A 72089-nucleotide genomic window follows, 5' to 3' on the forward strand; every position below is an offset into this window, starting at 1 on the left:
TACTCCAATCCTCCTGAAAATATAGTGAATACCCTATATAACCAATAGTTCCTAAGGTCATCACATATGTATGTGGTCGAAATTGCCATAAATTAGGACCCACTAAACAGACCTATGGCAAGCACTGCTATGAAGATTGCAAAGACACACCTTAAGGTAAACCCCATGTGTCAGAAAAAGTAGCCAATAGGTTTGTACAAAATATTATTATTTTATCACTTTGTGTACAAAAAAATAATATTAAGATTTTTTTTATAGTAGTCCACAAGCTTCTGGGTTATCGACAAGCTTTTCTATAAAAAAAATACATTTGCTTGTGGATAACCGTGTGGACAACATAGTGGATGCCTTAAGGAGAAGAAGCATACTAGTTACGCCACAAAACAAGAGCACATTCCTAATTTTTTTAATAAAACATTCAGAGTTTATAAAACAAAACAAAAGGTTGCACCTAAAGTGGTGTGTAGAAGTGTTAGGCTGAGCAACAAAAGGTGATTTATTTGAAAAATGAAAGGTAGATTCTGGAATAGTGATGGCTTTAAGGATCCAGCAAAACACATCTTTGTTCGTGACACTCTAAAGGAACACAAGCTTGACTTTTTTGCTATCCTAGAGACAGGGAGAGATAATTTTTTGGTTCCTTTTTAAATAACATTTTTGTTGGACAAGATATTCAATGGTATTGTGTTCCTCCTATTGGGCATTCTGGGGGCCGGTATTCCAGTGGGTATTAATGCGGCATCGCTGACCATTCAACGGGTGGTCACAGGAAGTAGATGTGTAAAGTTTTTTGTAACGTCCAAAATGGATAATTTCAAATGGGTGCTAGTCGCAGTCTATGGCGCTGCTCAAGATGAGCAAAAGCCAGAGTTCCTTGTTGAACTAGTAAGAATCTGTGAGAATGAGACGCTTCCCCCGTTAGTTGGTGGGGATTTCAAAATTATAAGGCATAAAGAAGAAAAGAATACTGACAATTTTAATGCCAGATGGCCTTTTGTTTTCAATGCTATTAGTGAGAGTTTGAATTTGAGAGAACTTGATCTCTGTGGAAGGCAATATACTTGGGAAAATAGAAGACAAAATCTGACCTACGAGAAACTAGATAGGATTTTGGCTAGTATTGAGTGGGTGCAAAAATTTCCGCTAGTGTCGGTCAGGGCTCTCACAAGATCGGGATCTGATCATACTCCACTTCTAATTGATTTGGGAGAACGTGTGTTTTTGGGAAACAAATTTCATTTCTATTTTGAGCTAGCATGGCTAAGACATGATGGTTTTTTTTTGAAATGGTTTCTAGGGAGTGGAATAAGACAACTTTGGGTAATAGTCCAATCGAAATATGGAAAAATAAATTATACATTTGCGCCAATAGCTACGGGGCTGGGCCAAGAATTTGAGCGGTATTTACAAAATTGAGAAGGAACATCTACTTACTCTTATAGACAATCTTGATCTCAAGGCAGACATCGCCCCCCTTGATGATGTTGAAAGAAAGCTTATGCGTGATGCTCAAGATGGGCTAGTGATGTCTACGGGAGCTTCTATTCTTGTAGACAGTGTTGGGCCTCCAAGTGCAGAGGTTTGTAGAACAGCAGCAAGTTTCCATTAAGTGGATACCCAAGGTTTATCGAACTCAGGGAGGAAGAGGTCAAAGATATCCCTCTCATGCAACCCTGCAACCACAAAGCAAGAAGTCTCTTGTGTCCCCAACACACCAAATAGGTGCACTAGTTCGGCGAAGAGATAGTGAAATACAGGTGGTATAAATAAGTATGAGCAGTAGCAACGGTGCCAGAAAAGTGCTTGGCGCGTAGTTGATGGTGGTGGTATTGCAGCAGTAGTAACGCAAGTAAAACAAGAAACAAGCAGTAGTAACTCAGCAGTAGTAACGCAAGTAGTAGTAAACAAGCAAGTAGTAACTCAGCAGTATTTAGGAACAAGGCCTAGGGATTACACTTTCACTAGTGGACACTCTCAACATTGATCACATAACAGAATAGATAAATGCATACTCTACACTTTTGTTGGATGATGAACACATTGCGTAGGATTACACGAACCCTCAATGCCGGAGTTAACAAGCTCCACAATAATGCTCATATTTTAGTAACCTTTAGTGTAAGATAGATCAACACGACTAAACCAAGTACTAGCATAGCATGCACACCGTAACCTTCATGCATATGTAGGAGGAATAGATCACATCAATACCATCATAATGATAATTAACTCCACAATCTACAAGAGATCATGATCATAGCCTACGACAAGAACCACACGGTGCACACACTAGTCACCTTTACACACGTGCGGGAGGAATAGAACTACTTTAATAACATCACTAGAGTAGCACATAGATAAATTGTGATACAAACTCATATGAATCTCAATGAGATCATTGTATTGAAGTACATGGAAGAGAGATGAACCACATAGCTACCGGTACAGCCCCGAGCCTCGATGGAGAACTACTCCCTCCTCATGGGAGCAGCAGCGGTGATGAAGATGGCGGTGGAGATGGCAGCGGTGTCGATGGAGATGGCAGCGGTGTCGATGGAGATGGCAGCGGTGTCGATGGAGAAGCCTTCCGGGGGCACTTCCCCGTCCCGGCAGGGTGCCGGAACAGAGTTCTGTCCCCCGAATTGGAGTTTCGCGACGGTGGCGGCGCCCCTGGAGTCTTTCTGGAGTTTCGTCAATTGGTGTCGAGGTTTTAGGTCACGACGACTTAAATAGGCGAAGAGTCGGAGTCGGAGGGGGCCTGGGCTGCCCAGACCCTAGGGGGCGCCCCCCGGCCGCGCCGGGGTGTGGTCCGGTGGCCCTCTCCCCTTCTCTCGGCCCTTCTCGTGTGTTCCGGATGGTTCCGGGAAAAATAGGAACCCGGGCGTTGATTTCGTCCGATTCCGAGAATATTTCGTTACTAGGATTTCTGAAACCAAAAACAGCAGAAAACAAGCAACCGGCCTCTCGGCATCTCGTCAATAGGTTAGTTCCAGAAAATGCACGAATATGATATAAAGTGTGAACAAAACATGTTGGTATTGTCATAAAACAAGCATGGAACATCGGAAATTATAGATACGTTGGAGACGTATCAGCATCCCCAAGCTTAGTTCCTACTCGTCCTCGAGTAGGTAAACGATAAAAGATAATTTCTGAGGTGACATGCTACCAACATAATCTTAATCATACCATTGTAAAGCATATGAGATGAATGCAGCGATTCGAAACAATGTAAATGCAATGAGTAAACAATTGAATCATATAGCAAAGACTTTTCATGAATAGTACTTTCGAGACAAGCATCAACAAGTCTTGCATAAGTGTTACTCATAAAGCAATAAATTCTTAGTAAAGGTATTGAAGCAACACAGAAGAAGATTAAGTTTCAGCGGTTGCTTTCAACTTGTAACATGTATATCTCATAGATAGTTGTCAATGCAGAGCAATATAACAAATGCAATAAGCAAGTATGTAAGAATCAATGCACAGTTCACACAAATGTTTGCTTCTTGAGGTGGAGAGAAATAGGTGAACTGACTCAACAATAAAGGTAAAAGAATGGTCCTTCAAAGAGGAAAGCATCGATTGCTATATTTGTGCTAGAGCTTTGGTTTTGAAAACATATAGAGAGCATAAAAAGTAAAGTTTTGAGAGGTGTTTGTTGTTGTCAACGAATGGTAATGGGTACACTAACTACCTCGCCAACCGGACTTCCAAGAGCGGCTCCCATGAATTATTTTATTTTTGGGTGGCACTCCTTCCAACCTTTCTTTCACAAACCATGGCTAACCGAATCCTCGGGTGCCTGCCAACAATCTCATACCATGAAGGAGTGCCTTTTTATTTTAGTTTTATTATGATGACACTCCTCCCAACCTTTGCTTACACAAGCCATGGCTAACCGAATCCTTCGGGTGCCGTCCAACAATCACATACCATGGAGGAGTGTCTATTTTTGTTAATTAATTTGGGACTCGGGAATCCCATTGCCAGCTCTTTTTGCAAAATTATTGGATAAGCGGATGTGCCACTAGTCCATATGAGAGTCCGTCAAAAGTAAATGACAAGGTTGAAAGCTAAACACCACATACTTCCTCATGAGCTATAAAACATTGACACAAATCAGAGGTGATAAATTTTGAATTGTTTAAAGGTAGCACTCAAGCAATTTACTTTGGAATAGCAGGAAATACCACATAGTAGGTAGGTATGGTGGACACAAATGGCATAGTGGTTGGCTCAAGGATTTTGGATGCATGAGAAGTATTCCCTCTCGATACAAGGCTTAGGCTAGCAAGGTTGTTTGAAGCAAACATAAGCACGAACTAGTACAGCAAAACTCACATAAAAGACATATTACAAGCATTATAAAACTATACATCGTCTTCCTTGTTGTTCAAACATCTTACTAGAAAATATCTAGACTCTAGAGAAACTACTCATGCAAACCAAATTTTAACAAGCTCTATGTATTTCTTCACTAATAAGTGTAAGGTATATGATGCAAGAGCTTAAACATGAGCACAACAATTGCCAAGTATCACATTACCCAAGACATTATAGCAATTACTACATGTAGCATTTTCCAATTCCAACCATATAACAATTTAACGAAGAGGAAACTTCGCCATGAATATTATGAGCTAAGAACACATGTGTTCATATGAACCAGCGGAGCGTGTCTCTCTCCCACACAAGCATGATGTAATTCAATTTATTCAAACAAAAACAAAAACAAAAACAAACCGACGCTCCAAGAAAAAGCACATAAGATGTGATGGAATAAAAATGTAGTTTCAGGGGAGGAACCTGATAATGTTGTCGATGAAGAAGGGGATGCCTTGGGCATCCCCAAGCTTAGACGCTTGAGTCTTCTTGATATATGCAGGGGTGAACCACCGGGTGCATCCCCAAGCTTAGAGTTTTCACTCTTCTTGATCATAGTATATCATCCTCCTCTCTTGACCCTTGAAAACTTCCTCCACACCAAACTCGAAACAACTCATTAGAGGGTTAGTGGACAATAAAAATTAACATGTTCAGAGGTGACACAATCATTCTTAACACTTCTGGACATTGCATAATGCTACTGGACATTAGTGGATCAAAGAAATTCATCCACCATAGCGAAAGAGGCAATGCGAAATAAAAGGCAGAATCTGTCAAAACAGAACAGTCCGTAAAGATGGATTTTATTAGGCCACCAGACTTGCTCAAACGAAAATGCTCAAATTGAATGAAAGTTGCGTACATATCTGAGGATCACTCACGTAAATTGGCATAATTTTCTGAGTTACCTACAGAGAATTAGACCCAGATTCGTGACAGCAAAGAAATCTGTTTCTGCGCAGTAATCCAAATCTAGTACTTACTTTACTATCAAAGACTTTACTTGGCACAACAAAATACAAAACTAAGATAAGGAGAGGTTGCTACAGTAGTAAACAACTTCCAAGACACAAATATAAAACAAAGTACTGTAGTAAAATAACACATGGGTTATCTCCCAAGAAGTTCTTTTCTTTATAGCCATTAAGATGGGCTCAGCAGTTTTAATGATGCACTCGCAAGAGATAGTATGTGAAGCAAAAGAGAGCATCAAGAGGCAAATTAAAAACACATTTAAGCCTAACATGCTTCCTATGAAGAGGAATCTTGTACACAAATGAATTCATGAAGAACAAAGTGACAAGCATAAGAGGATAAAACACGAGTAACTTCAAGATTCTCAACATAAAGAGGGGAAACTTAATATTATTAAGATGCATATAACCATATTTCCCTCTCTCATAATAACTTTCAGTAGCATCATTAATGAAATCCACAATATACCCATCACTTAAAACATTCTTATCATGGTTCATATGCATAGAAGTATCATTAATTTTGGCATAAGGAGAGTTCTTTTCATTAATAGTAATTGGAGCAGGATTATTATCAAGAATTTGAACATGGTAGACAAGTTGCATATTAAGGGAATTGTTTTTGGTAACCCAATCATGACTATGACAAGTTTCATAAGGATAGTTAGAACCTATATCATAGCATTCTTTGTAATAAACATCAGAGATCGGAGGCACATTGTCATCATTTTCAGAATTAATTTCCCAGAGATTTGCAATATCAAGAGTAGTGTGCTCATTCAAATCATGATTGCTAATGTATGTAAAGGGCATAGGAAGATCATCATATTCAGATTCATTATCACAATAATCATTTGGAGCAACATACTTACGGTTACCTATTGTTATCTCATATACGCGGGGATATGATGTTACCTCTTTCTTTTTATTCTCCTTCTTCTTATTCTTCTTCTTCTTCTTCGTTCCCTTCTTCTTCTTCTTCTTCTCTTCCTTCTCCTCGTTCCCTTCTTCAGGAGGGAGAGGCTTGAAGGGTGGCTTGTCCGCATAACCTGATTTACTTTCAGAAACAATAGAAGAAACTTGGGAGGATCCCTCCTTTTCATTAATTAGTTGAAAACACACAGCGGTCCTATCATATTTTGGCAAGGTGTCATCTTCTAAAATATTTTGTATGTAAGTATTTGTATAGCTATTATCAATGCAATAAGAAAAACACCCATGCAGGACATCATCAATATCAAGATCACTCATATGTAACAAAGAGATTTTTCTCGACAGTTCTTCACACCCCAAAAATAAAGTAAGTTCATCATGCTGATTAGGAGTAATTTCATCATCACAATACAAATTTGCAGCACTCATTGGGTTCAAAATATCACTGGAGGAACATTGAAAATTAAAATGACCCACTTCATGGCAAACTTCACAAATAAAAGGATAGAGGGCACAAACTTTTTTACCAAGATCATCTAGAGCCCTAAACCACTTTCTAGTTTTTTCATTAGCATGATGGATGCAATATTCATCTTTGATTTGATTAATTCCACAAGGTCTATGTATTCCACAAAAATTAACATGCTTATAGGAAATAGCATTCTTAGGAGTTTGAGCATGCTTATTGCAATAATTAACAACAATTTCATTCTTCATGCAAGCCTCTTTAAAAGGTTCATGATACTTATCAAAATTATTTTTAGGCAATTCGAAATGAGAAGCAAAGGCTTTATAAAGATTTGCAGCAACTTGAGAGTCAAGACCATAAGTAGCACTCATATTTCGAAATTCATCGGTATCCATAAAAGCTTCAATGCATTCATAATCATAATTTATACCCGACTCTTTACCTTTGTCGTTCTCCCATCCTTCAGCGTTGTCCTCAATCCGATCAAGAAGATCCCACCTAGCTTCAACCTCCTTGCTTGTGAAAGATCCCTCCGAACACGCGTCCGGATAGTCCTTGTGTTGTCCCGAAAGCCTCGCATAAAAATTGTTAACAATAATATTACTGGGGAGCTCATGAATGGGACATTTGAGCATTAGTGATTTCAATCTCCCCACGCTTGAGAAATATTCTCTCCATCACGAGGATAAAAGTTATAAATATAATTCCTATCAATATGCACTTCATGCGGAGGATAAAATTTAGAATAAAAGAGAGATGCAATTTCCTCCCAGCCAAGAGAATGCCTATTCTCCAACAATTTATACCAATGCGCTGCTTTACCGGACAATGAAACAGAGAATAGCTTCTTCCTCACTTCATCCATAGAGATACCTGCACACTTGAATAACCCACATAATTCGTGCAAAAACAAGTAAATGATCTCTAGGATGGACAGTTCCATCCCCTTTATAGTGGTTGTCCATAACACGTTCAATAATTTTCATGGGTATTTTATACGGAATACTTTCAGCGAGGTGGATTTAAAATATCGAAGCATTATTAGAGTTATCGCATATGGGAGATAAAGCATTATCGGAACAAATTTTCTCCCCTAAAGATGGGAAGCTAAAAAGACCACAAAAACTAGCTTCCCCAAGCTTAGACTTCTCCATAGCATTAGCGAGTAATTGCATTCATACTAATAACATCGCTACTAACATGCAAATAAGGTTCCATAGGTTTTTTAATTTTCGCATCAAACAATTCTAAATCAGGAAAAAGATTAAAAAGCTCACCAATTTTTTTGTTGTTTTCCATTATGCCTAACTAGTGTAAACAAGAAACAAAAAGTTGCAATTGCAGGATCTAAAGGAAATAGCTTCGAGTACTTACAATGACGGAAAATAGCTTGGTAGCCGAGGTCCGGAGTGTGAGTACCTTTTACCTTTCCTCCCCGGCAACGGCGCCAGAAAAGTGCTTGATGTCTACGGGAGCTTCTATTCTTGTAGACAGTGTTGGGCCTCCAAGTGCAGAGGTTTGTAGAACAGCAGCAAGTTTCCCTTAAGTGGATACCCAAGGTTTATCGAACTCAGGGAGGAAGAGGTCAAAGATATCCCTCTCATGCAACCCCGCAACCACAAAGCAAGAAGTCTCTTGTGTCCCCAACACACCAAATAGGTGCACTAGTTCGGCGAAGAGATAGTGAAATACAGGTGGTATAAATAAGTATGAGCAGTAGCAACGGTGCCAGAAAAGTGCTTGGCGCGTAGTTGATGGTGGTGGTATTGCAGCAGTAGTAACGCAGTAGTAGTAAACAAGCAGTAGTAACTCAGCAGTATTAACGCAGTAGTAGTAAACAAGCAGTAGTAACTCAGCAGTATTTAGGAACAAGGCCTAGGGATTACACTTTCACTAGTGGACACTCTCAACATTGATCACATAACAGAATAGATAAATGCATACTCTACACTTTTGTTGGATGATGAACACATTGCGTAGGATTACACGAACCCTCAATGCCGGAGTTAACAAGCTCCACAATAATGCTCATATTTTAGTAACCTTTAGTGTAAGATAGATCAACACGACTAAACCAAGTACTAGCATAGCATGCACACCGTAACCTTCATGCATATGTAGGAGGAATAGATCACATCAATACCATCATAATGATAATTAACTCCACAATCTACAAGAGATCATGATCATAGCCTACGACAAGAACCACACGGTGCACACACTAGTCACCTTTACACACGTGCAGGAGGAATAGAACTACTTTAATAACATCACTAGAGTAGCACATAGATAAATTGTGATACAAACTCATATGAATCTCAATGAGATCATTGTATTGAAGTACATGGAAGAGAGATGAACCACATAGCTACCGGTACAGCCCCGAGCCTCGATGGAGAACTACTCCCTCCTCATGGGAGCAGCAGCGGTGATGAAGATGGCGGTGGAGATGGCAGCGGTGTCGATGGAGATGGCAGCGGTGTCGATGGAGATGGCAGCGGTGTCGATGGAGATGGCAGCGGTGTCGATGGAGAAGCCTTCCGGGGGCACTTCCCCGTCCCGGCAGGGTGCCGGAACAGAGTTCTGTCCCCCGAATTGGAGTTTCGCGACGGTGGCGGCGCCCCTGGAGTCTTTCTGGAGTTTCGTCAATTGGTGTCGAGGTTTTAGGTCACGACGACTTAAATAGGCGAAGAGTCGGAGTCGGAGGGGGCATGGGCTGCCCAGACCCTAGGGGGGCGCGCCCCCCCCCTGGCCGCGCCGGGGTGTGGTCTGGTGGCCCTCTCCCCCTTCTCTGGCCCTTCTCGTGTGTTCTGGATGGTTCCGGGAAAAATAGGAACCTGGGCGTTGATTTCGTCCGATTCCGAGAATATTTCGTTACTAGGATTTCTGAAACCAAAAACAGCAGAAAACAGCAACTGGCCTCTCGGCATCTCGTCAATAGGTTAGTTCCAGAAAATGCACGAATATGATATAAAGTGTGAACAAAACATGTTGGTATTGTCATAAAACAAGCATGGAACATCGGAAATTATAGATACGTTGGAGACGTATCAGCTAGCTAATTTAAGGTGACAAGAAGAGTCTAAATGGGCACAAAGGGAAAAGGTCAAATTTATTCAACATGGGGTGTCATAACACTAAGTTTTTTCACCTCATTGCTAATGGAAAACATAGAAGGAAAAAATATTTCAACTTGAACAAGAAGAAGGAACAATCATTGGTCAAGAGAACCTTAAAAGTTATATTTCAGAATACTATAAAGAACTTTTTGGGCCGGTAGTTACAAATTCTTGTGTGATGGAAGATTCCATCATACATGATATTAGACAGATTTCTGCGGAAGAAAATGATGTTCTTATTGCAGATTTCACTGAACAAGAAATTTTCGATGCCATCTCACAAATGAAAAAAAAACAAAGCTCCAGACCCCGATGGTTTTCTAGCGGAATTTTTCAGAAGTTTTGGGGAGTTATAAAAGGAGACCTAATAGAAATGTTTAAGGCTTTCCAATCCGGTGATTTGCCTTAAATTTTACCTGAATTTCGGGACAATAATTCTTCTCCCAAAAAAAGAGGATGCGGTTCAGATCCAACAATATCGTCCAATATGTTTCCTGAATGTTAGTTTCAAACTGTTCACAAAGGTTGGGACAAATAGAGTCACTGATATCGCTGAGAAGGTGATTGAGCCGGCTCAGTCGGCTTTCATGCCAGGAAGACATATTCTTGAGGGAGTAGTGATCCTCCGTGAGACTATCCATGAACTTCATAGGAAGAAAATGGATGGATTTCTTTTTAAAATAGATATTAAAAAAATCTATGATAAAGTTAACTTGTTCTTCCTACAACAAGCCATGCGTATGAAAGGTTTTTATCCTAAATGGTGTGACTGGTTCAGAAATATAATGAAAAAGGTAGTGTAGGAATTCGGGTAAATGACGACGTAGGATACTATTTTCAGACAAAAAAGGTTTACGCCAGGGCGATCCTTTATCTTCCATACTTTTTAATATTGTTGCGGATATGCTGGCCATACTCACTGCTAGAGCCAAAGAGGATAGACAGGTTGGTGGTTTGATTCCGCACTTGGTTGATGGGGGGGGGGTTCTATATTGCAGTACGCCGATGACACCATCCTATTCATGGAACATGATCTTACAAAAGCCCTTAATATGAAGATGGTCCTCACAATTTTTGAGCAACTCTCGGGTATTAAATTAATTTTCAAGGTTTTTTTGTTTTGGAAAGGCAAAAGAGGTCGAGGAATATTATAAAATTCTCTTTAGGTGTGACAGAGGCTCCCTCCCATTCAGATATCTAGGAATACCAATTCATTTTCGTAAGCGTAAAAATGACGAATGGAAACCGGTAGAAGACCGTTTAAAAAGAACTTTGTTGCTGGGCGGGCAAAATGTTATCCTATGGTGATTGCCTTATACTCATAAATTCAGTACTCACAAGTATTCCAATGTTTATACTTTCTTTCTTGGAAATACATGTGGGGGTGAGGAAAAGGCTAGACTACTTTAGATCGCGTTTTTTCTAGCAAAGTGATGGACATAAAAAAGAAGTATGGGTTAACCCAATGGAAAGTCATTTGTAGACCTAAGGAATCAGGGAGGTATCGGGGTGGAAGTGTTTGAGCTAAAGAATAAGAGCCTACTTAGTAAATGGTTATATAAGCTTTTGAATGAAGCTGGTATGTGGCAAGAGCTCCTACGTAATAAATACCTGAGAACCAAAACTTTGTCACAAGTTTCAGCCAACCCTACAGACTCACCTTTTTGGAAAGGCTTAATGCGTGTCAAAGATGATTTCTTTACGTGAGGTTCCTCGGTAGTTGGGGATGGGCAAAATACTAGATTTTGGGAAGATACGTGGCTTGGCAATAAGCCCTTAAAGGATCAATATCCTACTCTATATAATATTGTTAATCATCCAAATGTGATAGTGGCGCATGTTATGGGGTCGACTCCTCTAAACATAGAGTCTTATCAACGAATAAATGGGAAAGATGGGTACACCTAGTTTTACGCTCTATGAGAGTTCAATTGTCGAACCAGCCAGATGTTTTTAAGTGATCTCTTACTACCTCCGGGGTCTTTACTGTAAAGTCTATGTACTTAGATTTCTTTGATGATCACACTCCATATCTTAAAAAGTACATCTAGAAAATCAAGTTACCACTTAAAATCAGAATTTTTATGTGGTTGACAATCTCCTTAAGCACAATTGGCATGGCTGTGACAAATGTTGTTTTTGTGATCAAAAGGATACCATACAACATCTTTTTATTCTCTTGCCCGTTTGCTAAAATTTTATGGAGGATCATCTATATGATTTTTAATATCCCTCCACCCGCTAGTGTTACAAATTTATTTGTCAATTGGCTAAATGGTGTTGATACGTCCAAAACGTATCTACTTTCCCGAACACTTTTGCTATTGTTTTGCCTCTAAATCTTGTATTTTGGATACAACTAACACAGACTAACGCTGTTTTCAGCAGAATTGCTCTGGTGTCTCATTTTTTTTGCAGAAATTCAACTTTCAGGAAAATCCCCGGAATTTATGCCGAAGGGCTTATTTTTTTAGAAGATTCACGGAGCCAGAAGGGCAGGCCAGGGGGAGGCCGAGGGCCCCCACACACTAGGCCGGCGCGGCCTGGAGGGGGGGCGCGCCGCCCTACTGTGTGGCCCCCTCGGCCAGCCTCTGACGCCCCCCTCTGGACTACTTAAGGGTTTCAATCTAAAAACGCGAGACGAGAAGTCGAAGTCGCCAGAAACCATCCAGTACGCCGCCACCATCGCCAAACTCCGTCTCGGGACAAGAAACTCCGTTCTGGCACTCCGCCGGGACGGGGAATTGAATTGGAGGAGATCATCGCCATCATCACCACCGACGCCTCTCCATCGACCAGCCATGTTTCCCACATCCATGTGTGAGTAATTCCCCCGCTGTAGGCTGAAGGGGATGGTAGGGATTGGATGAGATTGGTCATGTAATAGCATAAGATTGTTAGGGCATAGTGCCTAGTGTTCGTGATTGGTACTTTTATGATATTGTTGCAACTTGTTATGCTTAATGCTTGTCACTAGGGCCCGAGTGCCATGATTTCAGATCTGAACATGTTATTGTTTTATGATGATATTCATTGTTTTATGATATTACCTGCAAGTTGTATACACATATTGCTGTCCGAAACCCGAGGCCCCAAAGTGACAAGAATTGGGACAACCGGAGGGGAAGGCGATGATATGAGGATCACATGTGTTCACGGAGTGTTAATGCTTTGCTCCGGTGCTCTATTAAAAGGAGTACCTTAATTTCCAGTAGATTCCCTAGAGGCCCGGCTGCCACCGGCTGGTAGGACAAAAGATGTTGTGCAAGTTTCTCATTGCGAGCACGTACGACTAAATATGGAACACATGCCTATTGATTGATTAGTACTTGGACACCGTTTTATTATTATCTACAAATGCCCTGCTTTGATTGTTACATGAGTTTCTCTCATCCATGCAACGCCCGTCATCCATCCCTGTGCCTACAGTATTTTAATCCTGATATTTACTACAATCACTACTGCTGTCTTTGTTACACTGCTGCTGTTATTTCACTACTGCTACTGCTATAAACTATTACTACTGATGAACTCTTGCGAGCAAGTCTGTTTCCAGGTGCAGCTGAATTGACAACTCCACTGTTAAGGCTTTCAAGTATTCCTTGTCTCCCCTTGTGTCGAATCAATAAATTGGGTTTTACTTCCCGCGAAGTCTGTTGCAATCCCCTATACTTGTGGGTCATCAAGACTATTTTCTGGCGCCGTTGCCGGGGAGCATAGCTTTATTTGCAAGTTCACTTGGATTGATATTGTTCGCTGCAAATTCTCCATCATGGGTAAATCTCGCAATCCTAAAGTCGTCATATTACCATCCACTACAAGAAAAGGTACAACTTTGAGTACCTCTGCTGCTCTTGATTCACCATCTGTGATAGATAAACTTGTTTCACCACCACAAGCTTCACATGCTGGTACTTCTGCTAGATCTGAAAATTCCTCTTATAATTTTGATGATGCTTCTGCTGTGCTTGATGATAGTGGTTCATTGGGATCTTTTCTAGATGCTACAATTGCTAGGTCTAGACAAATTGAAAATACTGAAACTCCTAATGAAAATGTTGCTACACCTGTTAATTCACCTGAGTCTGTTGAATACTCTAGTGATGATCTTGATGAAGATTATGTAGAACTTGATGATGATTTCATTGATAAATGCAATGCTACTACTGATGCAAGTAATATTAAAAAGCTTCTTGCACAACGTGCTGTTAGATATAAACTGTCTCCTGATCCTAAATTTGCCACATCTCCTATAAACATTAAGGATAAGGACTATGATTTTTCTCTTGATTTATCTCATATATCTATTGTTGAAAAAACACCTTTTTTGTGGTACTGAAAAAGAAAGTGCTGTAGAACACATGATTGAGCTATCTACTCTGAGTAGCTTGTTTTCTGATGATGTTAAGAAGCGTACTTATTTCGTTGCTAAAAAAATTCCATTCTCATTAAAGGATGATGCTAAAACTTGGTATAATAGTTTGCCACCTGATTCTATTGATAGTCCAAGTGAATTGCTTGATGTTTTCTTTCGGAAATACTTTCCTGCTAGTGCTCAACATATTGCTTTGCAGAGAATTTATAATTTTGATCAGGAAGATGGAGAGAAATTGCCTGAGGCTTGGGCGAGATTTTGCTCTCTTATTAGAGCTCGGCCTGGACATGATTTGGAAAAGCATGATTTACTTGATATATTTTATAGTGGACTAACCATTGAGTCTAGGGCATACCTAGATAGTTGTGCTGGTTGTGTTTTCAGGAAAAGAACTCCAGACGACGCTGAAGAATTATTGGCTAGAATAGGCCGGAATCATGATGATTGGGCTACACCTGAACCAACCCCAACACCAATATTGAAGAAGAGGGGCATGATTAAATTAAATGATGAAGATATGAGGGAAGCCAAGAAATCTCTTAAAGAGAAGGGTATTAAATCCGAAGACGTGAAGAATTTACCTCCCATAGAAGATCTATGCAAGATAACTCCCCCTTCATCCATGATTGAGGTACACTCTCTTGAACGCTTTACTAGAGAAGATATTCCGTATTCAAAACCTCCTGCTCATTGCTTAGATGAGTTTGATAATTATATTGTTAAGCAAAATAATTTTAATATGAGAGTAGAGAATCATTTAATGGAAAATTCTCGAGCTATTGGTGAATTGCATGGTATTGTGGAGAGAACCTCCAATGATGTTAAGATGCTTGTTAAACACTTTCATATGGTTCAAACTCAAATTGATCAACTCACTAAAGTGCAAAATGACTTGTTAAAAAATAATTCTAAAGAAAAACATGCTTATGAAGTAACAACTAGAGGTGGTACTTCTACTCAGGATCCTCTATATCCTGAAGGGCATCCCAAAAGAGTTGAACAAGATTCTCAACGAACTGAAACTAGTGCTCCATCTAAGAAAAAGAAACATAAATCTGTTGTAGAATCCTCTGAGCCTGTTAATGATCCCAATAGTATTTCTATTTCTGATGCTGAAACTGAAAGTGGTAATGAACATGATAAAGATAATGATAAGAATGATGCTTTTGATAAAGAGGTTGAAGAAGAACCTGAAAAGCATGCTAAAAATAAAAAGTATACCAAAGAAGATTTTATTGCTAAGAAACATGGTAATGAAAGGGAACCTTGGGTTCAAAAGCAAATGCCTTTTCCTGCTAAGAAACTAAAATCAAAGGAAGAAGAACACTATAATAAATTTTGTGATTGGATGAAACCTTTATTTCTGCAAATCCCTTTGACTGATGCTATTAAATTGCCTCCTTATTCAAAGTATATGAAAGATATTGTCACTAACAAAAGGAAAATTCCTAATGAGGAGATTTCCACTATGCTTGCTAATTACTCTTTTAATGGCAAAGTTCCAAAGAAGCTTGGCTACCCAGGTATACCGACTATTCCTTGTTCCATCAAGAATAATTATTTTAGAACTGCTCTATGTGATTTGGGAGTAGGTGTTAGTGTTATGCCTTTTTCTCTTTATAAGAGACTTTATTTAGATAAGTTGATACCAACTGATATATCTTTGCAAATGGCCGATAAATCTACTGCTATTCCTGTTGGTATATGTGAGGATGTTCCTGTTCAAGTTACTAATAATTGATAAATATTAACTGATTTTGTTGTGTTGGAAATGCCTGAAGATGATAATATGTCTATTATTCTTGGGAGACCTTTTCTTAACACCGCAGGGGATGTTATTGATTGCAATAAAGGAAAAGTCACTTTCAATGTCGATGACAAGGAGCATACCGTTTATTTTCCCAAGAGGATTGATAAAGTATGTGGAGTTAATACTATTTCTAATTTGAGATCTATCAAAGTGGGAGATATTGATTGTCCAATATATGAGCCTAAAGAAGAATATCAAACTCTTGTGATTGGATCCATATCAATACAATACAAGGTAACAGATTGATTTGAGGTTTAATTCTTCTTATACTATGTAAAATTTATTTGGTGGCAAGACTTGATCAACCTTGTTAACAAATTCATTTTATATCTATAGAGGAACTAAACAACATTTCTTTCTTCCTCCACTTGTTTTACTTGTTGTAGCACTTTTGTTTTGCAAAGTTCTTTAGTTAATTAGAGATTTCAAAATTCTTTTTCTGCCCAGTAATAATAATTTTGACACCCAGAAATGTGCATTTTCAAAGTTTTCAAAACTTCACAAAATTATACCGTTGGTCTTATTTTTCGAAGAGGCACCTGGGAGCACCTGGGGATGACCAGTGGGGCACCCCAAGGTGGCACCCCACCAGCCAGCGCGGCCAGCAAGGGGGGCACGCCACCCTGTTGTGTGGGGCCCTCCTTGCCCCCACCACTTCATCTCTTTCTCCCATCTCACTCTCTCTCCCGAAAAAACTCGCACCAGCTTTCTCCCACTCGCGTTTCTGCTCAAGAGCTCAAGATTTCTCGATCTCTTTGCTCAGCCCAGATTTCTGTCTGAAATTTGGCACATTTGCTCTCCGAAAAGGAAGATGGATAACTATAACTTTGGAGAAGTGTTTGAAAGAGAGACGACAAGCACGGGGAGGCCCTCAAGGTCATCCACTCAGATTAGACGGTCCTATAATGAGGATTTCATCGCACCGAGCTTCGAAGCCGAAGAAGACAATGGAGTCCCTAACGCTTCATCTTTTCCATGTTATAAATTTTTGAGTAATGCAGGGTTGCTGGATGATTTCTTGGTCCTCGTCGGTAATGTGGGCTTAACCACTTACATGGAGGACGAGAGGGATCAATACTACATGCTTACTAAAATCTTTGTTGAGAGTTTTCAGTTCAACAACAAGCACTATCAACCATCAGTTGCATTCAGGATCTATGGTAATCCTATCACTATGAAGTTGAAGGATTTTTGTACTACATTGGATATTGCCCCTGTAGGTACAACAAAGAAGATCGAGAGCAATCCCAAGCTTTGCTGGAGCTCTATCGAGGAGTCACCAATGATGATTGTCGCACCATTCAGCGCGGCAAGATAAGAAACATTCAACTCCCTGCCATTAAATATTTCGCTTATTATCTTGCTACTAGCATTCTTGGTAGGAGAACACTAGCAATATTTCTAGTTATCATCTTGCTTTCTTAGTTGTTGCACTTACTGGAGAGACACCTTATCATCTTGGTGCTCTTGTTGCTTGTCGTCTGTCTAACAAGGGGCCTATTTATGGAGGAATTGTTGCCTCACGCATGCTAGCATATCTAGATCTTCCTCTTGACCCTACTGATGTGAAATTAACTCCTATAAGGCTTGATATTGCTGCTATGAAGAGTCATCAATTTGTTACAACCGACTCTAGTTTAGATAATATTGTCTATAGAATGTTGTTTGCTGACGGGGAAGAGAGGGAAATCCCTTTGCCGCAGCCAGATTTGTTCAGTATTCACAGAAAACCATGGTCGCGCTCTAAGGAGGAGGTGGATGAGCAGCTGAAGATACATGGGTTCCACCAGCAGCATGACTCTGAGGACGCCGAGCCCTCCCACGACTACACCATCACTTATCCTGGTGCTTCTTCCAGCACATACCCAGAACAGGATCCATCTTCGTCGTACTACGAAGGTGCTACTTCATGGGCACCATGGGATTGATCTCCACTTAGGCCAAAAGCCTAAGCTTGGGGGGAGGTATACCGGCATCACTCATTCTTTGCATATTATGGTTGCTGGATACTTGTACATACTTGTTTAGCTTCTTAAAGTGGTTTTCTAATAAGAGGGAGATGATATTTGGAGAAGTGTTGCCTGAAAACAAATTCTGGACTGATACCAAACAAATTCTCAAAAACAGGCAGAACGTTATTTTGCGAAGCCAATTTTTGTGCATGTTCCCCAGGTTGTTATCTAATTTTCATTAGTTGAACACTTTTCGATCTGGGCAGCAGAAGAATTTCTTAAAAATCGATTATTGTACTGCTGTCAAGTTTGACGAATTCTTGCTGTTTTGTGTTTATGTGACTCTTCTAGTTTTCATTTTCTTGTTTTTGCTTTGTTTCTTTCCTAAAACACAAAAAGAACAAAAATATTTCTGTTGTTTCTCTTTACCATTTGTTTATTTTTGTTTCTTGCTTTTATTTTGCTTTGTTTGCTATCGTTGGTTTGCTATAAGAAAATCCAAAAAGATTTTGCTTTGTTTGCTTGTTTCCTTTTGTTCTCGTTTCCAATTCAAAAACACCAAAAATATTTGCTGTTCTTTTTTGGTTTTGTAAAGTTCATTTTGGAGTTCAATGGTCTTCGGTGGCTGGAGCGTGGATTTCATTTCATATTATTCAAGCTACACAAGTGAAAGGCAATAATGACGATCTACGACAATCCGACTATGGTGAGAGGCTGGTATGAACTCTATTTGTTTTCATTTTTGTACATATACTCATCCATGTGAGCATGCTTAGTTGGTTCATGTGAGGTATATGTCATTTAAGAGAGTCTAGTAGTTCATGATCTCTCATGATTAGCTCCAATTTATTAATACGAGTAGCATGTCATAAATATTTGCTTGCATTGCTTTATTCATAGATAGATATGACATTGTGGTATCCTCCTCTGAATAATTCACTTGAATCAACTTGGCACATGCTCATGCATGCATATGACTGAACAAATGTCAATTAAGCCTCGATGATTTACTTTACCTCAGAGTTCTTGTATCACTTTTATGCCTCAGTTAATTTATTTTGTCGCAAGCATGATTATGACAGTTACTCCTATCTTGATTATCGCTTCCCAGTCTATTGCTAGCCTTCACTTGTACTAAGCGGGAACGCTGCTCGTGCTTCCAAACTCCAGAAAACCAAGTTATTCCAGAGTGTCCACCATAAATACCTATGCATGGCATTTCAAACCATTCCAATAAAATTCTCATGTGCTACCTTTAAAATTTCAAAATACTTCTAATTGTGTCGATGTTTTATAGCTCATGAGGAAGTATGTGGTGTTTATCTTTCAATCTTATCATTTACTCTTGACAGACTTTCATAATGGACTAGTGGCACATCCTCTTATCCAATAATTTTGCAAAAAGAGCTGTCAACGGGGTTCCCAGCCCCAATTAATCAAACTTCATTAATAATTCTCTTAATTAGTAAGCAACTTAATTTTGCAAATAGACACTCCTCCATGGTATGAGATTGTTGGAAGGCACCCGAGGATTCGGTCAGCCATGGCTTGTGTAAGCAAAGGTTGGGGGGGGGGTGTCATCCATAATAAAACTAAAGTACGTGTGTAAACAAAAGAGAAGAGGGATGATTTTCCTTGATGGTAGAGATAACGTCCTTCATGGGAGCCGCTCTTGAAAGTCTGGTTCATGAGGTAGTTAGAGTACCCACTATCATTCGTTGACAACAACAAACACCTCTCAAAATAATTTTACTCCTTTTTAAAAAATGAAAAGCTCTAGCACATGTTAATCCCTGCTTCCCTCTGCGAAGGGTCAATCTTTTACTTTTACATTGAGTCTCTATTCTTTCTTTGAGCACCTTCTTGAGAGCAGAACTGTCATTCTTAGTATAATATGCTTGTCCCAAAATATGATTAGCTGTGGTATAACTTTGATGCTTTTATCTTTGATAATCTCTACTTACAGTCTTCCCATAAACTTCAAAGGTGCCCGAGCATTTATGTTTTGCTGTACAAATACGGGCAAGCGAGATACCACTTTATCATATCCTTTTATGAACATTGCAATCTTGCTGATAGACATGATTCATGATGCTTATTGTTAATTTGTTGGTGCCTTTTCCATGATTGACATAGCTATTAGATGATTTTATTTGCATGTATCTTATTATGAATTGCTTAAATACTTGCCATATCATGAGAATATTTACATCATATGAACAAATGTGTTCGTGAAAGTTCTTTTATCGCACTCAGTTGTTAATCGAATTGCTTGAGGACAAGCAATAAGCCAAGCTTGGGGGAGTTGATACGTCCAAAACGTATCTACTTTCCCGAACACTTTTGCTATTGTTTTGCCTCTAATTTGTGTATTTTGGATACAACTAACACGGACTAACGCTGTTTTCAGCAGAATTGCTCTGGTGTCTCGTTTTTGTGCAGAAATTCAACTTTCAGGAAAATCCCCGGAATTTATGTCGAAGGGCTTATTTTTCCAGAAGATTCACGGAGCCAGAAGGGCCCCCACACACTAGGCCGGCGCGGCCTGGAGGGGGGGCGCGCCGCCCTACTGTGTGGCCCCCTCGGCCAGCCTCTGACGCCCTCCTCTGGACTACTTAAGGGTTTCGATCTAAAAATGCGAGACGAGAAGTCGAAGTCGCCAGAAACCATCCAGTACGCCGCCACCGTCGCGAAACTCCGTCTCGGGACCAGAAACTCCGTTCTGGCACTCCGCCGGGACGGGGAATTGGAGGATGTCATCGCCATCATCACCACCGACGCCTCTCCATCGACCAGCCATGTTTCCCCCATCCATGTGTGAGTAATTCCTCCGTTGTAGGCTGAAGGGGATGGTAGGGATTGGATGAGATTGGTCATGTAATAGCATAAGATTGTTAGGGCATAGTGCCTAGTGTTCGTGATTGGTACTTTTATGATATTGTTGCAACTTGTTATGCTTAATGCTTGTCACTAGGGCCCGAGTGCCATGATCTCAGATCTGAACATGTTATTGTTTTATGATGATATTCATTGTTTTATGATCTTACCTGCAAGTTGTATCCGGAACCCGAGGCCCCAAAGTGACAGGAATTGGGACAACCGGAGGGGAAGGCGGTGATATGAGGATCACATGTGTTCACGGAGTGTTAATGCTTTGCTCCGGTGCTCTATTAATAGGAGTACCTTAATTTCCAGTAGATTCCCTAGAGGCCCGGCTGCCACCGGCTGGTAGGACAAAAGATGTTGTGCAAGTTTCTCATTGCGAGCACGTACGACTAAATATGGAACACATGCCTATTGATTGATTAGTACTTGGACACCGTTTTATTATTATCTGCAAATGCCCTGCTTTGATTGTTACATGAGTTTCTCTCATCCATGCAACGCCCGTCATCCATCCCTGTGCCTACAGTATTTTAATCCTGCTGTTTACTACAAATACTACTGCTGTCTTTGTTACACTGCTGCTGTTATTTCACTACTGCTACTGCTATAAACTGTTACTACTGATAAACTCTTGCGAGCAAGTCTGTTTCCAGGTGCAGCTGAATTGACAACTCCGCTGTTAAGGCTTTCAAGTATTCTTTGTCTCCCCTTGTGTCGAATCAATAAATTGGGTTTTACTTCACGCGAAGACTGTTGCGATCCCTATACTTGTGGATCATCAGGTGTCAGCAAAAAAGACAAAGGTCTTGTTCAGAGTTGGTGTATGTGCTCTTCTGTGGGCTATATGGATTGTGCATAATGATTTTATTTTTAACAAAAAGAGTTACCTATCCTTTCTGCAGGTTATCCCTTTGGTTACCTACTGGATCCATATGTGGTTCTATCTTCAGCCAGCGGGGGAGCGTCAGGACATGGATACTGGGTGCAACCGTTTGAGGACGATCGCACGGGATTTCTACGGCCGGTGCGGTTGGCGGTCCGATTGGTGTATCACTTCATGATGTCTGGACTACACTCAGTAGTTTTGTTGAGATGGCTGATTCATGTTGAAACATTGTGTGATCGGTGAATTGTAATAATTAGAATAATGTAATAATGTTTTTTTGAATAATGTAATAATGTTGTACTACTTTTTTAGCAATAAAAATCCGTATGCATCGGTTGATGCAGAGACTGGGATGACCTATTTGGGAAAAAAAAAGTAGATTCATACAAGAACTTTGAGAGAGGACCCCTGACTTGGAGAAGAGAGAAATATAATCCAAAAGAACTTAACGTTTACAGTGACTGTCAGACGATATTTCCTTCGAGATGCTGTATGCCTGCATGTTTGGGTTGATCCGTTCCATCGTCTCTACTCTCTACTCGTGTTCAGTCATACTTTCTCGATACCCATCATCGCACCAGAGCACTCATGCGTTTGCGACACCATAGCAGGTTAAGACTGCAAAAGCTACTAACACGCAGCGCAAACGCCAGTTGACCATGCCTTAACCTCCATATAGCCATGCCGTGAGTATGAAAAGCAGGAGAAAACAAGCAAGGTCAATGCCTTCAAATCTGGATGGTTTTGTTCCGATCCCAAACCGGAGTGGATCCAACGAACTCGATTCTCCAGCCGCAGACAGACCGGCTTAATTACAGCATAAACTATCCACATAAGCTGCGACTAAACAGCGGCATCTCAGTGAGCCAGTGCAATGCCAAAAGCAAGAGGCTGCACTCAGAACCTACCAGAACCGGCTGACGAAACGCTACCAAATCTCCTTTTGGCTTCAGGACATTATGACATTACACTAAACTAGAGATAAAACAAAGCCAACCTCCCTCGGCGCCAGAGAAAACCGCAGCAAGGTCGAACACATCGTTGTCAAGCAAGACAAAAAGGAGAAGATAGATAGACCAGCTCTGAAACTCCTAGTTCCTGCTACTCCGCGGAAACGGACAGCGTTAGTTAAGAGCAGGACGCAGCTAACGCGAAGCCACCTGCCTTCCCCCTAGCTGCAGAAAACGCCGCGCGCTAAGAGCTTACAGATCGCATTGCGGAAAGCGTCGTCGTTTCTTCTTTAATAACGAGTTAGTTAGAATCACTTGCAGGAAGATATCTAGGCTAGCTTGCATCATGCGTCGGAAAGCCTTGCTGCTGCGACTTGCGAGCACCCTATAACCCTGAGCTAGTTAATAAGTTGATATATCCTGGTCGACTGGAACAATCCAAACCGGTCGTCTTCTTCTCTTCTGTCATCATTCGTCTTCGGCGATTCTATAAGTCAGTTTAGGGCTCACTTTAGATTATCCGCTGTGTCGCGATAGGTTTTGATCATAAGCTAACTCTGACGGTGCAACTGTACCCATCTCGATGCCCTCGAATTGACAGTGATGATCGTGATAGATTAAGAAAGAGCCGGTCATTTCTGACTCTGGTTCCGCTGAGCTAACCATTCGGCTCGCTCTGCACAGATGTTAGTGAGTATAATTTCCTAGCTAGACGAAGCTGATTCTGACTGCATTTTGTCAACGTAAAGATAGGTCCAACAGGCGTATATCAACTAACGCTTTGCTTGTCCATTCAGATGACATACTTATTCCCGAAGGCGCTCCTGTCGCATTTGGCGCAGGTGGCTCTGCCCCAGGAATGGACAAAGATCATAGTACAAATTAAGTGTCTGACTTGCGTTATTCACCTTCTTTAAGAAACCATTGATTCGTTCCTAGGGATGTGCTTCAGAATGAGGTGTTTGACAACAAGTGTCTAGACCTGCCATCTCACTTTTAAAACATGAAATTAATTCGTGGAACGGATGTAACATCTGTTACTCCGTCAAATTATTATATTTTGGCAGAGAGGAGTAATATTACTTCGTAGTTCGTACTACCTTCGTTCCTATGAATAAGATCTTTTAAAAAAGTTAAAATATGTAATGTTTGATCATTTTTTAGAAAAAAAAACATTAAAGTGTACAATACAAAATCAATACTATTAAGTACATCATGAAATATATTTCCATGTAATGTCTATATAATTTAGTAATTGTTGGTACTTTTTTACAAAGATCGGTTAAACTTTACATAGCTTGCCTTAAAAAAACATTATTCATTGGAACGGAGATAGTATTGTTTTAGAACAGGTGTAACAGTGCTTCACATTCTGATCTGGACATCACCTTTTATTAGTTCTTTCTTTTTTGAGAACTTTTTTTCCTTGGCTTCACTGAACATTATTTTCTTAGATGATTCTGAGCATCACTTCAGTGTTCAGAGCCATTAGCCATATGATCTTGGGCCAAGAAAGGATCGGATAATTCCGAGCTGGGTTATGTCGACTACTCGACTTGGGCACGTCTACACGGTTGCTTCTGTCCTGGGAAACTTGGGCTTGGATCTGGGCGCATATAGGTGACTAAGTATAGGCCTAGGAATTCTCAAAAAAAAGTGTAGGCCTAGGCTGGGAAATAGAAGAATATGCATGGATGCGTGCGTTAAAGCTAGCTCACCTGAAGGGGTCGTAAGGTGGCCCGGGCTCAATAAGGTACGTGGCTCTTATTACTCCCTCCGTTTCTTAATATAAGGTGTATAGTTTTTTTAAAAAAAAACTCTAAAATATAAGATGCATTGCGTAGAACCACTCATTTAGATATTTTTTACGAATTCGATTGCATTTTCTTAGTTCATGCAAACTCCTCTATTTTGTCAAAGCAATAATTCAGGTGTAATCTTGCCCAAAACTCGTGTAACTTTTCCTTAATGTGCGTTTCTTAATTTCCGTGCCAAAAGCTATACACCCTATATCTAGGAACGGAGGGAGTATTTGTTTTCCTTTTTTCGTTTATTTTTTGGTTTCCTGTTTGGTTTTCTAATTTTTCTTACATATTTTATACTTTCTCATTATATTCTTATTTTAAATTTTATTTTACTTTCTATTTCTTGTTTTTTTCTTCTTTAAGCATTCATCTTGTGGAAAAAAGTTAAAGGTTGTCTAAAAAATGTCCAGGGTCCAAAATAATGTGCAGATTGTTCGAAAAAATGTTCACTATGTTTGAACAAATGTTCAAAAATTATATTCGCATATTCAAAAAAGTTTGTTGGTTTCAGAAAATGTTTAGAGGTTCGTGAATATATATGTTCACAAGGTTAATTTCAAAAAAAAGTGGCAAATGTTCAAAATCTGCATTCACATATTAAAAAAAAGGTTGCTAGTCTTAAAAAAATATTTGGAGGTTCGAGAAAATGTTCACGAGGTTAATGTTTTCAAAAAAAAAGTATGTTCAAAGGGTCTGCAAAATGTTCACGGGTCAACATGCGTGAAATATTTCATTTTAAAACAAATAATTACCATATTAAACTAAACTACAAAATAAATGGAACTTTATTACAAATTTAGTGTTTATTGAAATTTTAAAATAAAACATTACCACCTCCATTTCAAAACTTAAGGCTTATGCACTACTAGCAAAATTCCTAGCGATAAGATCACTACCAGTGGTGGCCACTGCACCACTAAGGCTGTTACTAGTGGCGCAACAAGACACATATGTGCCACTGCTACTTTCTGTTGGGTCCATCCCCTCTCTAGGGTTACCAGTGGCACGCTACTGCATGGTGTGCCACTGCTATGTGAGTTAGCACTGGAGCACAAAGCAGTGGTGCGTGTTTGTGACGGTAAAGCACACGTCTGTTGGAACCCCAAGAGGAAGGTATGATGAGTACAGCAGCGAGTTTTCCCCCAGTAAGAGACCAAGGTTATCGAACCAGTAGGAGATGAAGATCACGTGAAGGTTGTTGGTGAAGGAGTGTAGTGAGGCGCAACACCAGGGATTCCGGTGCCAACGTGGAACCTGCACAACACAATCAAAATACTTTGCCCCAACTTAACAGTGAGGTTGTCAATCTCACCGGCTTGCTGAAAACAAAGGATTAAACATATGGTGTGGAAAATTATGTTTGCTTGCAGAAAACAAAAGAGAACAATGATTGCGGTAGGTTGTATTTAAGATGTAAAAGAATGGACCGGGGTTCACAGTTCACTAGTGGTGTCTCTCCAATAAGATAAATAACATGTTGGGTAAACAAATTACAGTTGGGCAATTGACAAATAGAGAGGGCATAACAATGCACATACATATCATGATGACTACTATGAGATTTACTTAGGGCATTACGACAAAGAACATAGAGCGCCATCCAGCATGCATCTATGCCTAAAAAGTCCACCTTCGGGTTAGCATCCGCACCCCTTCCAGTATTAAGTTGCAAACAACAGAAAATTGCATTAAGTACTGTGCGTAATGTAAACAATACAAATATCCTTAGACAAAGCATTGATGTTTTATCCCTAGTGGCAACAACACATCCACAACCTTAGAACTTTCTGTCACTGTCCCAGATTCAATGGAGGCATGAACACACTATCTAGCATAAATACCCCCTCTTGGAGTTAAAAGTATCAACTTGGCCAGAGCTTCTACTAGAAACGGAGAGCATGCAAGATCATAAATAACATATATGATAGATCAATAATCAACTTGACATAGTATTCCATATTCATCGGATCCCAACACACACAACATGTAGCATTACAAATAGATGATCTTGATCATGATAGGCAGCTCACAAGATCTAAACATGATGGCACAATAGGAGAAGACAACCATCTAGCTACTGCTATGGACCCATAGTCCAAGGATGAACTACTCACGCATCAGTCCGAAGGCGGGCATGGTGATGTAGAGCCCTCGGGTGATGATTCCCCTCTCTGGCAGGGTGCCGGAGGAGATCTTCAAAACCCCCTGAGATGGGGTTGACGGCCGCGGCGTCTCTGGAACTTTTCTCGTATTTTGGCTCTCGATACTAGGGTTTTCGGAGACGAAGGAATAAATAGGCGAAGGGGCAGCGTCGGGGGAGCCAGGGGCTCCCTCCCCACATGTCGGCGCGGGGGGCCCCACTGCCATGGCGCCCTATGGTGTGGGCCCCACTGTCGTGCCGCCCTATGGTGTGGGCCCCCTGCTGACCTTCCTCGACTCTTCTTCGGTCTTCTGGAACACTCCGTGGAAAATAGGGCCATGGGCTTTTGTTTCATCCAATTCCGAGAATATTTGTAAACTAACTTTTCTGAAATCAAAAACAGCGAGAAAACGAGAACCGACACTGTGGCATCTTGTTAATAGGTTAGTCCCGGAAAATGCATAAAAACATTATAAAGTGTGAATAAAACATGTAGGTATTGTCATAAAACTAGCATGGAACATAAGAAATTATAGATACGTTGGAGACGTATCAAGCATCCCCAAGCTTAGTTCCTAGTCGCCCTCGAGTAGGTAAACGATAAAAAGAATAATTTCTGAAGTGACATCCTACCAACATAATCTTGATCAATACTATTGTAAAGCATATGAGATGAATGAAGTGACTCAAAGCAATGGTCTATAGTTTGCTAACAAAAAGATAATGACTAAACAAGCTGAATCATATAGCAAAAACTTTTCATGAATAGTACTTTCAAGACAAGCATCAAAAAGTCTTGCATAAGAGTTAACTCATAAAGCAATAGATTCTTAATAAAAGGTTTTGAAGCAACACAAAGGAAGATTTAAGTTTTAGCAATTGCTTTCAACTTTCAACATGTATATCGCATGGATAATTGTCAACACAAAGTAATATGATGAGTGCAATAAGCAAGCATGTAAGAATCAATGCACACAGTTGACACAAGTGTTTGCTTCTAAGATAGAAAGAAGTAGGTAAACTGACTCAACATAAAGTAAAAGAAAGGCCCTTCGCAGAGGGAAGCAGGGATTAAATCATGTGCTAGAGCTTTTCAAGTGTTGAAATCATATAGAGAGCATAAAAATAAAGTTTTGAGAGGTGTTTGTTGTTGTCAACGAATGGTAGTGGGCACTCTAACCCCCTTGTCAAACAGACTTTCAAAGAGCGGCTCCCATGAAGGACGTTATCTCTACCAGCAAGGTAGATCATCCCTCTTCTCTTTTGTTTACACATGTATTTTAGTTTTATTTATAGATGACACTCCTCCCAACCTTTTGCTTTCACAAGCCATGGCTAACCGAATCCTCGGGTGCCTTCAAACATTTCACATACCATGGAGGAGTGTCTATTGCAAAATTAAGTTGCTTACTGATAAATCAGGGCAAAACATGTGAAGAGAATTATTAATAAAAGTTAATTAATTGGGGCTGCACACCCCATTGCCAGCTCTTTTTGCAAAATTATTGGATAAGCGGATGTATATGCCACTAGTCCATTGGTGAAAGTCTTCCCAACAAGATTGAAAGATAAAAACACCACATACTTTCTCATGAGCTATAAAACATTGACACAAATAAGGAGTAATAAAGTTTTGAATTGTTTAAAGGTAGCACATGAAGTATTTACTTGGAATGGCAGAAAAATACTACATAGTAGGTAGTTATGGTGCACACAAATGGCATAGGTTTTGGCTCAAGGTTTTGGATGCACGAGAAGCATTCCCTCTCAGTACAAGGCTTTGGATAGAAAGGTTGTTTGAAGCAAACACAAGTATAAACCGGTACAACAAAACTTACATAAGAACATATTGCAAGCATTATAAGACTCTACACTGTCTTCCTTGTTGCTCAAACACTTTTACCAGAAAAATATCTAGACCTTAGAGAGACCAATCATGCAAACCAAATTTCAACAAGCTCTACGGTAGTTCTCCACTAATAGGTTTAAACTACATGATGCAAGAGCTTAAACATGATCTACTTGAAAGCTCAAAACAATTGCCAAGTATCAAATTATTCAAGACAATATACCAACTACCACATGAAGCATTTTCTGTTTCCAACCAAATAGCAATAAATGCAGCGGCTTTCAGCTTTTGCCATGAACATTAAAAGTAAAACGAAGAACACCAGTGTTCAAATGAAAAAGCGGAGCGTGTCTCTCTCCCACACAAGCATGTTAGGATCCGATTATTCAGAGAATGAAAATAACAAAACGAAAATAAAAGCACACAGACGCTCCAAATAAAGCACATAAGATGTGACGGAATTAAAATATAGTTTCAGTAGAGGTGACCTGATAAGTTGTTGATGAAGAAGGGGATGCCTTGGGCATCCCCAAGCTTAGACGCTTGAGTCTTCTCGAAATATGCAGGGATGAACCACGGGGGCATCCCCAAGCTTAATTAGTCTTTTCACTCTTCTTGATCATATTATATCATCCTCCTCTCTTGATCCTTGTAAACTTCCTTCACACCAAACTCAAAGCAATCTCATTAGAGGGTTAGTGCATAATCAAAAATTCACATGTTCAGCAAGGACACAATCATTCCCAACACTTCTGGACATTACCCAAGGTTACTGAAATTTAATGGAGCAAAGAAACCCACTCAAACACCGTAAAAGAGGCAATGCGAAATAAAAGGCAGAATCTGTCAAAACAGAACAGTCCGTAAAGACGAATTTTTTCGAGGCACTTAACATGCTCAGATGGAAAAGCTCCAGTTGAATGAAAGTTGCGTACATATCTGAGGATTACTCATGAATTTTTCAAGATTTTTAGATTTTTCTACAGAGAGAAAAACTCAAAACCGTGACAGCTAAAAAATCTGTTTCTGCGCAGAAATCCAAATCTAGTATCAACTTTCTATCAAAGACTTTACTTGGCACAACAATGCAACAAAACAAAAATACAAAGGTATTGCTACAGTAGTAACAAGCACCTTGACTCAAATATAAAACAAAAATCGCAGAAGTAAAATAATGGGTTGTCTCCCATAAGCGCTTTTCTTTAACGCCTTTCAGCTAGGCGCAGAAAGTGAAAATCAAGTAACATCAAGAGAAGAAGCATCAACATCATAATTTTCCTTAAAAACACAACTTGTCGCAAAAGGTATCTTAGATGCTCCATTATCTAAATTTCCCATAGTGGTACTAAGGGTTTTATCAATTTTAAACTCTGTTGCCTACCAAAACCCACCGGCGAGCAGCGATGGACAACACGAAGAGCCGGGAGGCTCTCAGGACTGTTGGTGGATCCTGGTCCCTCGGGCAACGGCCCGCAATGCTCCGGCACACGTCCCGGCTGATGCAAGGGCGTGCCACCTGACCTATACCTGGTCAGGAAGGTGATGGATTGCTTCGATTAGTTTCCTGCATGGAAAACACGTAAACATTAAATACGAGCCCCGATCGGCTCATAGGTTGCCCTGTGGATCGGCTCAAAGAGCCGATTGCCCCATGGTTCACGTTGGATTTACAATGACATGGGGATCCTGCTTTATCAATATCAAGTTAAACCAATCTACGATAGTCTAGGGTTTTCACCGCATAACCGGAACATCCTACGCGTAGTTGAGCCTAGCAGATACGTAAGATGATGGAAAACCAGTCCTAAAGAGGCCTAAAAACCAACACGAGGTCGATCCCCGGAACAATCCCTCTAGGACTTAGTAAGCCATACCTTACGCACTACCGGATCATTCAACCCGTTTGCAAGGCCTAACCATGCGGATATCAAACTAATCCTTGAAGTACAAGGAACAACTATAACGGATCAGATCTACTAAATAAAGAACAAGCAAGATGGTGCCCTTACACCTAGGATAGGTGTAAGGGCAGCTAGACATTGAGGGGTAGCATAGCTAAACAAGCATGTCATGAAAGTATCGACGTCAGCTCCAAAACATCCACGATAAGGGTGTTGCTCGCCATCAAAAAGGCTTCAGCACGAGCAACACCAACAACGAATAAACTGATACTGCCTAGATCGCAAGATGCGATCTAGGCAGCATGTTGCTTACCGGGAGAAACCCTCGAAACAAGGGGTGGCGATGCGCCTAGATTGGTTTGTTGTGAACGTGATCGTCCCCTTTTCTCAATAACCCTAGGTACATATTTATAGTCCGTGGACTTTCTATCTTAGGAATAAACCTAGATGTGTATGACTAAACTTTATCTCTTAATTCTAAATCTACCATAATATACAGATACACGGGCAATCTAGCCCAAATTCTCGCACAAGGCCGATTCAGAGACACTTCATATGCATGTCCTCTAAGCCCTTCTTCGATCACAGCCCATCTCCGGACTTGGTTAAAATCTGGTGATAACACATGCCCCCCTGGTTTTGGTAATGATAATTTCAAAACCACTCTGTTTTTCTTCGTAGGGTCACGTCGTGGCAGAGCAGAACCGTCACAGTATCCTTTCATCATGATGCCTTGCCTTCTAAACTTCTCTGCATGATTTGACAGTTTTGGCACCATGTCCTCGGAAACCGCCGCAGCATTAAATCTCCACTATATCCCCTTTTATTTAACCGCGTCGAGCAACTCGCTTCTTCATCCCCCTGCTCAGTACTAGCCATCGGAAAGCCCTCCTCTGCACCATGGACTCCTCCTCCTCCTCTGCTTCATCGACTCTCTCCTTCCAGTCCTCTTCCTGGAGCGAGCCCATGCTGGAGTACAACCAGATGGAGGCGTACAATAGGCGCGCTCCAGAGCATTGGGACGAGAGGGACTGGGACTTCGACTTCGTGCCAGATGACCCACCCCTGACCGTCGTCGGGTCAGATGATGATTTGCCCCTGACCGACGGGGAGGACGACCTCCGGTTCCTCGTCGACGGGGAACTGGAGGCGGAGAGTGAAGACGACCTCTTCTCCTGGGGTGACTTCACTTCCTCCGACGAAGAGGAGGAATAGGAGGACGACACCTCCTCCGACGAGTACCCGCCGGCAAAGTGCTTCCGCGCCGGGTCGGATGACGACGAGGACGAGGACGAGGAAGAAGCCCCTGCCGAGGGCTACGGCAGCAGCGACGAGGAGCTCGCCAGCAGCAGCGCCGACGGCGGCTACGACGGTGACGACGAGGGCAGCGACGGCCCTTAGATTAGGGACTACTAGCATAGGACTAGTAGTAGCAATCTGCTCTTCTTTTGTTCTTCCTTTCCTGAGCAATCGGCTCTTCTCTGTAAAAAATCCCCTTTTAATCAATGATGGCGTGTATTTCACACGTTCGTTGGGCAACCCCAAGAGGAAGGTATGATGCGCACAGCAGCAAGTTTTCCCTCAGAAAGAAACCAAGGTTTATCGAACCAGGAGGAGCCAAGAAGCACGTTGAAGGTTGATGGCGGCGGGATGTAGTGCGGCGCAACACCGGAGATTCCGGCGCCAACGTGGAACCTGCACAACACAACCAAAGTACTTTGCCCCAACGAAACGAGTGAGGTTGTCAATCTCACCGGCTTGCTGTAACAAAGGATTAACCGTATTGTGTGGAAGATGATTGTTTGCAGAGTAAACGATAAAACAAGTATTGCGGCAGATTTGTATTTCGAGTATTAAAGAATGGACCGGGGTCCACGGTTCACTAGAGGTGTCTCTCCCATAAGATAAAAGCATGTTGGGTGAACAAATTATAGTCGGGCAATTGACAAATAGAGAGGGCATAACAATGCACATACATGACATGATAAGTATAGTGAGATTTAATTGGGCATTACGACAAAGTACATAGACCGCCATCCAAGCTGCATCTATGCCTAAAAAGTCCACCTTCGAGGTTATCATCCGAACCCCCTCCGGTATTAAGTTGCTAACAACGAGACAATTGCATTAAGTATGGTGCGTAATGTAATCAACAACTACATCCTCGGACATAGCGCCAATGTTTTATCCCTAGTGGCAACAGCACAACACAACCTTAGAACTCTCGTCACTCGTCCCGGTGTCAATGCGGGCATGAACCCACTATCGAGCATAAATACTCCCTCTTGGAGTTAAAAGTAAAAACTTGGCCAGAGCCTCTACTAGTAACGGAGAGCATGCAAGATCATAAACAACACATATGTAATAACTTGATAATTAACATGACATGGTATTCTCTATCCATCGGATCCCGACAAACACAACATATATAATTACAGATAGATGATCTTGATCATGTTAGGCAGCTCACAAGATCCAACAATGAAGCACAATGAGGAGAAGACAACCATCTAGCTACTGCTATGGACCCATAGTCCAGGAGTGAACTACTCACTCATCACTCCGGAGGCGACCATGGCGGTGTAGAGTCCTCCGGGAGATGAATCCCCTCTCCGGCAGGGTGCCGGAGGAGATCTCCAGAATCCCCCGAGATGGGATCGGCGGCGGCGGCGTCTCTGGAAGGTTTTCCGTATCGTGGTTTTTCTTCTCAGGGGTTTCGCGACGGAGGCTTTAAGTAGGCGGAAGGGCAGAGTCGGGGGCCAGACGAGGGGGCCACACCATAGGGCGGCGCGGGCCCCCCCTGGGCCGTGCCGCCTTGTGGTGTCGCCACCTCGTGGCCCCACTTCGTATGTTCTTCGGTCTTCTGGAAGCTCCGTGGAAAAATAGGCCACTGGGTCTTTGTTTCGTCCAATTCCGAGAATATTTCGTTACTAGGATTTACGAAACCAAAAACAACGAGAAAACAGGAGCTGGCACTTCGGCATCTTGTTAATAGGTTAGTTCCGAGAAAATGCACGAATATGACATAAAGTGTGCATAAAACATGTAGGTATCATCAATAATATGGCATAGAACATAAGAAATTATCGATACGTCGGAGACGTATCAAGCATCCCCAAGCTTAGTTACTGCTCGTCCCGAGCAGGTAAAACGATAACAAAGATAATTTCGAAGTGATATGCCATCATAACCTTGATCATACTATTTGTAAACATATGTAGTGAATGCAGCGATCAAAACAATGGTAATGACATGAGTAAACAAGTGAATCATATAGCAAAGACTTTTCATGAATAGTACTTCAAGACAAGTATTAATAAGTCTTGCATAAGAGTTAACTCATAAAGCAATAAATCAAAGTAAAGGTATTGAAGCAACACAAAGGAAGATTAAGTTTCAGCGGTTGCTTTCAACTTGTAACATGTATATCTCATGGATAATAGTCAACATAGAGTAATATAACAAGTACAATATGCAAGTATGTAGGAATCAATGCACAGTTCACACAAGTGTTTGCTTCTTGAGGTGGAGAGAGATAGGTGAACTGACTCAACATAAAAGTAAAAAGAATGGTCCTTCAAAGAGGAAAGCATCGATTGCTATATTTGTGCTAGAGCTTTTATTTTGAAAACATGAAACAATTTTGTCAACTCGTAGTAATAAAGCATATGAGTTATGTACATTATATCTTACAAGTTGCAAGCCTCATGCATAGTATACTAATAGTGCCCGCACCTTGTCCTAATTAACTTGGACTACCGGATCTTTGCAATGCACATGTTTTGACCAAGTGTCACAATGGGGTACCTCCATGCCGCCTGTACAAAGGTCTAAGGAGAAAGCTCGCATTTTGGATTTCTCGCTTTTGATTATTCTCAACTTAGACATCCATACCGGGACAACATGGACAACAGATAATGGACTCCTCTTTAATGCATAAGCATGTGGCAACAATTATTATTCTCATATGAGATTGAGGATATATGTCCAAACTGAAACTTCCACCATGAATCATGGCTTTAGTTAGCGGCCCAAAGTTCTTCTCTAACAACATGCATGCTCCAACCATAAAGGTGGTAGATCTCTCTTACTTCGGACAAGACGGACATGCATAGCAACTCACATGATATCCAACAAAGAATAGTTGATGGCGTCCCCGAAACATGGTTATCGCACAACAAGCAACTTAATAAGAGATAAAGTGCATAAGTACATATTCAATACCACAATAGTTTTTTAAGCTATTTGTCCCATGAGCTATATATTGCAAAGGTGAATGATGGAATTTTAAAGGTAGCACTCAAGCAATTTACTTTGGAATGGCGGATAAATACCATGTAGTAGGTAGGTATGGTGGACACAAATGGCATAGTGGTTGGCTCAAGTATTTTGGATGCATGAGAAGTATTCCCTCTCGATACAAGGTTTAGGCTAGCAAGGTTATTTGAAACAAACACAAGGATGAACGGTACAGCAAAACTCACATAAAAGACATATGGTAAACATTATAAGACTCCATACCGTCTTCCTTGTTGTTCAAAACTCAATACTAGATATTATCTAGACTCTAGAGAAACCAAATATGCAAACCAAATTAGCAAGCTCTAAGTGTTTCTTCATTAATGGGTGCAAAGCATATGATGCAAGAGCTTAAACATGAGCACAACAATTTCCAAGTATCACATTATCCAAGACATTATAGCATTTTACTACATGTATCATTTTCCAATTCCAACCATATAACAATTTAACGAAGAAGAAACTTCGCCATGAATACTATGAGTAGAGCCTAAGGACATATTTGTCCATATTCTACAACGGAGCGTGTCTCTCTCTCCCATAAAGTGAATGCAAGGATTCATTTTATTCAAACAAAACAAAAACAAAAACAAACTGACGCTTCAAGCAAAGTACATAAGATGTGACGGAATAAAAATATAGTTTCAGGGGAGGAACCTGATAATGTTGTCGATGAAGAAGGGGATGCCTTGGGCATCCCCAAGCTTAGACGCTTGAGTCTTCTTAGAATATGCAGGGGTGAACCACCGGGGCATCCCCAAGCTTAGAGCTTTCACTCTCCTTGATCATATTGCATCATACTCCTCTCTTGATCCTTGAAAACTTCCTCCACACCAAACTCGAAACAACTCATTAGAGGGTTAGTGCATAATAAAAATTCACATGTTCAGAGGTGACACAATCATTCTTAACACTTCTGGACATTGCATAAAGCTACTAGACATTAATGGATCAAAGAAATTCATCCAACATAGCAAAAGAGGCAATGCGAAATAAAAGACAGAATCTGTCAAAACAGAACAGTCCGTAAAGATTGATTTTATTAGGCCACCAGACTTGCTCAAACGAAAATGCTCAAATTGAATGAAAGTTGCGTACATATCTGAGGATCATGCTCGTAAATTGGCTTAATTTTCTGAGCTACCTACAGGGAGATAGACCCAGATTCGTGACAGCAAAGAAATGCTGGAACTGCGCAGTAATCCAAATCTAGTACTTACTTTACTATCAAAGACTTTACTTGGCACAACAAAACATAAAACTAAGATAAGAAGAGGTTGCTACAGTAGTAAACAACTTCCAAGACTCAAATATAAAACAAAAATACTGTAGTAAAAACATGGGTTGTCTCCCATAAGCGCTTTTCTTTAACGCCTTTCAGCTAGGCGCAGAAAGTGTAACTCAAGTAACATCGAGAGATGGAGCATTGATATCATAAGCTCCCCCATTTGTAGTGATACTAGGGGCTTTGTCAATTTTAGTCCTATAATAATATTTCTTTGGTTTAGGCACTTTAGAGGCATACATAAACTTTTGCTCCTTTCCCACATAAGCTTTCTCTCTAAACTGTAAAGATGAAAAGGTTGAACCCAAAGTTCTCATAGCTTTTTCAAGTTCGCCAATCCTATTAATTTGATTATCATGGTCAACACAAGTTCCTAGGACACTAATTCTTTCATCAACTCCTCCTAAGGATTTATCAAGTTTATCAGTTTTAACAAGTAACATCTCCAACTTAGTTTCAACACTAAAAATTTTCTCTATGGTTTCCAATTTTTTCATAACATCCTCAAGGGAGGTTTCAATTTTAATTTCATTAACAGGTGGTGTTCCAAATAAACTCTCAATAATGCAACTAGCCTCTAAAGCGGGAGCACCTAGGAAGTTACCCCCTGCGAGACAATCAAGAACATATCTATTCCAGCTAGAGATACCAACATAAAAATTCCTGAGTAGGATAGTAGTGGAGTGTTTCTTAGTGCACCTATTATGGGCATCACTAATTCTATACCAAGCATCTTTTAAACATTCTCCTCCTTGTTGCTTAAATGAACGAACTTCAACTTCAGGATTACTCATTTTAGCAGTAGTAAATAAAACAAACTAGATAAAGTAAATGCAAGTAAACTAATTTTTTTTTGTGTTTTTGATATAGCAAACAAGATAGTAAATAAAGTAAAACTAGCAACTAATTTTTTTGTGTTTTGATATAATGCAGCAAACAAAGTAGTAAATAAAATAAAGCAAGACAAAAACAAAGTAAAGAGATTGAGAAGTGGAGACTCCCGTTGCAGCGTGTCTTGATCTCCCGGCAACGAGCGCCGAGAAAAAGAGCTTGATGGCGTGTATTTCACACGTTCGTTGGGCAACCCCAAGAGGAAGGTATGATGCGCACAGCGAGCAAGTTTTCCCTCGAGAAAGAAACCAAGGTTTATCGAACCAGGAGGAGCTAAGAAGCACGTTGAAGGTTGATGGCGGCGGGATGTAGTGCGGCGCAACACCAGAGATTCCGGCGCCATCGTGGAACCTGCACAACACAACCAAAGTACTTTGCCCCAACGAAACAGTGAGGTTGTCAATCTCACCGGCTTGCTGTAACAAAGGATTAACCGTATTGTGTGGAAGATGATTGTTTGCGAGTAAACGGTAAAACAAGTATTGCGGCAGATTTGTATTTCAGTATTAAAGAATGGACCGGGGTCCACAGTTCACTAGAGGTGTCTCTCCCATAAGATAAAAGCATGTTGGGTGAACAAATTACAGTCGGGCAATTGACAAATAGAGAGGGCATAACAATGCACATACATGACATGATAAGTATAGTGAGATTTAATTGGGCATTACGACAAAGTACATAGACCGCCATCCAAGCTGCATCTATGCCTAAAAAGTCCACCTTCGGGTTATCATCCGAACCCCTCCAGTATTAAGTTGCTAACAACGAGACAATTGCATTAAGTATGGTGTGTAATGTAATCAACAACTACATCCTCGGACATAGCGCCAATGTTTTATCCCTAGTGGCAACGAGCACAACGAGAACCTTAGAACTTTCCATCACTTGTCCCAGGTGTCAATGCAGGCATGATCCCACTATCGAGCATAAATACTCCCTCTTGGAGTTAAAAGTAAAAACTTGGCCAGAGCCTCTACTAGTAACGGAGAGCATGCAAGATCATAAACAACACATATGTAATAACTTGATAATTAACATGACATGGTATTCTCTATCCATTGGATCCCGACAAACACAACATATAGAATTACAGATAGATGATCTTGATCATGTTAGGCAGCTCACAAGATCCAACAATGAAGCACAATGAGGAGAAGACAACCATCTAGCTACTGCTATGGACCCATAGTCCAGGGGTGAACTACTCACTCATCACTCCGGAGGCGACCATGGCGGTGTAGAGTCCTCCGGGAGATGAATCCCCTCTCCGGCAGGGTGCCGGAGGAGATCTCCAGAATCCCCCGAGATGGGATCGGCGGCGGCGGCGTCTCTGGAAGGTTTTCCGTATCGTGGTTTTTCTTCTCAGGGGTTTCGCGACGGAGACTTTAAGTAGGCGGAAGGGCAGAGTCGGGGGCCAGACGAGGGGGCCACACCATAGGGCGGCGCGGGCCCCCCCTGGGCCGCGCCGCCTTGTGGTGTCGCCACCTTGTGGCCCCACTTCGTATGTTCTTCGGTCTTCTGGAAGCTCCGTGGAAAAATAGGCCCCTGGGTCTTTGTTTCGTCCAATTCCGAGAATATTTCGTTACTAGGATTTACGAAACCAAAAACAGCAGAAAACGAGAAGCGGCACTTCGGCATCTTGTTAATAGGTTAGTTCCAGAAAATGCACGAATATGACATAAAGTGTGCATAAAACATGTAGGTATCATCAATAATATGGCATAGAACATAAGAAATTATCGATACGTCGGAGACGTATCAATCAATGAAGAAGGATTCCATGCTTGATTATTCCGATTATCAAAATAAATCAATGCTCAAAGAGCCGATGGCAACGCATCGGTCTTTACTAAAAACGCCAGCAAGGCCAGCCCCAAAATTCAAACAGTGACCTGATGCTTGCTTGTGATAGTTGTTCCTCTATAGTCGATGGCTACGCATCGGCTTTTTAAGTTCTAAAGTCGATGTCAGTGCATTGGCTGTGCTTTGCATATTAAAAAAAATTTACTGGCCGGTTTCATGCATCGGCCCCCATATTTCACTGTCCATCATCCCACATACTCGGGAAATATTTCTTGAGATGCTGACCATTGACAGCCACTGGGAACTTCGCACCACTCAGCTCCTCGAGCATGTACGCATTGCCCTTTAAAACTTGGTCGACCCTGTACGGCCCATGCCAATTTGGAGAACATTTACCATACACCTTGTCCTTAGTCCCCAATGGCAATACAGCTTCCCATACTAGATCACCAACGTGGAACTCCTTTGGCTTCACCTTCTTATTATATGCACGAGCTACCTTAGCTTTGTTCTCCTTAATTTTCTCAAGCGACCAAAGTCTAAGTTCCGTCAGATCCTCGATGCTATCACTCATCAGGGCTGCATATTCTTCAGTCGTTAAGTCATTCTGAAACGTAACACATCTCGACCCAGCCGTGATCTCCCAGGGCAACACGGCTTCTTGTCCATAGACCAGATGGTATGGCGAGGTTTTTATCGCTCCATGACATGACATGCGATAAGCCCACAAAGCCTCTGACAAAACCTCGTGCCAACATCTAGGGTGCTCGTCGACTTTCCTCTTAATCAGCTTGATAAGGCTCTGGTTGGACGCTTCAGCTTGCCCATTTGCTTGAGCATAGTATGGGGACGATCGGATCACCTTAATTCCCATGTCCTCGCAGAACTCTCTAAACTCGCGAGAAACGAAAACCGAACCTCCATCGGTCGTGATAGTCTGGGGAATCCCGAATCTGTGAATGACATGTTCTTTCACAAAATCGATAACATCGGCCGATGTTACTGACTTCATAGGGACGGCCTCCACCCATTTAGTAAAATAATCTGTGATGGCCAAAATCCGTAGATGGCCTTTGCTCGATGGAGGATTGATTTTGCCAATCATATCCATACCCCAACCTCGGAATGGCCAAGGCTTGATGATGGGGTTCATTGCTGATGCAGGTGCCATCTGAATCTTCCCAAACTTCCGACATGCTTGACACCCTTTATAGTAATTAAAACATTCCTCCAGCATGGTGGGCCAATAAAACCCCGATCGCCTGATCAACCATTTCATCTTATGAGCCGACTGATGAGTTCCACAGGCGCCTTCGTGTACCTCGTGTAAGAGCCGATTTGACTCGGCTGTTCCCAGACATCTGAGAAGTAACCCTTCCAAAGTCTTGTAGAACATGTCATCTCCAATAAGGACATATTTCATGGCCTTGTACCTTATCCGTTTAGGTGCCCCCGAGCCGAATCTTTCAAGTAATTGAAGATATCGGCTCTCCAATCATCCGGTTCCATGAAGCGTACACTGGACATCGGCTCCATCTACTATGTCCTTGTAGCCTCGACGCCATCTGTGCGAGATCGTTCGCCTCGATATTCTGCGACCTCGGGACCCAGTTGAAGTTTATGTACCTAAATTGTGCCATCAGCTCACGGCATTGCATCCATAATGGGAAGAGTGACTCACTCTCACATTTATATTCGTCCGTGAGCTGGGAAATCACCAACTTTGAGTCCCCAAAAAGTTCCACTGCTTCTGCCCCGGCTTCAATAAGCAACTCCATCCCCTTACGTATTGCTTCATACTCGGCGACATTGTTGGTGCAAGGGGTTGATAGCCTGATGGAGAAGGAGTAGGTTGCCCCCCGGGGCGACACGAGTAGAATGCCGATGCCGCAACCGTCATCACAAACCGATCCATCAAAAAACATGGCCCATGCACGTACAGACAGTGTTGCTATATCAGTGTTTATTCGTTCAGCAATAAGATCGGCCAACGCCTGTCCTTTGATTGATTTCGCAGGTTGATACCGGAGATCAAATTCCGATAACGCAAACATCCACTTACCGAGTCGGCCTTTCAACACAGGAGCCGACAGCATGTGTTTGATGACGTCTGATTTGCAGATGATGACGATTTCTGTTGTCAGAAAGATGTGACGAAGCTTGGTGCAGGTAAAAAATAGGCAGAGGCACAACTTCTCGATCTCAGGATACCTAGTCTCTGCATCCAACATCCTTCCGCTGAGGTAGAAAGCGACTCTTTCTAGACCATCATAGACTTGCACTACCACGGAGGCGATGGAAGTGTCAGCTACTGACATGTAAATATAGAATGGCATGTCTTGCTGGGGCAGAACCAACACGGGTGGCTTCGTTAGATATTCTTTAATCTCGTCAAACGCTCGTTGTTGCTCTGCCCCCCAGTGAAACTCCTCATCAGGTTTAATTTTTACTAATCCCATGAACGGCTCGATTCGCCCTGACAGATTAGATATGAACCTTCTGACGAAGTTGATCTTGCCGATGAGACACTGGAGTTCCTTCTTCGTGGTAGGTGGCTTCATTGTTCGTACTGCCTCTTGAATTTTCAGGCCGATCTCAATTCCACGTTCATGAACCAAGAAACCCAGGAATTGACCGGCGTCACCCCAAAAGCACACTTCTTTGGATTCATTCTTAGTCCGAACTTTCTAGTTCGGTCCAGGATGTGTCGCAAATCCTCCAAGTGTCCTTCTACTGAGACAGATTTGACCACCACGTCATCAATGTAAATCTCCACCAACTTGCCGATCAGATCATGAAAGATGTAATTCATGGCTCGTTGGTACGTTGCGCCGGCATTTTTCAGTCCAAATGTCATGAATACATACTCAAACAAGCCCACCGAGCCTGACACTCTGAATGCAGTGTTGTGTATATCTTATGGAGCCATAAAAATTTGGTTGTAACCGGCATTGCCATCCATGAAGCTTAAAACCTTATGACCAGCAGCTGCATTGATCAATGTCTCGGCTACCGGCATAGGGTACTCATCGTTTGGAGTGGCTCTGTTGAGATCCCGAAAATCTATGGCGATGCGCCATCGGCTGTCCTTTTTCTCTATAGGTACGATACTAGATATCCACTCAGCATACCTGCATGGCCTGATGAACCCGGCGCTCAACATCTTCTCGATCTCTTTCTTGACTTCTTCTAAAATTTCGGCCTTCATCTGTCGTGCTCGCTGCTGGAACGGCCGAAATCCTTTCTTAAGAGGGAGCCGATGCTCAATGATGCTCCTGTCTAACCCGGGCATGTCTGTATAATCCCAGGCAAAACAATCTGGGTATTCTTTCAACAAAGCTATCATCAGACCCCTCAGACGCGGATCTAACTTTTTGCTGATAAATGTTGGTCGTGGCTTATCCCCAGGACCAATGTCAATCTCTTCTAGCTCATCAGCCGATGTAAACCCATACCCCAGCTTTCCGTCGCCTGCTAGATCGATGCTGAACACAGGCAGAACGTATGGCGAGGATAATTTTGGCCGATTGCTGGAATCGGCCTCCTTGTTGATTATATTGCTCGATGAAGGCTTACAACTTATTTGTGCTCCCCTACAGGAGGGAGTCTCCCTACTACGACTACGTGACATGCTTGAGGTGAGATTCTTGCTTTTTATTTTTTGGGGCCGATCGCAGGGATCGGCCTTGCCACGTACGTCGATGGATGTTGCTCTTGCTACTCTATCAGGCCGGTGGATAAGACCAGCCTCACCCCGTTTTTTGTAACGTCGATGCGCTCACAGCCGTCCAAACTGACTCCGGAGAGCGGCTCTTGGTCTTCCGAGTCCCAAATATTCATGCCGGCTATCGAGACCTCGATCGAGTCATCTGCATGCACGACTTCCACGTCATCTCCATCCCATTGTATCAGGCATTGGTGCATTGTAGATGGAATGCAGCAGTTGGCGTGAATCCAATCCCTCCCTAGCAGGACAGCGTAGGTGCTTTTGCTGTCGACGATGAAGAACGCTGTTGGGATGGTTTTTCGGCCTACGGTTAGATCCACGTTCAGAACGCCTTGCGTCCCTGATGCTTGGCCATTGAAGTCGTTTAATGTGACGTTGGTCTTGATCAGATCTGCGCTAGAGCGTCCCAAACACCGTAGCATGGAATATGGCATTATATTGACTGCCGCTCCCGTGTCAACCAACATCTTGCCGACAGGCTGCCCATTGATATAACCTTTTAGGTACATGGCCTTCATATGTTTGTAGCCCTTCTCTCGTGGCTTTTCAAAGATGACTGGCCGTGGACCGCAGTCAAACTGTGCTATCGGCGCTTCTTCGGTTCCTGGAGCACGAAACTCTGATGGAAGTATGAACACCATGTTCGTGCCAGCCGATGTACTCACATCGGCTTTTACTTGCTTGGGGCACCATTCTTTCTTCTGTGGAGGACCCTCCTCGTCCAAAGTTTGCTGAATTTTTACGGCCAGATCGGGCCGCGCTTTCCTCAACGTGTGCAGGTATTGCGCCTCGGCTTGCTCCAAGCTACGTAGCCGCTGAAACCTACGCTTTTGGGAGTGGCTGAGTCCATCAGGACACCACCTTGGCCGGTGGTACCTATCCTCTTCTTCATCTTCTGACTCCTCAAAGTCTTCTTCTTGAGATGACTCAGCTCGTGTGTTCTGAGATGGGAGAGGCCCTAGACGCTTGAAAACTGAAACTTCCCCTGCGTCCTTCTTCCGCTGTCTACACTCCGGGCAGTTGTCGATTGTAGGCAATCGGCTCATTCCTGAATCCCAGCAGTGCTTAAAGAAGGGACAGTCCCAGTGTCTATCCATGTCTTCCTGCTCCCTTGACCTCCCCTTAGCGCGGTGCTCATATCCCATGTCGTCTCTATCATACCGACGATATCTTCCATTGTGTACGTCAGACCGATGATATCTTTCGTCATCTCTGTCGTACCGCTGACGTCGGTCATACTGACGCTCATATTTGTTAAGGAGATGCGTGGAGAGTGGTCGTTGATATCGCATGCTTCTCACTTGTTCCTCGGTGAGGTACCGTCTATCATCATATCGGGGCTGGTCGCGTGGGTCGGCCTCCTCCTTTTCCTTGCCGCGGGAGTGGCTGCTTTCTTCTTTATCCTTGCCATGGCGGTGTACAGTCCCTGCCATGTTAACATCGAACGAGAAATCTAGCCGACGCCTCGCGGAGTGGTTGAGTTCCACCATGTTGACGCCAGGAAATGGATGTGTATCCACTTTCATGGCAAACTGCCCAAAGATCAATCGGCCTTGTTCTATCGCCGTTTGGATCTGCCGACGAAACTCTTTGCAGTCATTGGTGGTATGGGTGAACGAGTGATGCCACTTGCAGTATGGTCTCCCGTTCATTTCTTGCGCCGTAGGGATTTTATGTCCTTCGGGTAACTTCAGCTGTTTTTCCTTAAGCAATAAATCAAATATCTGGTCAGCTTTGCTCACATCGAAGTCAAACCCTTTTGCAGGCCCTTGTTGTTTCACCCATTTGCAGGACACGGGAGTTGCCCCCCGAGCCCATTCAGCCACGGCTACTTCCAGGTCTTCTGCAGAATCTTCAGCTTCTTGTATCTCGACCAGGCCTACCGGACGCTTAAACTTGTCCTGGTACAATTCAGGGTGCCGCTGCTCATACGACATGAGTTTCTGGACCATGTGCGACAGTGAACTGTACTCTACTTGGAAAGCCAGATCCTTGATCGGCGTTGCGAGGCCCAATGCTGTCAGATCGACTGCTTCTTTTTCAGTTAAACGAACCAAATAACATCGGTTCCTGACAGTCCTGAAACGCTGAATGTATTCCGACACCGTTTCTCCCCGCTTCTGCCGCACCTGCGTTAGATCGGCAATGCCAGCCTCGGTAGCTTCTGAGTGATATTGCACATGAAACTGTTCTTCCAGCTGCTTCCACGTCCGGACTGAGTTTGGTGGCAACGAGGTGTACCACCCAAAGGCTGATCATGTGAGAGATTGTGCAAAAAAAACCTTACACGTAACGGGTCTGATGCTGAAATCATGCCTAGCTGTGCCAAATATCGGCTCACGTGCTCTATTGAGCTAGACCCTTCTGCTCCATTGAATTTTGAGAATTCAGGGAGCCGATATTTGGGTGGCAGCGGGATCAAATCATACTCGTCGGGGTACAGCTTGGAATAGCTGATTGTTTTCCTCTTCGGCAGGATGCCGAACTGATCTTTCAAGATTGTACTGATTTGTTCCATGGTATGAGCTGCAGGGACCGAGCTCTCATGACTCGTTCCGCTGGCATATTTAGCTAGCCACGCCTGTTTAACGGCGTCTGCTCCAGAAATCCCTGCTGGTGCAATGTGGTACGTGCGCGCCAAGGTATTGCAGTCCGGCACGTATGTGCACACGTAGCCATGTGGGATCTCTTTAGGCGGCTCATACAGGAATTGGCAATCGCCGGGATCGCCTCCAACCTTGTAGACGGCGTACGCCGGAGAACCCTGTAGCTCTGGGGCTGCAAGCGCGAATGGCAGCGGCGGTCTGGTCTGGAACGGTATTTCTCCCTGGTGAGTCCCTAGGGTAGGTCCCGACGGAGAGTACTGATGCTTCATGATTTCCTGCACCACGCGAACCGCAACGCGCTCGAAAGCGTTCACCAAGCTCTCAGAATGGCGGTGTAGAGAATGAGCCACCATGTAATTAACCTCCTGGCGCAGAGCTCTGGTGCGTTCCTCTGAAGGGGTAGACAGGTCTACTTCATCAAGAACGCCTTCAGGGGAGAACCCCTTCCACCTGATGCCATGTGAACGGGTCTTCGCGAAGGAGCCGATGAGATCGGCTTCTAAGAGGGCTTTAATCTCATCATATTTCTTCTTGTGCTCCTCAGGCAGATCTGCGTACGTGACTGGTTCGTCCACCACCTCATCGGCGGCTTTTGACATGGTTGCTGCAGATGTCGACGTAGTTGTTGTTGTAGAGTGTCCCACCGGGCGTGCCAGAATGTGTTGCCTACCAAAACCCACCGGCGAGCAGCGATGGACAACACGAAGAGCCGGGAGGCTCCCAGGACTGCTGGTGGATCCTGGTCCCTCGGGCAACGGCCCGCAATGCTCCGGCACACGTCCCGACTGATGCAAGGGCGTGCCACCTGACCTATACCTAGTCAGGAAGGTGATGGATTGCTTCGATTAGTTCCTGCATGGCAAACACGTAAACATTAAATACGAGCCCCGATCGGCTCTTAGGTTGCCTTGTGGATCGGCTCAAAGAGCCGATTGCCCCATGGTTCACGTTGGATTTACAATGACATGGGGATCCTGCTTTATCAATATCAAGTTAAACCAATCTACGATAGTCTAGGGTTTTCACCGCATAACCGGAACATACTACGCGTAGTTGAGCCTAGCAGATACGTAAGATGATGGAAAACCAGTCCAAAAGAGGCCTAAAACCAACACGAGGTCGATCCCCGGAACAATCCCTCTAGGACTTAGTAAACCATACCTTACGCACTACCGGATCATTCAACCCGTTTGCAAGGCCTAACCATGCGGATATCAAACTAATCCTTGAAGTACAAGGAACAACTATAACGGATCAGATCTACTAAATAAAGAACAAGCAAGATGCTGCCCTTACACCTAGGATAGGTGTAAGGGCAGCTAGACATTGAGGGGTAGCATAGCTAAACAAGCATGTCATGAAAGTATCGATGTCAGCTCCAAAACATCCACGATAAGGGTGTTGCTCGCCATCAAAAAGGCTTCATCACGAGCAACACCAACAACGAATAAACTGATACTGCCTAGATCGCAAGATGCGATCTAGGCAGCATGTTGCTTACCCGGGAGAAACCCTCGAAACAAGGGGTGGCGATGCGCCTAGATTGGTTTGTTGTGAACGTGATCGTCCCCTTTTCTCAATAACCCTAGGTACATATTTATAGTCCGTGGACTTTCTATCTTAGGAACAAAACCTAGCTGTGTACGACTAAACTTTATCTCTTAATTCTAAATCTACCATAATATACAGATACACGGGCAATCTAGCCCAAATTCTCGCACAAAGCCGATTCAGAGACACTTCATATGCATGTCCTCTAAGCCCTTCTTCGATCACGGCCCATCTCCGGACTTGGTTAAAATCTGGTGATAACAAACTCATAATGATTCTTTGGCTTTGGCACCTTAGGGACATACATGAACTTTTGCTTCTTACCCACCTAAGCTTTCTCCTTAAACTTAAGAGAAGAAAAAGTTGAACCCAAGGTTCCCATAGCTTCTTCAAGTTCACCAATCCTATGGGTTTGATTATCATGGATAGCACAAGTTTCTAAGACATTAATTCTTTCATTAATTCCTCCTAGGGATTTATCAAGTTTATCAGTATTATCAAGTAATATTCCCAATTTAGTCTCAACACTTGGGAGATTTTTATCTATGGCCTCCAACTTTTTCATGACATGCTCAAGAGAGATTTCAATCTTAGCTTCATTAACAGGTGGTATTCCAACTAGACTCTCAATAATGTAACTAGCTTCTAAAGCAGGAGTACCTAGGAAATTACCCCCTGTAAGAGTATCAAGAACATACCTATTCCAGCTAGAGATACCAACATAAAAGTTTCTAAAGAGGATAATAGTGTAGTGTTTCTTAGTGCACCTATGATGAGCATCACTAATTATATACCAGGCATCTTTAAAACTTTCTCCCCCTTGTTGCTTAAACGAACGAACTTCAACTTCAGGACTACTCATTTTAGCAATAATAAAAATAAATAAAGCAAAACCGAATTAAATAAAGTAAAACAAGTAACTAATTTTTTGTGTTTTTGGTATAAATAAAGCAAACAAGACAGAAAATAAAATAAAGCAAGACAATAAACAAAGTAAAGAGATTGGGTGTGAGAGACTCCCCTTGCAGCGTGTCTTGATATCCCCGGCAACGGTGCCAGAAAAGTAGCTGCTTGTGACGGTAAAGCACACGTCCGTTGGGAACCCCAAGAAGAAGGTATGATGAGTACAACAGCGAGTTTTCCATCAGTCAGAAACCAAGGTTATCGAACCAGTAGGAGATGAAGATCACGTGAAGGTTGTTGGTGAAGGAGTGTAGTGCGGCGCAACACCAGGAATTCCGGTGCCAACGTGGAACCTGCACAACACAATCAAAATATTTTGCACCAACTTAATAGGGTGTGCAAATGATGTTTTCTTGCAGAAAACAAAAGAGAACAATGATTGCAGTAGGTTGTATTTCAGATGTAAAAGAATGGACCGGGGTCCACAGTTCACTAGTGGTGTCTCTCCAATAAGATAAATAACATGTTGGGTAAACAAATTACAGTTGGGCAATTGACAAATAGAGAGGGCATAACAATGCACATACATATCATGATGACTACTATGAGATTTACTTAGGGCATTACGACAAAGAACATAGACCGCCATCCACCATGCATCTATGCCTAAAAAGTCCACCTTCGGGTTAGCATCCGCACCCCTTCCAGTATTAAGTTGCAAACAACAGACAATTACATTAAGTACTGTGCGTAATGTAAACAATACAAATATCCTTAGACAAAGTATTGATGTTTTATCCCTAGTGGCAACAGCACATCCACAACCTTAGAACGTTCTGTCACTGTCCCAGATTCAATGGAGGCATGAACCCACTATCTAGCATAAATACCCCTCTTGGAGTTACAAGTATCAACTTGACCAGAGCCTCTACTAGCAACGGAGAGCATGCAAGATCATAAATAACATATATGATAGATCAATAATCAACTTGACATAGTATTCCATATTCATCGGATCCCAACAAACACAACATGTAGCATTACAAATAGATGATCTTGATCATGATAGGCAGCTCACAAGATCTAAACATGATGGCACAATAGGAGAAGACAACCATCTAGCTACTGCTATGGACCCATAGTCCAAGGATGAACTACTCACGCATCAGTACGAAGGCGGGCATGGTGATGTACAGCCCTCCAGTGATGATTCCCCTCTCCGGCAGGGTGCCGGAGGAGATCTTCAGAACCCCCCGAGATGGGGTTGACGGCGGCGGCGTCTCTGGAACTTTTCTCGTATTTTGGCTCTCGGTACTAGGGTTTTCGAAGACGAAAGAATAAATAGGCGAAGGGGCAGCGTCGGGGGAGCCAGGGGGCTCCCTCCCCACATGTCGGCACGGGAGGGCCCCACTGCCGCGCCTCCCTATGGTGTGGGCCCCCTGCTGACCTTCCTCGACTCTTCTTCGGTCTTCTGGAACACTCCGTGGAAAATAGGGCCGTGGGCTTTTGTTTCGTCCAATTCCGAGAATATTTGTAAACTAACTTTTGTGAAATCAAAAACAGCAGAAAACAGGAACTGGCACTGTGTCATCTTGTTAATAGGTTAGTCCCAGAAAATGCATAAAAACATTATAGAGTGTGAATAAAACATGTAGGTATTGTCATAAAACTAGCATGGAACATAAGAATTATAGATACGTTGGAGACGTATCAGTGCACCACTTATACCCCTAGGTATGGTTTTAAAATGGGCAAATTATGCCCCCCTAGCAATGCCATGGTGTGCCATTGCTAAGGGGATACCAAAATTCTGCCCCTTGCCCCCGCCGCCTTTCTAGTTTTCAAAATTTTTTTTGATAAAACTTAAAAAAAAAAATTTCTTCGAGATGTCCTTGTATTATGTCATCTAATTGCAGGGAAAACTTACAAACCTGAATTTCGTTTTTTTTTTGCAAAACGGCGCCATGTATCGGTAAAATAACTTTTCTTGTTGCATACGACCTACGATGAAAAAGTTTTTTATATGAAAATGTATCTACGGAAAATTTTACATCCGATTTCGACATCGAAAAGGAAACAAAACTGTTTTTAGGTTTTAGATTTCTAGGAAAAAATTCAAAACAAGAAATAAAAATAACAATGACGCCACTTACCCCCACTTCTTATCACTACAAGAGAATTGGCATGTAGAGACACTATTTTGGTCCCGTAAAGATACTTAAAATGCTCCTACATAGTTATAGAGGCACTTTCCATATTGTCTCGAAACTGTCACTACGGGCGGTGTCTCTACGTGGTAAGGACAATAGTAATAATATCTTTACATTTTAGAAGACATAAAAGAGGCATTATATTGTGTCTCTAGAGTAAATAAATAAAAAAAAAACCATGTGAAAAGCAATACTCGAACTCATGACCTTAGTGATTAAGACATATTCCATTAACCATCTCACCCTTTCACAAGTATATGTTGCTACTTGGAACAAATATCTAATTAGTATTATCAACCATGACCCAAACATAGAACAAATGTCTCTAGAGAACAAGCAAAATGCATCAAACATTGCCTCTAGATAAAAATTAAAGACACACAACGAAGTGTCTCACGGGTTGCCTCTTGATAACTTATTTGTGACACTTTGGAGTGTCTCATAAGTTGTCTATAGAATGAAAATTGCAACCCCTTACAGAAATGTCTCAACAAATGTCTCTACATACGAGACTCTTTCTGAAGTGTCTCAAAAAGTGCAACTACAACATGCAAAGTGTCTTAATGTGATTTTAAAGAGGCAAAGTAGGAAGTGTCTCTCGTAAAATGTCTTTATGGAAGGTTTTTCTTGTAGTGTATTCACCTCCCTACTCCCTCCTCCACATATTCTATTCTCCTCCTCCTCCTCTCCTCTACTCCTTCCTTGTACTCATCTTCTCCATCCTCTCCTTCTTCCTCTTCTCCTCCATCCTCTCCGGGACCCTCCCTCGTCCTCCATCCTACCTCCAGCCTTCTTCCTACATCCTCTTCTCCCTCCTCCATTCTCTCCATGAACCTTCCTCTCCTCCCTCCTCCATCCTCACCTCTCCTTCTTCTCTCCTCCATCCTCACCGACAGCTAGCTTATGAGCATAAACATGAACGGGACCAATAACACGAACAACAAAAACGAGAAAAAATAACAATCAAAATAAATCGAAAAATGTAGATCCAGGTTTCAAATTTTAGCAGTGGCGCACCTACTTTTTTACTAGTTGCGCACCTCGAGTTTTTCAGCAGTGGTGCACCATGGTGTCTTCTATTTGCTCAGATTCCCTAGGTACCGTGCAACAACCCTGCTTGCCTCGTACGACCGTATGTGGGCCTATATTTGATTAGACTCATTAAAATGTATAGCCAACTTTCAAATAAATCCTGAAAGTTATTTAGCTAAATTTATGAAGATAATTAATAATTAGATAAATTTGCGATGCATTCTAGAACAAAAATTAGTAGTAATGCTACAGCTGAATTAATAATTTATTGGAAATTATTAAGCAAGATCTGATGAACATGTTCGAAAGTTTTTAGAAATGAGAATTAGCACTCTTCCAGCTAGATTATATCACTATTATTTTTCTTCCAAAGAAATAAAATACCACCAAATTTAGTAATATAGACCAATTTGCTGATGAATGTAAGCTTTAAAATTTCCACAAAAGTAGGCACACCAACACAAAAGTATTTCATGCTAGGGAGGCATATTCTGTAATGAGTGCTAATTCTTCATGAGACAATCCATGAACTTCGTAGGAAGAAAATCGATGGCATATTGCTGAAAATAGATTCTGAAAACGCATACGATATGGTTAAGTGTGAAGGGCTTCAATCCTAAATGGTACCGGTGGATAGATAATTTAGTTAGTCGAGCAAATGTCGGGATTGAAGTAAACGATTATATAGGTCATTACTTTCAGACCCAGAAATGTTTGAGACAAGGTGATGAGTTTTCACCTATGATATGTTACCAACGGTCAAGTAGATGGTTTAATATTTAGTTGATGGGGAATATTTATTTTGCAATATGCAGACGATACAATCATTTTTATGGAACACAATTTAGAAAAAGCACTCAATATGAAATTAATTTATGTATCTTTGAGAGTCCGTTGGACGGAAATTTAATTTCCGTAAAAGTGAAGTTTTGTGTATTGGTCAGGAAAAATATATATGTCGAGGATTAGTACATTACTCTTTTTGGATGCATGTAAGTCTAAAATTTTCCCTTTTATATATTTTGGGAGTCCCTATTCACTATCGCAAACTAAAACTGGTGAATAGAAGCTAATAGAGGACCGTTTTGGGAGAAAACTCGCAAATTGGGTAGGCAAATTACTCTCCTATGGTGATTGGTTGGTGCTAATTACTTCGGTTTCAACTAGCCTACCAATTTGTTTGTTATCATTACTGAAAGGGGTATGAAAAATATTGGATGATTTTAGATCAAGATTTTGCTCACAGAGTGATGGCTAAAAGAGAAAATGTATGGCAGAAATTAATACATAATAAATATCCACACTCCAAGTCTTTGTATCTAGTGAAGCCAAACTCTTAGCAATCCCCGTTTTAGAAAGGTCTAATGAAAAATTAAAATAAAACAAGTTTTTTTTAACGAGGCTGTTTCATCATAGGCAATGGTGAGAAAACTCAGTTTTGGGAAGACGCATGCTCCCGCACCCCATTTTTTGTTGTGACACTTCTAAGTTTCCAAAAACTGTAAATTAAAATTCTATACATATATTGTGTTGTGTCTTGTGCATCTGTGAAGTTTCATCCAAAAATATATCAAAATGTGACCTATGTAAAAAAGAGAAGACGGTACGTAAATAGTGTCACGTACTATTTATAGATCATTTGTTCTTTTTGTGTAGGCCACATTTTAACATATTTTTGGATGAAATTTCATAGATGCACAAGATACAATAGAATGTATGTCTAGAATTTTAGTTTGCATTTTTTGGAAATTTGGAAATGTCAGAACAAAAATGGGGTGCGGGCGCAACTAGTTACGGAATATCCCCTCTCTAGCTAGGCTAGGAAGTACGTCTCTTTCTTAGCACGACCCAGCGTTATATCACATAGTACATAGAAAAATGTCTGAATTGCTAATGTTATGTCTGAAGTGCCATTAAAGTAGGTTTTAGGCAAGCTCTAGTGAATAACAGAGGAGGAAAATGACTCCATTGGTACATGTTTGATGGATATCCATTTGTCTAGGCAGCCGGATGCTTTTGTTTGGAAGCTAACATTATTCACTACTTTGACCATCAAAATATTATATGGATTATATGAATGACCATACAAGATTTCTTTGTAAATATATTTAGAAAATGAAAGTACCACTCAAGATAAGAATATCTATGTGGTTCTTACTTCATAAAGTATTGCTTACAAAGCATAATTTAGCTAGAAGGCATTGACAAGGAATTGGATCTTGTTTTTTGTTAGCAAGATGAACCAATCCAACATTTATTCGTATCATCTACTTTATAAAACAATATTGTGGCGCAATGTTCATATGAAGTATAATATTATCTCTCCCACTATTATCACAAATTTGTTTACAAATTAGGCTTTTGGCGGTTGGAAAAAAAAGATGAAGTTTAAATTCAAGTTAGAGTATATGCTTTACTTTGGGAAATATGAAATACTAGGAATGATTATAATTTTAACAATGAAAAACAACCTTTTTATGCACTTCATTTTTTTGGCTAAATATTGAATTTTTACGTGCTTCTTCCTTCAACCAACGGAGAAACGCGAGGATTTGGCTCCTGGGACTACCTAGAGAAGGTTGCACATGATTTATATAGCCAGTGCAGCTAGCGTTTTGATATTATGATAACATGCTAATGCAGAGCCACATCATATTTTTTCTCTTTTTTTAGTTGGTTGATTCATGTAGTGACATTGTATAACCCATGACGTAACCTTTTTTATGACCTAATTTTAATAAGGTAATAAAAGTACGCATGGATCACTTGATGCAGAAAAAATGGTGGAGGTGCGATTCGGTGCACAAGAAAAATCTGAGGTGGGGAGAGGATAGGGCAGCGCAGACATTCTTGGGGAGTTCTAGGGCTTGGTGGGACCCATATTTTGAGACATGTGTTGAAACTTTGGCCACAAAGATATATATCAGAAATGAAAGAATGCAATATAAAAGCATCTCTAGCAGATACCTTAAATATTATCCTTTAAAAACGTGAAACAAAATATTACACCAAAAGACCCACTTGTGATGTTATTTTTTATTTTCCTCTTCTACCAATCTTCTTCCCCACCACGACCACCTAGTTGCACTTCCTTACCTCTCTATGCCCCTCCTCCCAACTCAATGAGCTGCCCAACCACCTTCCTGCCCACCCGCCATCCTTGTGTTTCCCCTGCGCATGGTTGCATCAAGCACCCATCCTCGAGGTGTGCTGCAAGAGAGCCGGTCAGGGTCCTGCCGTTCTACTCCGCCCATCCCCAAGGTTGCCCCCAAGGGAGACATGGATGTCCCGATTTTTCCCGATTTGGCAACGGAGACGTGCTCTAGGGCCGACCTGGCTGTGACGGAGACAAGAATAGGGTACGGAATTCTTGCAAATTTGGGATGGCGGAATCGAAGTTGACCAGATTCCGGCGAAATTCCAGCGAGTCCCACAGCGTAATGGCACCGGCGTGTCTTGAAACAACCCTCCCGCCAATTGTTTAACAATTTATAGGGTAGTGGCAAAATTACCCTCGGAACGGGTGTACAAGGTTCTTGCATGTGGATTCGTGGTGCCCTTTAAAAATTTACGGCTTAGTCGAGTTTTACTGGTTTGTTAAACCATTTTTCGACTAAAATCTTAAAGTCTGTTATTTTAAGGATTTGATGAATTACAAGATGTCTGCTAGAGATGCTTTAACATGATCCATCATCTCATGGGGTTTTCCTAAATACCCTTCGATCAGCAGACGATGTCTTCACTTTGCCTAAATTTAACTATATTTACATGTAATTTAGTGTATAGATACATTTAGATTTAGATAAAGTTCAGAGGAGTATATTTCCTAGGCATACGTGGTTACTAATTCAACTAGGGCGCGATTGGACCCCTTTTCGGGCTCTGGGGGTAGACGCTGGGGGGGGGGGGGTCTTGATCGGGTGGAACAGTTCTCCACCTTGTTTGGTAGCCCAGGTCGCATCCGGAGAACCAGAAAGGCCAACTTGATTGGTTGTCTGCTGTCTCCATTTTTGGCCGAGGAGATCAAAGTTTGGGTTGTTTGTTAGCCAACATACTAGCAAAATGAGCACTCACACTAAGATCTGGTCATGACTTCCAAACATTGCAGGAACACAACATAACACATCATGATCATAACCAAGGGAACACTCCCCTGGCACAAAACATGGGTTCAGACAACACCCATCAGCTAGAACAACGATTGTTTAATGGGACATCACACCAGGGGAACACTCCCCTGACACAAAATGAGGGTTCTAACAACACCCTTGAGCAACTAGGCCATTAAACTGTCTACAGAATAAGGCAGATCAGAGGACACCATACTCAAAGGTGACACAGTCATGCAATGTCGCGGGCACTTCATGTATGGCTAACAGGAGGTGGTGGCTCGGATGATGGTCCTTCTCCCGCATCTTCCTCATGTTAGCGTACTTGTGCCAACCCCTCATGAAGTACATCGCGCCATGGAACCACTCTAGCTGGATGGCATACTCGCAGAACTCGTCGTTTCGGAGTGGCACACTAATGGGTGCATTCGGGGTGATCTTAAAGGGACTCACAGAAATCGCAGGAACATCGTGATGTCCCAGGCGCGCTCTCCACCCTGCCACAGCCCTTGCCTCCCGCGCCTACAAGCGTGGCACCACCCCGAGAAGATCAGGCATGGCAGCGTGTCCTCCTCCTCCAGAGAACGATAGTAGTACGAGGGCACGAGCTCGTCCCGGTCCTGTTTATGGCGAGCACGATGAAGAACGTTAGTATTGGCGCCCTGCCGAGCCACGATGATCACCGACATTGCCTTACATGGAAATGCCGGCGATCACCGTGCGCCACGACGACCCCTGGTCTGAAAGCAGGGCGTGCATGTCAAATAATGGGACACACGAAGAACACATACAACACTAAATCTAAGCTCCAATCAGAACCTCGAGCATCTAATCGATGATTTGAAGCCGTGTATAGTGACCCTTAAAAACCCTAACCTAACAAATCTGATCCTTGACGAGAGAACATACATCAGCACGGGGAGGGAGGATCTCCGGTGGAGGAGTGGCGGATGCCAGAGTAGGTGTTATCTTCGGAGGAGCGCACGCGGGAGGTGTCGCCATTGGCAACAGGACCGCCATGGATTCCAACAGCGCGGCATACGACGACAGCGGGTAAGGGGAGAAGCAGGAGGCGTGCCGCGGCACGGGGTGAAACCCCGTCGGATGTGTCATCTCCCGCCTGCCGCTTGGCACCCCGGCATTGATCTCCGCCCGACCGAGATGATCGATGCCCATAAGGGGATTGAATCGGCCAGTCGGCAGATTCGCCTGTTCAGCTTCCGCCTCAACCATGGCGTCCGTTGATGTGCGCGAGCGCATCATCGTGAATGGCGAGGGTCGACTGATTGCAAGGACCTCGTCTGCTACTATCGCGCCACAGCGCTTCGGAGCTGGCGCGCCTCGTAGTCGCGGATGGCGCTGGCTCTCGCCACGGCCCGCTCTGGGGTTATGGTGGTCGCCGGTGCGGTGGTGGGAGGTGGCGGAGGTGGGGGTGGGGCGTCCATGGAGCGGTTGATGGGACGTTAGGGGAAAAGACAGGTTGGCAGTGCAGTGGTGACTCAGAGTCAAGGGAGTGGGGCAGGGAGTTATGTCGCGTCTCCCGCGTTTCTCTACGTGTGCAACCGGTGCAGAAAACAAGACGGTGTATGGTTTTCCTGGGTCTGACTTTGGGGAAACAGCTGATTCAGCCGTTCGCTCTGAGCCTAGGCTGGAGGTGCTTTGAGGGGTGTACTATCCGGAGGTATTCTGGGCAACCAAATGCGCCGAATTCTACTCCCCGGGCTTATTTATTTAGATGTAATGCGAGCTACCAATGGCGTTCTTAGTATTGAGTATATCCACGAAATGTTGTCAACTTAGAATATGGAATATATCTCCACAATATCTCCGTGCCGGTAAATGTCTCCGAGTCTGTTTATATTCGGTATCTGCCTGTCAGCAGTTACCGTTTCCTTGTCCAAGTCTTCAAATCAGAAAATATATATGATAGCGACGAGACGCGACCCTGTCGTCCTTGTCCCGGTGGTCTGACAATGGAATCCGTTGCAGAGGAGATCGTGTTGGAGATCCTGCTGAAGCTGCCGACAAGGGACGTCTTCCGCTGCCGCTGCGTCTCCAGGCAATGGCGTGGGATCCTCACCGACCCTTCCTTCATCGACCTCCACGTCCACTCCGCGCATATCATCGCCGGCTTCGGTGGCGAGGCATTGGTCGTCACGGAGATCCGCAGCCTGCGCACTGGCCTTGAGATGGCCGTCATCGACAGGTCTTCCGGGAAGCCCATGTGTCGTGTCACCGGCCTGGCCTCCTGGTACCGTCCCACACACGCCTGCAACGGCTTCCTCCTCGTCGCGGCCGACATGAAAAATTGTCCCGTCTACGTGTGCAACCCGGTCACCGGCGAGAAGCAAAATATTTTGCCACCACCGGAGTCCGAGGACGTCTACAGCCGCAGGTACGCCATGGGGTTCATCCCGTCCACGGGCCAGTACAAGCTCTTCCGCCTCTGCTTCCGATATTATGGCGGCTGGCCAGAGACATGGGTAAACTACATGGAGGTGTACACCTTCGGAGAAGAAGGCGGCGGGCCATGGCGGCGGCACCAGCACATGTTCCCGTATAGTATGGTACCCCGCGTCCAACGGCTACCGCCAGTGCTCGTCGATGGCAAGCTGTATGTGTTGATGGAAGGGATGGAGAATAGATGGTTGCCCAAGCCTGATAGGATGCTAGTGATCGACGTGGCGAGCGAGGCGCACGTCACGTACCGCCTCCCGGAAGAGTTCACAGGGGAGAACACGGCATCTGTGTATGCCTTCGAACTGGACGGGCGGCTGTGCGTCGCCAGGCGTGTTGCGAAGAAGCAGCTGGTCCATTTCTTGGTCATGGAGCCACCACGGATTAAACTGCAAGACCACAAGAAAGGCAGGAGTCTGTATGGCAGGTGGGAACTGCGCTACACCTTCAACATAGACGAATTCGGCGGCAGTGACGATGGTAAGTTGAGTAGCGCCTGGCTCGACAACGACAAGATGCTCCGCTATAGACTAGGCGAATCCCTCTACATCTATGATACCACCAAGGACGACGAGTGGAAGATGAAGAATAAGAAGGTTGGAGATTTCTCGTGGTGGGACTACCAAATTCAGCTTCCGGTGGCTCCGAACGACCAGCGATGGAACGTCTATGGAGGTTACCGTCCCAGCCTACTCTCGCCCCACCATCTTGTCAGTAGGAGAAACGAGGACGGACAAGAATTTCATCATGTCTTTGGCAGAAACGACGACGGACAAGAACAATTTGAACATGCCTTGGCACATGCTTTGCGATGGAAACAATCGGCCAACAAACGGTGCTCCACGTGCCCACCTGATAGCGATAACTATCGAGTTTCTGCTGCCAAGAGGGTTCGTGTGTCAATAACCCAATATTTAATCAACCTACTTGCCAGCTGAGGAATCCAAAATTTCTGTTAGTTAACAAAAAATTTCTTCCTGAATTTCAGTCTCAATTTTTTGTTCGAGAACTTGTTTGTATAACAATTGTTTAGTTGCTCACCATGTCTTCATCTCACTTATGCTGATCATATATATAAGTGAAGTCTCATTTCTGGTAGTCTCGAGGTTTCTGTGTTAGGAACTAATAAATCAAGGGAGATTTTATGTTACATTGTACTACAGATCTAGCTTGTATGTAGTATAGTAGCCAAAGCAAGGCGCGGCAGTATGCCGCTGCCGTGCATAGCTTGATTCCTTTAAATGGTATATATTGCAGTATTATTATTTAAAAAATATATTTAAAACCACTATATTAGGTCAGTAAGCCGCCTCATTAAAAACCTTCCAGTCTCCTTAGGTACCCTAATAAAGAAAAGAGTGCGTAACAAACTTGCCGCCTTTCAATCATATCACCGTTACATCGTCAATGAGTTTAGCTAGAATAAAACTAGAGGGTTCATCGACCCAATTACAATTCACTTTGTTGAAAAAACATTCTCTGGCTAGCTCATGAGCAACTTCATTTGCTTCTCTATGGCAGAACTGATAATGGACATTCCTAATATTTGCAGCATAGTCGAGACAATCAACATATATAGCCGATGACGTAGTCCACCATGTAGTTTCACCGGTACAAGCTTCAACAGTTTCCAAAGAATCTGGCTCCATAACAATATTATTGCAGCCCATCAAATTGGCAAGTTTAAGCCCCTCCCTCATTGCATTAGCTTCCGCAATGGCTGCAGAATCAATATTCGCCAAATAAGAAGAGGCGGCTGCAACAAATTTACCTTCAAAATCTCTCATAGTTGCTCCAGTCCATCCTGCATGGGAGTCAGGGTGAAACGAGCCATCGACATTAACCTTCAGAGTTCTAGGTTCCGGTTTCATCCACTTATCTTTTGGGGTAGTCGGCTTAGAGAAGATCTTTGCTGAATTCGCTGCAATCGACATAATAGAAATCTTACATTTGAATAGTGGGGGGACTGGCTCATTATGTGTCAATTGACGACGGATCCACCACATGTACCATGCTCTTAAAAACCTTCCAGCCCCCTTAGGTACCCTGGAAGGAAAAGAGTGCGTCTGACACTTGCCGCCTGAAAAACAAGAGTACAATTACAGCATTATTTATAATACATTGGCTTAGTATGATTTAATAAAACAGAATTGGTGTTCTAGGGACCCGTTCGGTAACGCGCCGGGGGCGCTCCGCGCTTTGCTCCTTGAGAGCATGGGCTGTCGGTCCATTAGTTTTTTTTTTAGGACAATACTGCCAGGCTTTATTGATCAATCATAGTGTTTACAGGAATGGAATCAGAATAAGGAGTATCTAGCCACAGGTGGCACCTATTCCTGAAGAAATCATATGCCTAGCAAGATTGTGTGCTTCAAAATTTGAAGCTCGACTTTCGTAAGCGAACTTACAACTCTAGAAAATAATGGAACGATGCTTAATCTCGGATATGACTGAACCATATTTTCCCATTGATCCATCCTCGATATCAGAAATAACTGTCTTGCAATCTGAGACAATGTAATGATTCAGGGAGAGATCTTCAGCCAAAGCCAAAGCCTCACGCGCCGCCAGGGCCTCCAGAACAGCTGGATCGGAATTCCTGCAACCACAACAGCAGATGCGCCCAAGTATGCTCCATTGCTATCCCGGCAGAAAGCAGCAGCAACTCCACGGCCCTCGTTTCTGGTTACAGTAGCATGAACATTGATCTTCGGTACAGAATAAGGAGGTGGAACCCACCTGGCCTGCCTCACAATAGGGTTACCTACAGACGCCGGTCTCCGAGGCTGTGCCACCGCCTTCAGTTCATCCAGGTAAGAGTTGATGAAGCAATGAGTAGAGAGAGGACTGATGACCCACAAGTATAGGGGGTGTATCGTAGTATCTTCGATAAGTAAGAATGTCGATCCCAATGAGGAGCAGAAGGTGTTGACAAGCAGTTTTGATGAAGGATTCACTGTAAATGCTCACAGACAAGTATTCAGGGGGTTTTGATGTAACAGATGAATAAAGTACAAGTAAGTAAAATGCGAGAGAAATAATTGCAGCGAGTGGCCCAATCCTTTTTAGCACAAAGGACAAGCCGGTTTGTTTACTTATAATGACCAAACGTTCTCGAGGACACATGGGATTTTAGTCTAGTGCTTTCGCTACATACAGCTGATTAATCTTCATTGTTTTGATAAGTATTGTGTGGGTGAACCTGTGCTAATGTACCGCCCTTCCTAGGACTAATACATACTTGTGATTATACCCCTTGCAAGCATCCGCAACTACAAGAAAGTAATTAAGATAAATCTAACCATAGCCTTAAACTCTGAGATCCTGCGATCCCTCCTGCATCGATATACCAACGGGGGTTTAGGTTTCTGTCACTCCGGCAACCCCGCAATTGGCAAACGAGTACAAGATGCATTCCCCTAGACCCATAAATGGTGAAGTGTCGTGTAGTCGACGTTCACACGACACCACTAGAAGAATAACACCACAACTTAAATATCATAACATTGAATATTACTCAACCATAGTTCACTACTAACATTTAGACTTCACCCATGTCCTCAAGAACTAAACGAACTACTCACGAGACATCATATGAAACATGATCAGAGGTGATATGATGATGAATAACAATCTGAACATAAATCTTGGTTCAATGGTTTCACTAAATAGCATCAAGAACAAGTAGAAATCAGTATCGGGAGAGTTTCCCCTATCAAACAATCAAGATCAAACCCAAATTGCTACAGCGGTGACGATGTCCAGCGGTGGAGATGGTGGTGATGATGGTGGAGATGATGATGATGGTGATGGAGATGATGTCCAGCTCGATGGCGGTGACGATGGCGTCGATTTCCCCCTCCGGGAGGGAATTTCCCCGGCGGATTCCTGCCCACCGGAGAGCTCTTTTCTCTCTGGTGTTCTCCGCCCCGCAGAGGCGGCTGTAACCCTTCGTGAGGATTCTTCTGTGGCTTAGGTCTTGGGAAGAAGGGTTTCGCGAAGAAAAGGAGGCGAAAGAGGCCGAGGGGGCCCCACACCACATGGTGGCGCGGCCAGGCCATGGGCCGCGCCACCCTATGGTGTGGGCCCACCCTGGGTCCAGCTGGCTCCCCCTTCCGGCTTCCTCCGTCATCTGGAAAAATAGGATTTTTGGTAAAACTTCCTTCCACAGTTGATCTTCCGAAATATTGCATCCCGACGGTGCTTTTTCCAGCGAGAATCCTGGCTCCGGTGCTCAATCCCCAAATAATCATGAAACATGCAAAATAGATGAAATAACATAAGTATTGTGTCCCAATATGAAATATATCAATGAATAACAGCAAATTATGATATAAAATAGTGATGCAAATTGGACGTATCAACTCCCCCCAAGCTTAGACTTCGCTTGTCCCCAAGCGAAACTGAGCTCAGTAAACAGGACCACATGTTTATGGAGTGAAGAGTCGATAAATAAAATACGGACAAGAAGCATCATATTCATCCACACAGGGTATTATAGTAAACAACTTCCTCATATAACTCAACTTGAAACAAGTATAAGGTAATCACAAATAGAGGTGCATAAGAAATCATAATTGGTGATGGCAAACTTTGTTCTTGGTCAGAGAACATTTAACAAATTATACATATCTATTGAGCAGCGCTCTCATATTAAAAAGCTTATGGTAAACTTGCATACTCAATCATATTAATCATTGATGGCTTTCAAAGCTATATTCATTCAGGTAAAACTTGTACTAAACAAGAAAGAGTAAAGACATGATGAAGCAAATCACAATATAATAGTTTGATCACAACAACTCAAATGCTTGCTTGAGATGGAGGGAAATAGGTTTACTGACTCAACATAAAGTAAAAGACAGACCCTTCGCAGAGGGAAGCAGGGATTAAATCATGTGCTAGAGCTTTTTCAGTTTTGAAATCATATAAAGAGAATAAAAGTAAAGTTTTGAGAGGTGTTTGTTGTTGTCAACGACTGGTAGCGGGTACTCTAACCCCCTTGCCAAACAGACCTCCAAAGAGCGGGTCCCATGAAGGACGTTATCTCTACCAGCAAGGTAGATCATCCCTCTTCTCTTTTGTTTACACATGTACTTTAGTTTATTTTAAAGATGACACTCCCCCCAACCTTTGCTTACACAGGCCATGGCTAACCGAATCCTCGGGTGCCTTCCAACAATCTCATACCATGGAGGAGTGTCTATTGCAAAATTAAGTTGCTTACTGATGAATCAGGGCAAAACATGTGAAGAGAATTATTAATAAAGGTTGATTAATTGGGGCTGGGAACCCCGTTGCCAGCTCTTATTGCAAAATTATAGGATAAGTGGATGAAGCCACTAGTCCTTTAGTGGAGGCTGCCTAACAAGACCGAAAGATAAAACACCACATACTTCCTCATGAGCTATAAAACATTGACACAAATAAGAAGTAATAAGTTTTGAATTGTTTAAAGGTAGCACATGAAGTATTTACTTGGAATGGCGGACAATACCATGCAGTAGGTAGGTATGGTGGACACAAATGGCATAGGTTTGGGTTCAGGTTTGGATGCACGAGAAGTATTCCCTCTCAGTACAGGTCTTTGGCTAGCAAGGTTAATTAGCAAGCATAGGAGTTGAAGGAAACAAACAAATATACATGTGATAGAAACAATCATGCATCTTACTTGTAAGCACAAACAGTTTTAACTCTAGAATACTAAGCAAAGAACTGATAAGAAAGATAATAATATCTTCTACATGTATTTCCTCTATTCTTCTAAAACTTAGAGTGTTGTTGCTATTGACCATTGCTAAGTTTGCCAAAACCAAATAGATTTACTCAATGCTCCCAAAGTAGTACCAATACTAAAATCAAGATCAATCATATAGTAGAAATTGCAAACTAAAATAAGGTGTGCAATATGTAAATAATAAGACTTCTCATTAGTATTCCATAACGATAACTCACACCAAGGGATACATAGACAAACTAAAGGAGAGATACTTCCACACTGCAACCCATCTTATACGATAACTTCCCTACTCATGATATGACACTACTTGATAGTAAAAAGTAAAAGGCAATGATGATGTGATACCGCGGCACTCCCCCAAGCTTGGAACAAACCAAGGGGATGCCAATACCGATGATGAATTACTCCTTTGGCGATGGTGGTGATGAATTCTCGTCTTCAGACTTCCAAGATAGAGGCTCCCCATCAACAAATGACATCTTGGTCTCGGGAATCCTGAAACTAGCAGCACGACTTATATGTTTGAACCTGTTTTCATACTCACAGTTCTGATTATGAATGTCATAGAGTTGAGCTTGCAGTTTGTTGGTGGTGTCGTGAAGTGAGAGGATGTCGCCCCATAGCTTTGCGCTTTCCTTCTCGTGTTCAAGCAATGAGTTCGGACACAATCTTGTGAAAAATATCCACTTCACGCTCGGCCATCTTCTTGTAATTGAAGACCTCTTGTTCTAGCTTCTCCATCCTGTCTTCCAAGCTTCCTTCTCCTTTGGGTCCCTGAACATCTTTGATCTGCAGTTTTCCCTCGACGAGCATCAACTCCTTTGGATGCATCCTCAGCTCCTCCATGTATAAGTTGCCAACATCCTTGCAGGAGTTGTCCTTCGGAGTCCCCGATGAAGACATGATGGCTCTAGATCTAAAACAAATCCTGGCAGAAACAACTCGAAACAAAACACGTCGAGAAAACGATATACGGACCTCCAGGGGTCCGGGGGATTTTATAATAAAAAATTTCAGAACAAACGGAAAGTACCAGATCAAACCAGAGTCGGAAAGGGGCAACGAGGCGGCCGGACCATAGGTCGGCGCGGGCCCGAGTCGGCCGCGCCGGCCTGTGTTGGCACGCCCTCGTGCGTCCTTTCCACTCCGTTTTGAACTCGTAATTTTTCATATTTTCCAAAAACAACAAAAATAATGTTCGGAAAGTAAATCGCGAACTTTTCATTACCGATCATCGTTACCTATTCAAAGTTGAGTTCTGGCGGACTGTCAATTTGTCCTTTGATGAAAGCCTCCGGTGTTTCCACTTGAATAATATCAACATCAACATTATAAGAATCACCAGAGATATAATGCTTGAGTCTTTGTCCATTAACCACTTGCGTAGCATTGCCTTGGAGAGAGCTAATTTTAATTGCTCCTGAACGATACACCTCCTCAACAACATATGGTCCTTCCCATTTCGAGAGTAATTTCCCTGCAAAGAATCTGAGACGAGACCGATACAATAGGACTTTATCCCCAATATTAAACTCTCTTTTGATGATCCTTCTATCATGCCATTTTTTAACTTTTTCTTTAAAGAGTTTAGCATTTTCATAAGCTTCACTTCTCCATTCATCTAGAGAACTTAATTGTAGCAACCTCTTATCACCGGCAAGTTTAGGATCTTTATTTAATTCTCTAACAGACCGATAAGCTTTGTGTTCCAGTTCTAAGGGTAAATGACAAGCTTTTCCGTAAACCATTTTATAAGGTGACATTCCCATGGGGTTTTTGTAAGCAGTTCTATAAGCCCATAGTGCGTCTCTCAATTTACTAGTCCAATTCTTTCTAGATTTATTAACGGTCTTTCCCAAAATAGATTTAATTTCTCTATTTGATAATTCTACTTGACCACTAGTTTGAGGGTGATAAGCGGAAGCAATTCTATGATCAATACCATACCTAGCAAGAGTTTTTCTAAAACCTCCATGAATAAAATGAGAACCTCCATCAGTCATAATATATCTAGGTACTCCAAATCTAGGAAAAATAATATCTAAAAGCATTTTTAAAGAGGTCTCACCATCAGCACTTTTTGTAGGTATGGCTTCCACCCATTTAGTAACGTAATCAACAACAACAAGTATATGCGTGTTACCTTCTGAAGAGGGAAAAGGTCCCATGAAGTCAAATCCCCAACAATCAAATGGTTCAATAACAAGAGTATAATTCATAGGCATTTCATTGCGTCTGGAGATATTACCAACCCTTTGGCATTCATCACAAGATAAAATAAACTTCCTTGCATCTTTGAAGAGAGTTGGCCAATAAAAACCTGATTGTAGAACTTTTTGCGCGGTTCTATCTCCGGCGTGATGTCCTCCATAAGCACTGCCATGACATTTACTCAATATCTCTTGTTGTTCATATTCGGGAACACACCTTCGCATAATACCATCCACTCCTTCTTTATATAAGTGTGGGTCATCCCGTAAATAATGCCTCAAGTCATAAAAGAATTTCCTCCTCTTGCTGAGCTGAAAAGGTTGGAGGCAAGTACTTGGAAACAATAAAGTTAGCATAATCAGCATACCAAGGACTGTCTCGCGAGCTCACCTTTATTACATCCAATTGTTCATTTGGAAAACTATCATTAACAGGAACAGGATCATAAGCAATATTTTCCAATCTAGACAAATTATCAGCAACAGGATTATCAGCACCTTTCCTATCTACAATATGTAAAGCAAATTCTTGCAAAAGAAGTACCCATCTAATAAGCCTCGGCTTAGCATCTTTCTTTGTCATAAGGTATCTAATTGCAAGCATGATCAGTATGAATTGTAACTTTTGAATCAACAATATAAGATCTAAATTTATCACAAGCAAAGACTACATCCAACAATTCTTTTTCAGTAGTAGCATAATTTCTTTGAGCAGCATCAAGAGTTTTACTAGCATAATGAATAACATTTAACTTTTTATCTACTCGCTGTCCAAGAACAGCGCCTACAGCAAAATCACTAGCATCACACATAATTTCAAATGGTAAATTCCAATCAGGAGGTTCAACTATAGGAGCAGTTGTTAAGGCTTTCTTTAGAGTTTCAAAAGCTTCCTTACAATCGTCATCAAAAACAAAAGGTACATCTTTTTGAAGAAGATTAGTAAGAGGCTTTGAAATCTTGGAGAAATCTTTAATAAATCTTCTATAAAATCCAGCATGTCCAAGAACACTACGAATACCTTTAACATCCCTCGGATAGGGCATCTTCTCAATAGCTTCAACTTTAGCTCTATCAACTTCAATACCTCTCTGAGAAATTTTATGTCCCAATACAATTCCTTCATTAACCATAAAGTGGCATTTCTCCCAATTAAGAACAAGGTTAGTTTCTTCACATCTCTGCAAAACTTTATCAAGGTTTCGCAAGCAACTATCAAAGGAATTCCCGTAGACGGAAAAATCATCCATGAATACTTCCACAATACTCTCACAAAAACCATGAAAAATAGCAGACATGCATCTTTGAAAGGTAGCAGGAGCATTACATAAACCAAAAGGCATACGCCTATAAGCATAAGTTCCATAGGAACAAGTAAAAGTAGTTTTCTCTTGATCTTTAGCTTTAACAGCAATTTGTGAAAACCCAGAATAACCATCAAGAAAGCAAAAATGAGTATTTTTAGACAATCTTTCTAACATTTGATCAATAAATGGTAAAGGATAATGATCTTTCTTAGTAACCTTATTAACTTTTCGAAAATCAATGCACATTCTATAACCTACAACTACTCTTTGAGGTATAAGCTCATCATTATCATTAGGCACAACAGCTTATTCCTCCTTTCTTAGGAACGCAATGCACAGGACTAACCCATCTACTATCAGCAATAGGATATATAATACCAGCTTCAAGAAGTCGTAATACCTCATTTCTTACCACATCCTTCATCTTAGGAATTAGACGACGCCGAGGTTCAACAACGAGCTTCGCATCATCTTCCATATTAATGGCATGTTGGCAAATAGAGGGAGAAATCCCCTTCAAGTCATCAAGAGTATAGCCAATAGCACCTCGGTGTTTCTTCAATATTTGCAATAATCTTTCTTCTTCAAACTCTGTAAGCTTAGAACTAATAATAACAGGATATATTTTCTTATCATCAATATGAGCATATTTAAGATTATCGAGCAAAGGCTTTAAATCAAAAACAGGATCTTCCTTTGGTGGCGGTGTTGTACCCAAGTCTTCCACCGGTAAATCATGCTTGAGAATAGGTTGGCGAAGAAAAATCTCCTCAAGCTCATCTCTTTCTTTCCTAAAAACTTCACTCTCACTATCCTCCAAATGTTGCTGCAAAGGATTATTAGGAACAAGAACAATAGATGCACACTGCTCCATTTTAAAATCATTACTAGGCAAATCAGCTTTATAAGGAGTTTTAGTAAATTTAGAGAAGTTAAACTCAGAAGATTCACCAGCAAATTTAGTCAAAATTTTCTCTTTCTTACAATCTATAATAGCTCCACAAGTATTTAGAAAAGGTCTGCCAAAAATGATAGGACAATAATCACTAGCAGCAGAACCAAGTACCAAAAAGTCAGCAGGATATTTAATCTTACCACATAGAACTTCCACATCTCGAACAATACCAATTGGTGAAATAGTTTCTCTATTAGCCAGCTGAATAACCGCATCAATATCTTCAAGTTCACAAGAATCAATTTCGTGCATAATCTCCGTGTATAGCTCATAAGGTATAGCACTAACACTTGCACCAATATCACATAAACCATAATAGCAATGATCACCAATTCTAACAGATAGCATAGGAACACTAACTTGTTTGGGTTTATTAGGATGTGAAACAATATTAGAAGCATCTTCACAAAAAATAATATGACCATCCTCCACATTTTCAGTCACAAGATCTTTAACTATTGCAACAGCAGGTTCAACTTTTATTTGTTCTTCAGGTTCTCTAGGTTTCTTTTCACTTTTATGAACCGCACTATTTATAACAGAGTACTCTTTCATTTTAGCAGGAAAAGGAGTTTTTTCAATATAAGCTTCAGGAATAACGCAATCAGCAGTTTCAATTACAACACACTTATTAATAGATGGATCAATTTTATCTTTATACGGTTCATGATACTTATCAAAATTCTTCTTAGGAAATTCATAATGAGAGGCAAAAGCTTTATAAAGATTTGCAACAACTTGAGAATCAAGACCATATGTAGCACTCATATTACGAAATGTATCAGTATCCATAAAAGCTTCAATGCATTTATAATCATAAACTATACCTGATTCTCTATCTTTGTCGTTCTCCCAACCTTCAGTATTTTCTTGGATCCGATCAAGAAGGTCCCTTTTAAACTCTTCTTTGTTGCGCGTAAATGATCCAGAACAAGAAGTATCCAGCAAGGTCTTGTCTTGAAAAGAAAGTCTTGCATAGAAATTATCAATAATAACATTACCGGGAAGCTCATGAATGGGGCATTTGAGCATTAAAGACTTCAATCTCCCCCAAGCTTGGGCAATACTCTCTCCATCATGAGGCCAGAAATTATATATGCGGTTCCGATCTTTGTGAATTTCACTTGGAGGATAAAATTTGGAATAGAATAAAGGCACAATGTCCTCCCAATCAAGAGAATCACCATTCTTCAGCAATTTATACCAATGCGCCGCTTTACCAGATAGCGATATAGAGAATAGTTTCTTCCTAACTTCATTCATAGAAATACCTGCACATTTGAATAACCCGCATAATTCGTGCAAAAACAGTAAATGATCACCAGGATGGACAGTTCCATCCCCTTCATAGCGGTTATCCATAACATGTTCAATAATTTTCGTAGGTATTTTATATGGTATTACTTCCTCACCTGGCGCCTCATCCACTACCGTTGCAGTAGTAGTAGATTTCCCAAATAGAAATTGAAGAGAAGATCTCTCCATAATGACTTATAGCAGACAGGCAGAAATAAAATCAGCACAAACGATAAAGGTTTTCCTTACCAATTCCGCTTACCAATAGCGCTTCACTCCCCGGCAACGGCGCCAGAAAATAGTCTTGATGACCCACAAGTATAGGGGGTGTATCGTAGTATCTTCGATAAGTAAGAATGTCGATCCCAACGAGGAGCAGAAGGTGTTGACAGGCAGTTTTGATGAAGGATTCACTCTAAATGCTCACAGACAAGTATTCGGGGGGTTTTGATGTAACAGATGAATAAAGTACAAGTAAGTAAAATGCGAGAGAAATAATTGCAGCGAGTGGCCCAATCCTTTTTAGCACAAAGGACAAGCCGGTTTGTTTACTTATAATGACCAAACGTTCTCGAGGACACATGGGATTTTAGTCTAGTGCTTTCGCTATATACAGCTGATTAATCTTCATTGTTTTGATAAGTGTTGTGTGGGTGAACCTGTGCTAATGTACCGCCCTTCCTAGGACTAATACATACTTGTGATTATACCCCTTGCAAGCATCCGCAACTACAAGAAAGTAATTAAGATAAATCTAACCACAGACCTTAAACTCGAGATCCTCGCGATCCCTCCTCGCATCGATATACCAACGGGGGTTTAGGTTTCTCTCACTCCGGCAACCCCGCAATTGGCAAACGAGTACAAGATGCATTCCCCTAGGCCCATAAATGGTGAAGTGTCGTGTAGTCGACGTTCACACGACACCACTAGAAGAATAACACCACAACTTAAATATCATAACATTGAATATTACTCAACCATAGTTCACTACTAACATTTAGACTTCACCCATGTCCTCAAGAACTAAACGAACTACTCACGAGACATCATATGGAACATGATCAGAGGTGATATGATGATGAATAACAATCTGAACATAAATCTTGGTTCAATGGTTTCACTCAATAGCATCAACAACAAGTAGAAATCAGTATCGGGAGAGTTTCCCCTATCAAACAATCAAGATCAAACCCAAATTGCTACAGCGGTGACGATGTCCAGCGGTGGAGATGGTGGTGATGATGGTGGAGATGATGATGATGGTGATGGAGATGATGTCCAGCTCGATGGCGGTGACGATGGTGTCGATTTCCCCCTCCGGGAGGGAATTTCCCCGGCGGATTCCTGCCCGCCGGAGAGCTCTTTTCTCTCTCGGTGTTCTCCGCCCGCGCAGGCGGGCCGTAACCCTTCGTGAGGATTCCTCTCGTGGCTTAGGTCTTCGGGACGAAGGATTTCGCGAAGAAAAGGAGGCGAAAGAGGCCGAGGGGGCCCCACACCACATGGTGGCGCGGCCGAGCCATGGGCCGCACCACCCTATGGTGTGGGCCCACCCCGGGTCCAACTGGCTCCCCTTCTGGCTTCCTCCGTCATCTGGAAAAATAGGATTTTTGGTAAAACTTCCTTCCACAGTTGATCTTCCGAAATATCGCATCCTGACGGTGCTTCTTCCAGCAGAATCCTGGCTCCGATGCTCAATCCCCAAATAATCATGAAACATGCAAAATAGATGAAATAACATAAGTATTGTGTCCCAATATGAAATATATCAATGAATAACAGCAAATTATGATATAAAATAGTGATGCAAATTGGACGTATCAAGGACTCTGATAGATCTTCTCATGGATTGCTTTACGTCTCGCTGTCCAGATCGCCCACAGTGTAACTGTCAGCCTAGTGAATTGCACATGTGATAACGACTCAATAAGCTTGAACAACCAGTTCTTCGCATTAGGTTCAGCGATAGCCCTCATATGTTCAACCATTTCATCATCAGATAGTGTCCAAACACTAGCCGCCATGTTGCAATCGATTAAAGAGTGCCTCCAAGAGTCAGCTTCGCCGCACAAACAACATCAGATCGATTCTGCCATATTACGGTGTTCCAACACATCGGCTGTGGGTAGTGATTGCTGCGCCAAACGCCAGAGAAAAACCCTTATCTTCGAGGGTACTTGCACTTTCCATAAAGAGCACCATGCTTTAGAATCAACCTCGGTGTTAGAGGACCCTGGATTGCCCTCAAAATAATTCTCTCGGTTCTGCTTAGTCACAACCATCATCCTATAAGCAGATCTCACACTGAATATACCTCTACGATCAAAGTTCCAGGCCCAGAAATCATCTTTCCTTCTCGTGCACAGCGGGATGCTCATGATAACGGACACATACATTGGCAAGAAGAATTCTCGCATGACTTCCTCCCTCCACGTTGCAGTTGTTTCATCAATCAGTTCACTAGCCAGTGTCGGCGGGTTTTGCTTCAATGAGACAATCGGTCTCATATTTGTGTCCCTCGGCAACCAATTATGCTCCCAGATTTTTGTAGTTCTCCCATCGCCTATCCGCCTAATAAGACCCTGGACGAGTACATCCCTTCCTTCCAAAATAGACCGCCAAATCTTTGACGGATGTGAGCCAAGCTCAGCCTCTAGCACCGTCGAGGTTGGAAAATAGATAGCTTTTAGTAGCCTGGCACTTAAAGAATTGGGATCCTGGAGGATTCTCCATGATTGCCTTGCAAGCAGACTCAAATTGAATAACTCAATGTCGCGGAATCCTAGACCCCCCAGATGTTTTGGCCTTGTCATTACCTCCCAGGATACCTAGTGCACTTTCCTCTTCCCTTGTTTGCTTCCCCACCAAAACTAACGTATCAATGAACTAATATGATCACATAAGCCACGGGGTAGACGAAAGCACGCCATCAAGAAGACCGGGATAGCCTGAGCAATGGACTTCACCAAAACCTCCTTACCACCCGCCGACAGAATCTTCTCAATCCACCCCTTTATCTTATTCCAAACGCGCTCCCTTAGGAATTTAAATGTTCCATTAACCGAGCTCCCAACATCAGTGGGTATTCCAAGATATCTCTCATTTAACGATTCATTAGTAACATGCAAGATATTTTTGACCACGTCCCTTGTAGTTTGGGGGCAGCCTTTAGTGAAGAAGATAGATGACTTCTCCCTGTTTATTCTCTGACCTGATGCTTGACAATAAACCTCCAATAAGCTAGACAAAGCTTCCGCTCCCTCTCTACTT

This window comes from Lolium rigidum, chromosome 6 (genome assembly GCF_022539505.1).
Source record: "Lolium rigidum isolate FL_2022 chromosome 6, APGP_CSIRO_Lrig_0.1, whole genome shotgun sequence".
NCBI lineage: Eukaryota > Viridiplantae > Streptophyta > Magnoliopsida > Poales > Poaceae > Lolium > Lolium rigidum.